The sequence below is a fragment of the Toxotes jaculatrix genome, chromosome 19 (genome assembly GCF_017976425.1).
Source record: "Toxotes jaculatrix isolate fToxJac2 chromosome 19, fToxJac2.pri, whole genome shotgun sequence".
Classification (NCBI taxonomy): domain Eukaryota; kingdom Metazoa; phylum Chordata; class Actinopteri; family Toxotidae; genus Toxotes; species Toxotes jaculatrix.
The window spans coordinates 13,615,080-13,685,191 of record NC_054412.1 but is presented as its reverse complement, the minus strand read 5'-3'; the positions used below and the strand labels follow the sequence as shown (position 1 = coordinate 13,685,191).

At 41.7% G+C, this 70,112-nt stretch overlaps 6 protein-coding genes across 9 annotated transcripts; 4 read left to right on the top strand and 2 right to left on the bottom strand.

Moving 5' to 3' along the window:
* Positions 1-10,966: 10,966 nt before the first annotated feature.
* rps29 (ribosomal protein S29) lies at positions 10,967-12,162 on the bottom strand. Its single transcript, XM_041064587.1, has 3 exons — positions 12,019-12,162; positions 11,432-11,531; positions 10,967-11,078 (listed from the first exon to the last, which is right to left on the bottom strand). The coding sequence occupies exons 1-3, from the start codon at positions 12,078-12,080 to the stop codon at positions 11,070-11,072; spliced, it is 171 nt and encodes a 56-aa protein (XP_040920521.1). The 5' UTR covers positions 12,081-12,162; the 3' UTR covers positions 10,967-11,069.
* Positions 12,163-13,222: 1,060 nt separating this feature from the next.
* mgat2 (alpha-1,6-mannosyl-glycoprotein 2-beta-N-acetylglucosaminyltransferase) lies at positions 13,223-16,750 on the top strand. The gene is made up of 2 exons (XM_041065211.1): positions 13,223-13,376; positions 14,886-16,750. Exon 2 carries the CDS (start codon positions 15,142-15,144, stop codon positions 16,552-16,554), a length of 1,413 nt encoding a protein of 470 aa, XP_040921145.1. The 5' UTR covers positions 13,223-13,376; positions 14,886-15,141; the 3' UTR covers positions 16,555-16,750.
* Positions 16,751-21,379: 4,629 nt separating this feature from the next.
* wdr20b (WD repeat domain 20b) lies at positions 21,380-28,749 on the bottom strand. The gene is made up of 4 exons (XM_041064607.1): positions 28,476-28,749; positions 25,118-25,300; positions 23,538-24,941; positions 21,380-23,251 (listed from the first exon to the last, which is right to left on the bottom strand). The coding sequence occupies exons 1-4, from the start codon at positions 28,722-28,724 to the stop codon at positions 23,195-23,197; spliced, it is 1,893 nt and encodes a 630-aa protein (XP_040920541.1). The 5' UTR covers positions 28,725-28,749; the 3' UTR covers positions 21,380-23,194.
* Positions 28,750-30,564: 1,815 nt separating this feature from the next.
* On the top strand, positions 30,565-35,339 carry hsp90aa1.1 (heat shock protein 90, alpha (cytosolic), class A member 1, tandem duplicate 1). The gene is made up of 11 exons (XM_041064882.1): positions 30,565-30,733; positions 31,765-31,914; positions 32,020-32,386; positions 32,498-32,631; positions 32,761-33,066; positions 33,196-33,361; positions 33,514-33,704; positions 33,815-33,962; positions 34,076-34,344; positions 34,464-34,797; positions 34,918-35,339. Exons 2-11 carry the CDS (start codon positions 31,765-31,767, stop codon positions 35,025-35,027), a joined length of 2,175 nt encoding a protein of 724 aa, XP_040920816.1. The 5' UTR covers positions 30,565-30,733; the 3' UTR covers positions 35,028-35,339.
* Positions 35,340-35,729: 390 nt separating this feature from the next.
* Positions 35,730-41,671, top strand: hsp90aa1.2 (heat shock protein 90, alpha (cytosolic), class A member 1, tandem duplicate 2). Its single transcript, XM_041064881.1, has 11 exons — positions 35,730-35,864; positions 37,596-37,745; positions 37,944-38,310; positions 38,398-38,531; positions 38,690-39,010; positions 39,123-39,288; positions 39,415-39,605; positions 40,064-40,211; positions 40,335-40,603; positions 40,735-41,068; positions 41,230-41,671. Exons 2-11 carry the CDS (start codon positions 37,596-37,598, stop codon positions 41,340-41,342), a joined length of 2,193 nt encoding a protein of 730 aa, XP_040920815.1. The 5' UTR covers positions 35,730-35,864; the 3' UTR covers positions 41,343-41,671.
* A 1,056-nt stretch (positions 41,672-42,727) lies between these two features.
* ppp2r5cb (protein phosphatase 2, regulatory subunit B', gamma b) lies at positions 42,728-68,462 on the top strand. Of its 4 annotated transcripts, none has more exons than XM_041064028.1 (16): positions 42,728-42,814; positions 43,368-43,427; positions 46,005-46,167; positions 58,639-58,838; positions 61,901-62,011; positions 62,166-62,258; positions 62,376-62,506; positions 62,611-62,670; positions 62,818-62,926; positions 63,051-63,104; positions 63,730-63,900; positions 64,047-64,174; positions 64,293-64,394; positions 64,663-64,735; positions 64,872-64,988; positions 65,989-68,462. In XM_041064028.1, the coding sequence occupies exons 1-16, from the start codon at positions 42,788-42,790 to the stop codon at positions 66,121-66,123; spliced, it is 1,734 nt and encodes a 577-aa protein (XP_040919962.1). In that variant the 5' UTR covers positions 42,728-42,787; the 3' UTR covers positions 66,124-68,462. The 4 variants fall into 4 exon arrangements, with proteins under 4 accessions (XP_040919962.1, XP_040919961.1, XP_040919963.1 ...); XM_041064027.1 differs by having other exon boundaries at positions 46,002-46,167; XM_041064029.1 differs by lacking the exon at positions 43,368-43,427 and having other exon boundaries at positions 42,758-42,814.
* The last annotated feature ends 1,650 nt before the right edge of the window (positions 68,463-70,112 follow it).

Genomic DNA, 70,112 nt, shown 5'->3' with positions numbered 1-70,112 from the left:
CAGATTAGTGAGATGCAGAGTGGAAAACGGGGGGGCGGGGGGAGTTCACACACACACATCGACGGCCACGGCCGGCACCAGTGTGACCCACGCAAACAGCGACGAGGTCATTACAGCCGACGCACTCAGAGCTGGAGCCCAGAGACTGGAGGCTGTGCAGCAGTAAAACAGAGGAGAGTACAGCGTGTTCCTCAGAAAGGCCAGAGGTCAGGACGTGCTAGTCCCCATGCTTGTCCTCGGCGGTGGATACAGAGGACGGGGAGCCAGTGACATCACACGGGGCCACTTGCAGTGACTCACAGACACTAATTATGGTTTCAACCTCCTGCTCTCGCTCAGTTTGACTCCTCTCCACCTCACTGCTGACATTTCCACCTGCGACATTTTGACAATCTCTCTCAAATCTCTCGTTCTCTCTTGCTTGAACTTTTTCTCTCACCTTTCTGTGTTTGTGTCTGTGTCTCTCCCACTCTCTCTCTGTCTCTCTCTCTCTCACAGACACATACAGACACACACACACACACACACACAGCAACTTGTATGCAGCGATTAAATACTATTGGAAAATTTACCTTCACTTTAGTCCACGTCATCCTTTTCTTCATTCCTCGCTCTCTCCCTTTCTCTCCACGGACCTTGCCGTCTTTGAAAACCACATTTTTAGCACAAGTGAGAGCAGAGAAGCAATTGTGAACTACATCTACAGGAAATGGACTGAATGGTGATAGCACTCTGCCACTTGACTAGAAAAAAGGCTACATGTTTTCGGTCAGGTCTGTTGATGTCCTGTTAAGGGATGATTCACTCCACATCCACTCCAAGACAGGTGAATAGAGAGTGGTAGAGGGGTTTGACATGAAAAGCAAGATGTGGAAGGATGGGGCGGCGAGAAGCGGAGAATGTAACAAGTAAACTTTGAGAAAGAAGGGTTCATATACAGAAAGTGGAATTACTAAGGAGGGTTTGGTCTGCAGCAGCGGTGGGTGGGTCTCTGTTTGCACCCCGGGTTCGCTCTCAGCTGGCTGATATGAAGGAGCCTTGGCAGAGCAGTCAGCCAGCAGCCAGCACACCTGAGGAGTAAACATGACAGATGCTGATAGACCCTGACACAGACTGATAAGCGCTCTCTCTCCCACAATCCCCCAGCGCTGTCCACAGTGGTGCAGAAACCTTATCGTGCTTTGCACCATGCCAAGCCTGCCTTCCCTTCCCTCAGATTGCCACCATCGCCGCCACCTGCTCGGCCACCCTGATAGGCGGGCGGCAGAGGTGCGATCCCCACCCACAGCATGACATCGGCTGCGCGCGCTCAACCCGGTGGGCCTGGAAATTGTTCTTGACTTCTGTGATTATTCACCTCGTCGTGGTAACCAGCATATTTTATTAACATCCTGAGGCTTGATTGAGTACCACTCCATACCCAAGTGTAATGATGTAGAGCAGGCTATCCTAGAAAGAGAAAATGAATGATGAGATGCCAGCGTTACACCATTTATATGCAAACTGGCTAATAAAGATGTCTCTCTATAAAATTATGTGTAGGCTGGGAAATAATCAAATCAGATATGTAGGCTAGTTAGAGTAAAACATTTCTTTGCAAGGAGAGGCAGAAGAAGTGTAAAAGTCAGCCAGATACTCGTAGCAGTACTAGTCCCAGTAACTGTGCATGTAGTCATGGCAGAAACAATAGTTAGAGCAGTAAAACTAAAGAAAAACTTGGACCTGGGAAAGGACGATGGTTTCATAGAAGCTTGTTTTCACAGTATGCTTGAGCAGGCATGCTTGCCCCAGCCTTGGACCACAAAGACCTGGATGTCCACATGTGCACCAACACTGTGCTCAATAAATAATTTTCCACCAGGTTCATGCGTATTGACATGTCTTTGTCTTGTTATCTGAGAAATAATAGTAGTGGAACTAGAGAAACCAGCACTTTTGTCCGTTCACAAGTGCTAAAATCAGGCCTTGGCATTAATCCATACCGCCTCTTAACTCTTGGTGTTTCTCAGTGGTGCCTGTTAAAATGCTTATAATTTCTATTGACCTGTCTCCATTGATGTCTCTGTTTATACACACACACCTAATCAATTGTAACCTGGCTCTAACTGATCCCTATCACTCTCAATTACGCCAGTCAGAGTTTGGACTGCTGATACCCTCCAGCCTCTAAATATGTGGACTCTGCATCATGTTAACTGGTATCGGATCCTCTGGTGGGCGGACAGGCTGGAATCAATAAAGGCAGAGAGGATCCCAGTGCAGCAGCAGCAGCAGCAGCAGCAGCGGCAGCAGCGGCACACAGCCGAGAGTGGGCAGGTCATGATGCCGCAGGCGAACAGACAGTGAATCTACTGGGAGAGACATATCTCAGCACCAAACAACAACGCACTATACTGTTCTTTTCCGCGTGACTTCTTAATCCTCTACTTGTCATTGCTGTGGGCAAGAAACCATTTTGCTGTAACCAAGTGATTTAACCTCTCGAGATCCCTGAAGTCAAGGAAAATATCAAAACGTTATAGTTAAAGGAACATGAAGCGATTTCAGGGAATAAAAATGCACAGGCCGTACGGTGCATTATGGTGTGGAATAATATGTAGTTAAAGTTTACATAACCTCTTATCTAAAGCTCTGTTCTCCACAAGACCATGTCATTACTTTTGAAATTACAGCCTTGAAAGGCTTAAGAATCCTCTCTGTCAGGCTGACGGCGGGAAAGACATCCTCTTAACACAGGTATCCATAAAGGGAGGCTTTTGCTTCAGAAAGAGAGAGACATAATCAGCCGTGAGTGGTATAAGGTCAAAATGGCATTTCAGGCCGAAGATGGTACCAGCCAGTCGACATTCCACAACAAACACTTGTTGATCTGCACTTCAAACGCAGCTCTCAGCGGCCACTAACTGTGCCAGCCACAGGACGGAGGTGATCAGTCTCATGAAAGAACTCGTCTTCCTCCCGTGTGTCTGCATCCTCAAAGGCAGCGGTTCAGTGTGCTTTCCTGATAAAAAAATAAAAGAAAATAAAAATAAGTGCAGGTGGGAGAATGTGAAAGTTAGATGACTCAAAGTCCGCATTAGTCCTGTTTTGTCAAAAAATATATCCATTCTGGGCCATCCTCCATTTCACTCAAGAGGAAAATGGCCCTCTCTGCAATGATGGCATAAGGACTCTGTGTCATATTTAATGCCAGTCATTTTCTGACATGTTGGTCGGACCACGGAGATGTTGTGCGTAATAGCCAGAGGCGTAATGGTTATGGTAGGAGTGGGGTTAATAAAAAAATAAGCAAGAAGGGCTAGAGCTGGAGTGAGCAGGAAAGTCTGCTCTCTGTGCCTCCATCTGAGCTGCATGGTTTTTTTATACCGCTCTCTCTCTCTCTCTCTCTGATCCTCCCCGGCTGCATCATTCACACATTCATCCTGAAAAATAGAGCTGCATCTGTCACATTGTCACCCAGTGAATCATCCTCCATCTGAATTACCTCCTTCAAAATATTCAAAATGGGGAGAGAGAGAGAGGAGGGGGGGGGTTTGGATGAAAAAGTCCTGTCTGCCCACCATTACTCCACACTCAACCAGTAGAGACGTTGTCACGGAAACCAGCGGCCACTTTTAACAATCAAACATGCGTGACAGTTCATTTTCTCTCCTGGATTAGAAGTGCTAGCGCCGACGTGTGAGCAGAGAGACAGCAAGGCCAAGCAGTAGCAGAGCGTGACAATTGGATGGCAAAGACACAGACATTTCACAACTCCAGGCGCACTGGAAAGAATTAGCAACCACTAATAAGATCAGTGCGTGGCAGCTGTTCACTCACTATCTTCAACATCTGCTTATCATTTCAAACAACGGAGGAATTTCGGGTCCAGAGGAAGCTCAAAAACAAATGTCTACCTGTTGCTGTTGCAGAAAAAAGGAAACCACACATCAGTCCGTCATTCCTGCTTCGTCTCCTCCTGCCATCTTCCTCTGTGCTGCTTCTTAATATGCACTTCAATACAATACAATACAATACACATGCAAATCAGGTTAAATATTCAATTCCACTCAGGCTGCCTCAGATATTCATAAATGTGGGTAATGAAAAACGTTAGCATGGGTCACATTCAGGGCAGGCGTTGTGGATTTAAAGGTTAACATCCAAACCAGTGTACAAAAGAGATTGACAGACATGGTTATGGGTGGATATTTCCATACCACATAAAGGGTTATGGTTATGTCTAGTCTCTTGAAGGCATAAAGCATGAATATACCTATATTCATACCTCTGCTTCGGTGACTGTGTACCATATACGTGCATGACCGTAATGGGGGATTATAACAAGAGACCACCCAGTAAAGTAAAGTATGCAGTGTGATTGCCCAGCCATGACTCGTGCGAGAAATAAATTACAATGCTGACAGGACATCACATCCTCTTAGCCCGAGGAGAGCTGAAAGACGGGGTCCTCCGTGACACCATTTCTCTGCGGATTGTTAAATGGCGCTATTTGATCTTTTTCATTTATGAGTAATATTTTTTTTCCTCCCCCCACTTCCCCTAAGCACTGAGCTGTGCTAAGCTACATATGGCAAGGCCGGTCAAATGCTGAACCAGCCACTGACCTCCACCATCGTATTATTCACCAGAGCAGAGTTTGAGGTTGTTTAACCTGTTTTGACTCAAATTTATGACTAAAACCTTCCTTTTTCATCATTAGGTGTTTTTAAATCAGACTGAAAATGTGAGCTGATAATGATTTTGGTTTTTTTTTTCATTCTTTCTCCTTCACCTTTCACTTAGTCCTCAAACCACCCTTCACGACAGACTCATTGCATCGCTTCCACTTCCTCTCACATGTTCCTCTGCAGCCACCAACAGCACATGCACAAAGACAGTGGGAGACATCGAACACAGGGCAAAGATCAGGGCTATCTGTTTGAACATCTCATGTGTTCGCTCTTTGATTTGTTTTTTTTGTTTGGCGAAGGCTGCTCTCCCGCTGTGCCTGCCCTATGCCGGGTTCTCTTTTCTCCTCCAGCTGTACTCTCCACTTCAAATGGCATAGCGTATTCAATTAGACATGCCCTGAGCTGACAGCCTGATCAAGGCTGCTTCTTACCATTCTGCATCTCTCTCTTTCTATTTTTTTTTTTATTACTGAGACTGGAGAGCTCCTCCCCAGAGAGCAGCACAACAACACCTCCTGTCACCTCACCTTCCAGTTCTCCTGCCTCCTCTCTCTTCTGCCTCTAAGTTTCAGCTGCAATGCAACGCTGCCCCTGCAGGTGTATTTTGGTTTTGCAGCATCTTTTCACTAGATGGCGGCAAGCAGACAGTGATTTATTGACTGCACTCTTGGGCCTGTGAGGGGATGGTGTCATATAAGCTAATGTGAGATGTTAAATCCTACCAGTTTAAGGCTTTTTTTTAAAATTCAGGATGCAGAAAACCTAGGTTTTGCTGTCATGACTTGATGAAATATATGAGGTTGAAGTTTCAGCTTTCAGCCTTCATTGTGGATCAGCTGTGTTTCATGGATTCCACTGCACGCACAGCGTAATTTACTAAATTTACCATTGTGCCAACCATTACGACACATGCTGAACATCAAAAAGAAATGTGCAAGATCCTTTTTTTCCCCCATTTGTTATATTTGGAAAGCAACACATTTTTCATTTTTGGCATTGCACTTATCACCTCAGCTGTGAAATTACACAGTGACTGAGAGGTGTAAGAGCAGATCATCCACTTAACTTTGCACAGAGGTGAGGCATTCCATATTCTCCAGCCATCCAGCAGGTAAGAGTCCTGGCTATTAATATTCAGTGTGCCAATTTTATGTTTATACAGTACAGCTGTTTGAGCTTCACGGGTCGATACTCTGCTCTCTGGTCTGTAAACTCTGAAGGCATGCACACTACTAAATTTTGGCACAGTCACCAACAAAGAAACATCTTGCTTCAGCTCTTCTATAACTTGTACTACAGCTGCATAATTTGAGTACATTTATTTATTTTCCATGACCGTCTTAAAAGTTAAAAGCAAGATTACCATCCTGCTTTGAATATCATCTCCAGGAACTTTGTTGTTAGTCATGTCATCACAGTCGTACCATCCTGTTATGTTTAAACATTCATTAAGAGCCACACCTCCGAGACACAAGACACTACTGGTTACAACTTTGAAATAATGGCAACACCCATCAGTCTTTGACAGGCATAAGAGTTTGAAAGTCTGAGCACTTGACAGATTTTGACATTTTTCCCCCCTAAATTATGTTCCTGTACCCTGCATTTAGAGTTGCTTTTGCTTCATTGGCTTTGCAATTCTTTTTGTTAAAACTCTCATTTATTGCTGCCTGAAGTTATCTTGCTAAATTATCACAGGCAGGTCCTTCTGACTTGTTGAGGCAGGAAAAGCATATGAGGGCTCTGTGCGATTTAAGTGTTTCACAAAGTCACAAACAAAACAAAACAAAAAAATGCTGAAAAATAAAATTTCAAAGGTTCCGTCTTGTGTATCTGCAGAGTCACAATAAACACTCAGCTAACAGACATCAACCTCTTCTGGGACTAGAAAACACACCATAATAGGTCTTTTTCAACAACAGCCATTTTTACATGTCATAGCAAGGGAAAAAAAGCACAGGTGTACAACTAATAACACTAACAATGGCTGGGTTCCATTGAATTTTCCCAGTAAGCCTCTCTGCTGAGCCAAAATGCAGCAGGACCCTGGAACTAGCTCACCCACATGGAAAGCAGCCATCATCAGTGTTATTAATTACACCTGTGCCTTTCCTGCTGTGACCTATCAGCCATGAAAGAGTCAAAGGCTTTTTACTCTGCCTGGGAGTCTTTCATGTGCAGCTGATGGTACTGACATAATACCATTTCATGTGACATTAGCCTGAAGATAAACAACCTGCACATTTCTCCGCGGTGCAATACAGTTGCAATATGGACCGCACGGCCGACTGTAAGCGGATAAAGGCCGTTTTGTGTGCATTGCTAAAGCAATTCTCAGTTTCCATAATCTCCCTCGAAATCTTTAGAGGAATTAATGTTTGCTAAAGTCATCTAAGCCTAAATTGAGGCTTTGTGGCTGGAGAATGCTTATTCCGCGGAGTGGTTTGAGAATTAACCGCTGTTTGACTGGAACAACTGAGTCAGCCAGGTGCTCCATATTGGACTGTAATAAAGCTCAGTGCAGTGCACAGCTCACTTCTCCAGGGAATGCACCAAAACAGAGGGGGAAATGTCCCAGAAAACACAGTTTTCCGGTGATGTTTGTGGCTATGGATAGCACTGTTTTCTACCAAAAGAAATAAATAGATTATTTAGTTGATTTTTTTTTTTTAAACATTGGAGTTACTACTGCCCAAAGAAAATGAGAGTATCACGAACAAAACATCCAGTAATTATCAGTACTTAGAGCTGCTTACACCACAGCCTCTTAGTCACTGCATAATTTCACCAAATCAACTGCTCCTGCATTTACTGGTGCTCTTTTTTTTTCCAATTAATTTTCCTGTTTGTTCTTTCTTTCTCGGGCTGCAGCTCGTATTTTATTTTATTGTAATTTTCTCTCTCTCTCTTTTATTTGCCATCGCTCATTCAGCACCGAACCCACTCAGTTGAAATTGAAGGAGAGCATGAATGAGCCGCGTGTTTGTTCACAGCCCTTTTGAGGAACCTCGTGGCAAGAAGTGCCTCTCGGTCTAACAATTGAAAGCAGGTAAACCCACAGGAATGTTTCCATGCCAACAGCGCGCCGTAATGTTTTCAGCTCACTTATTTTCCCTATAATCTCAGAGATGGATGGGAGACCTCTGCGATGTGCCTGGCAGTCAGTCAGAGCAGCACTGAGACTTTGGGTCCCAAGCCATCACACAAGCACTCCCCTATGATTTGCTCCTACTAGTCTTTTATTCAGGTTTACTTTCAATGTTAAGATGAGGCTATAACCGCAGAGTGTGCACACAGTAATATATTTATAAGGGAGCATGAAAAAGCGACACGCACACATGGGTGGACACGTGGAGTCCCTCAGAACCACATTTGTCACCACAATAACTGATTTACCTCCACATGTACATACCATCAGCATTCAGAGTAACACCAGGCATCGGAAATGCACAAACACCCGCTGCTGACATCAATATATCTTTTGATCTTTTTGGCTCAAATATGTCCATTTTTTGAATATTTTAAAAATGCACAGAGCAACATTTTTTTTGTACGTACAACAAATCAAGAAAGGATGTGAAATTGGTGGCTCGCAGTTACAAGCCCACAGGGAGTCATCCTTTAAGCATGCAGCTTTACTGCAGGATTTTAGCCTCTTTCAGCTCGATTTGGTTTTGTGGCCCCCATACATTTACTGATGGTGTCAACATGGTCAGCCTGAGCTGAAGGAGTGGGGTTTGAAAGATTATGGGGGACTGCAGGATCCAGTTTTGGCACTTAAAACATGCGAGAGCCTAAAGTCAGAATATCTCAGCCTCTGCTGCTTCAATGTTGACAATACTTTTCTTTAATTTGTCTCTTGTGAGCCCTCCAAGCTTATTGAAATGCAGTACTAAATCACTGGAGTACCCTTTTCAAGCCCGTTTCCAACAGCTGGCAGCTGTAAAACTGACAAAGTTAGTGAAGCTGGTGAAAAAAAAGGAAGATGAATGAATGGCTAATACGCAAAGGCACAGATATACTCTCAAGCCAGAGGCAAAGAATAACTAGTGAATATTAAACTTAGATTTGTTAAGTAGTGAGAAACACAACTTTAAATAAATGCTAATGTTGCTACATGTCAGCTAGAGGTGTAAACAGGCAAGTGTTGGCAAACACCTGAGGCGTCACAGCTTAATTAGGTGATAATATGTCAGTGGGGTCTTCTATCTGTCAGCCAGGTGTGGAGTTCTTCTGCCCCCATGTGGCCACAAAAAGTTCTACATTTTTAAAACAAAAAGTGCAGAGATTTTGATTTTGTTTTACAGCTGGCTGCATCAGGAAATGAAATCTTGACTCGGGACACTTCTTTTTCTTGCAACCAAGATGCAGAATATTTTTTCTTCCAGGTGGTTAGAAAAGTCTTGGAAAGTATTCTGAAACAACCTGTTGGGTTTACTGAACATCAAAGACAACACCTTCCACCCGCCTCCATAGCGGACTGATGCAACATGCAGCACTTGTGTGTTCAGCTCCCTCTGTCCAAATAGCTCCAGCCACTGCCAGCTTGTGTTAATGCAGATGCTCCACACAACCTCTTCTTTATGAATATGAGTTAGTGCTTACACAACACATACACACACAGACATCCTGCATCTAGCAATGCATGTGAGCCTTGCAGACTCCTCTGCACATGCTGTGCTTTCATTTGTAGCATTTTATGGGATAATGATATTCAACTCCTCACACTATGAATTTCACGATGTGTTAGATTTAAAGTACATCCTGTACAGGTACATGCTGCCTGTCACATTAAAAGTTTTCTTTTGCTTCATCAGTGCGTGTTTATTTCATTGCTACTGCATATTGCTCATTTTGTGTGTACAGAACATTTTTCTTTGCCTCATTATAACACAGGCTCTGATTTTACACACTTCCATTCATTTTCATACATCTTATCATTTCTAAGCAGCACGCTACAGTGCTGAAATTGTAGGTTTATGTGTATATAACCTCCTTTTTATGCTTTAATCTTGCTTATTTTTTGGCCACATTTCCAATTTCCCAAACGGGATCCTTAAAGATTCATCTTAATACTGCTGAGCACAAATAGATGTTATTTATGATAAACAGGACTTTGCCTAACATAATTTATTTGTTGCCTCAGTTTAAATAGAACCAATCCCAAAACTCCAGCTGATAAATTACCAAAGTGCAAGGCATGATCTAAATATACACCACAGATTCAGCATGAATCATAAGCGTTTCAAATGAACTCCTAAAAAAAATAAAATACAAATCTCTTTAACTGAACACTAGTCGCAAACAAGACCTTAAATTAAGCTTTTATAACTGCTGGATGAGAATGGCTAAAAGGGATGGTAAACTACACATGATGAATTCTGAAGAATATCTGAATACAGAACTACCCTTTGTAAGTCCTATTGTGCAAAGCTTTTCATTGTCACTGGCCTTGAATCATGAATGTGAAGTGTTGCTGCCATCTAGTGCTCCACACTTAACTCTCTGTCTTAAAACCAGAAGACAAACTAGGGAAAAAAAAATACTTCAGTAAATCCTGGCCAAACTTTATATATGGATCTGTACAGAATCCCACCTGCCAATGTGCCTTGATGCTGCTACTGCTGAGCTTACTCAGTTTAAAGTCGGGGAACCAAAGACACTATGTAGTTAAGACACACCACGGGGGACCTATCAGATTTCATTAATTCTGAACAAGAAAAATATCTCAGCATGTTACCGATTCTTGGGTGTAAGGAGGACATGTTGCATCATGTGAACGCATGCTGACTTGGAAATTAATTTTTGCAACTGCTACAGATCACCAGTGGTCTTCACACAGCAATGCTGTTATAATGTACAGCCTCTGATTGCACTATTGATTACACTTGAAAATGTCCCTTTAAGGTTTGTTGATAAGGACATTTGCCCAAAACACCTCAAAATCAAGATTCCAACTGATATATTTGTCATCCATGCTGCATGGGTTGATTTCACCAGATAGGTATGACTGATCTACTGTTACATTGGAACAAATAATCTTTTCTTATTGTTTTCTTGCCCATCTATGTATTTGCACAGGCACATTACGCCACTTGAAGCAACACAAGGTAATCTGAGTTTGAATTTTGAATCCACCTTTGTGATAACTGTGAAGCTATTTTAACCAGAAAGTAGTTAACTGACCACTTTTGTTTAACTTAGGACATTTACAATCTTCCCTCATTTTAATAACTTTAATTTTATCCTGTATAATGACAACAATGCATAAATAAAAACACAGAGGATTCAGCTTGGACAAAACAAAAAGATTTATTTGCAGTGCCGAATTATCCCATCTTGGCCAGCCTTCCAGAGATCACTTGACCCATCTGAGGATGTGACAGCGCAACACATCTAGTCCAGCTGTGTGGAAATAATGAAAATATTAGTTACTGTGCAAACGTTTCCCAACTATTCAGTGACATTAACTGACAATGAACTGAAACATGAATGCATTACTCTATTAACAAGGATGTTAAGTTCCTGCAAATATGTGCTATAAACCTGATCATTAAGAGAGAATTTCATTGACAAAACTTTAAAGTTTCAACTAAATATATTAGTGCATAAGTTGTGTTCATGTGCTTCAGGGTTTACAATGAGTCTTTACGACACAGCTACAACATAACCTTGTCCTTTACCAGCGCTAAGGTGCGATATATTGTCAAATGTAAAATAAACAAATTAACTGCATTAACATGGACAGTAGTACTTGCCTTGACGAAGCCGATGTCTTTAGCGTACTGCCTGAAGCACTGGCGGCACATGTTGAGCCCGTATTTACGGATCAGACCGTGTCTGTTCGAGCATACCCGGCTGAAAAACAAAACAGAGAAGTGTTAATTCGTCAAGACAAGACATTTATGGCTGTAGTTACCATTCATTCATAAAAACTACACACACGGAAGTTCACACAGGGAATCATCGGTATGCCTTTCTCTGTGCATCACGGCTATCCCTAGCCTAGCTCAACACGTACCGACTCTAAATCTATAACTGTTTTGCTTCCAGTGTGAAAGTTTATACTATCCACCTCCACAAATCACACGTAAACGCCTTTTAATAGTTCAAGATGTTCAACACGGACAGTTTCATATCAAGCACAGTGAGCGGCGGACTGAACACAACTGTAGAGCTGTTAAGCTCGAAAGGCGCATCCTCGACCGCCATATTAGCTCAAGCTCAGCTCCCATGCGGTGCGCGACTGGTGATGAATTATCAAGTACTGGAAGTCACAAACACATCAAAACGGGCTCGTTTTATCTCACATGTCGATAACTGACGCACTAAAAGCAGAACTGACCAGGATCGGGATCCCTGTCCGAATTTTCTGGGGTGACTCCAATAGAGCTGCTGATGGCCCATCTTGTCTCTTTCGCTCGAGTGTCGGAAAGGAAGAAAGAAGGCCGCGCGTGCGCAGATGATGCCGTCAGACGCAGTGTTTCCGACTGTGGAGGTTACATGTGGCGCCTCCTACTGGCGGAGCGAACTGTAGCATGTCACCGGACGGCCTGCAGGGGGCGTTACATACAGTAAACACTGTCACAGTGCTGAGTGGAGGGGTCAAAGTTCATTTACGGCGCATACTGTAGCTGATAATATCAAAATCGGATTAACTGAATAAATAAAAATCATTTTAAGAGGATTAACTACACGTTGAACGTGACAAAAATATGACATTTATTTTTTAACAAATTGGACAATATTTCGTTTAAAAGACAATAGATGTGATCTGATGAAAATAAATAACATTTCCATATAAATAACATCACCAAAGAGGAGCATTATTTTAACAAAATATTGCCAGAAGCAGAAGAAGTTTTACATGCACATGTACATCTGTTAATGAATGAATGAATGATTTGTTTGTGTTTGTAACAATCTGAAAACAAGCTGTGAAACTAAATAATAAGATCTAAAAAATATACCCTTTTAGTAATTGTGTGTGACATGACCGATCTTAGATTAATACTTTTATATTTAACTATACAGATTTAAAAAAAAAAATCTAAACATATTCTATTTATAATGTTGTTATGGAGGATTTCATCATTTTCAAATTCGCATCAACAAACTATATGAGCAGTGAAAGCAGCTGTAAAACTACTGCTGGGAATGAATAAGCCAACACCTGGAGCTGCTCCATAGGCAGTGAATAATGGAACAACCCCTGGGTCACTGTGACAGAACCCATAGCGATTTAACTAGGATAGTTAATCTCATACACAGCTGTAAGCCCAATATTCAATATAATGATGTTAAATAAAATATCCCACCATTTAAAGGACTGATGCTTTGCTTTTGTTTTGGGAAACAGTTGTGGATGTGCCCTTTAAATGTATACATGTTTTTATATTAAGCAGTGGTATAAACTTGAGAGCTACTTAAAGGCATAGCAAACCTGTTCCAGCCCACGTTGAGTCCAGGAAGGCTGTCAGCAGCAGGGATACATGATATTTAGGGTGTCACGGGTGCCCCCCGCTGGACCAGTGCATTGTGGGACAGCGGCAGGGGCTGGCAGTGGTTCCGTATTTGGGGATCGTACAGCTAGCTGGATAGTTGCGTTTCCACGCAGCCTGCTGGAAGGTATGGAGGAGAATGGGACGCCACCGTACTGATGTTTCTCGGTGAAAGGACCGCATCGGCTAACTCCAGTTTTAGGTGACTAGTGTGAATGTGGTTGTTCTGCTTCGCCATGGACGCTGTTGTTGACGAGGTTTGGTGTGTTGGACGCGTTGCTTGTAAGTTGCTAGCTGAAGCTAACTTACGGGGCTAGCATTTTTTTCCCCCAGTGATGCTCGTTTTTGTTTTTTTTGTTTTGTTTAAAAAAAACCGATAAGACTGTTAAAACTGAAACGTCAACTGCTGTTTTCGGTCTCTTCGTTAGCATTTCCTATTAGTCGGCGACATAACGGTAACGGCATCTCCCGTTAAAATCGATTAAAGCGGTCGCTGGCTCGGGATTGTCTGCACGACAGCGGCCAATTCGGGACAGAAAAACTAACCGTAGTAGGCTTCAAGTGAAATATTGCACATTTACACTAGCGAGGAAACGCGATAGATGCAGACATTGGAGGAATACAGCTGTTCTGTTGGTGGTAAATGAAACAGTGGATTGAAACAGCAGCACACTCAGCTGCAGAGCAAACGATGGACTTGATTTGGCGAGCTGCAAGTGTATGGAAAACCGTAGAGGGACATGCATATTGCAAATGTATGAAATATATAGTTCAGATAGCTTTGCCATCTTATCAGCTTGCTAGAAATTAAACATTAATATGTTTAACTACATGCTTACTGGTAGCATTTGATATTCCTTGTTGAGTTTTATAACAGATACCAGGAACGTATTCAGTTATATTATCACAGACTCAAATACAGCTGGTGTCAAATGCCTATCCCAGGCAGTGTTAGTGCCACACTGTGACCATTCAACTGAAGAGTCTCCAGGCAGGGAGACGACCAGTGAATGGGGTCAGGTAGGAAGCCTGAGAGGCCGCTAATTTGACAACAAATAAAAGATGGAAGTTTGTTCAGCAGATCTGAGCAGAAGGAACTAGTCAATATTTGTAATGCAGTTAAGGACAGAGATTTATGTAGAAGGAAATAAGGAGGTAGTGAGCTGTAATCAGCACTTATGACCAAAGAGGAAGTATTGGGAGGAAGGAAATAGAAATAAGTGGTGATCTGGGGTGAGGCATGTATTAAATCATGTTTGTGGTTTTTGTGATACTTTTCCATAGAGACAATTGGATTGTTATGTGACATTAGCTATTAGAGCAAATGTACTTCCAGTAGGTCTGGACAGTTATAGTTTATTGAATTTCTGAGACATCACGCCATCATTATATGATCTAATCATTCACTCAGAGCAAGCTGTAGTTAGAATTAAAAACACTTATTATTGCACTATACTCTTTATATGCATAAAATAAAAGTACGAATGTGGGAGTGAAAGTTCATCCTTGACCTCAGTAGCAGTAGTTTGATACAATATTCTTAACTTTAGGGCCAGTAATGAACATGAACATCAGTTGGATTACTTTGTTTTTACATATATTCGCCATACTCTAACATGTTGTGTGTTTGGAAAATATTCCTCTTAAGAGTTTAATCATTACTTTAACCATATTGCTCAGTTTATTATTTCCTGGTTTATTTTTCATTCAGGTGGTTCATGCACACTGCAACACTGCTGCCTCCCAGCACCCGTCATGCCTTATGGAATATTCATCCGCCACCAGTGACATTCCACCGGGATCCATGTTTACAGCAACAGTTCATTTTGCCAACAATTAGCCTGATTACAGATTGTTTTTAATCAGGCTTGCTCCCTGTGCAAAGCACACCCTCACATCTGCAAACCTGTGCTTTTTGTCTCTCTACAATCGACTTCTCTCTTGTCACAAGAGGCTGACCCCCTATCATGAGATTCCGAATCTACAAGAGGAAGGTGGTGATACTGACTCTGGTGGTTGTCGTCTGTGGCCTAGCTTTCTGGAGCAGTGGAAGGCAGAAAAAGAACGACGGTGGATCATTCCCCAAGGAAGTGGAGACGGCGAGGAGGAGCAGCAGCAGTAGCAGCAGCAGTAGCAGCAGCATCAACAACAACCATATCCAGGTGCAAGCCACACCTGCGGTCAGCCGGGCACCTGTTCCACCTCCTATTATACAAGCAAATGACACACATCCAGAAAAAGCGAAGGATAAAGAGAAGATACCCAAGCCAGAGGTAGATAACACCACGCTAGTCTACCGTGGCATCGTCTTCCAGCTAAATTTTGACCAGACAATAAGAAATGAGGAGAAGTTTAAGAACACGCGACAGAAAGACGACCTGGTTGTGGTGGTTCAGGTCCATAACCGACCAGACTACCTTAAGCTATTAGTGGACAGTTTGCGGAAGGTCAGAGGTGTGGAGAGCATACTGCTGATATTCAGCCATGACTACTGGTCCCCTGAGATAAATAAAGTGGTGGCCTCAGTTGACTTCTGTCAAGTCCTTCAGATTTTCTTCCCCTTCAGCATTCAGCTGTACCCACAGGAGTTCCCTGGAAATGACCCCAGGGACTGCCCCAGAGACATTCCCAAAAAAGACGCCTTAAAGCTGGGATGCATCAACGCAGAGTACCCTGACTCGTTTGGCCACTACCGTGAGGCTAAGTTCTCCCAGACCAAGCACCACTGGTGGTGGAAGCTGCACTTTGTATGGGACAGGGTCCGGGTTCTGAAAGACCACAAGGGTCTGGTCCTGCTGATCGAGGAGGACCACTACTTGTCTCCGGACTTTATCCATCTCTTAAAGCTGATGTCAGCTCTCAAACGGGAGCAGTGCACAGACTGCGACATCCTCTCGCTGGGGAGCTACAGCCACATTGGCTACTCCAGCAAAGCTAATAAGGTAGAGGTGAAGGCCTGGAAGTCCACCGAGCACAACATGGGGATGGCTCTGAGCAGAGAGACGTACCAGAAGCTTATCCAGTGCACCGACACGTTCTGCACGTACGACGACTACAACTGGGACTGGTCCTTACAACACCTGACTGTGTCCTGCCTGCCCTCCTACTGGAAGGTCATGGTGAGTGAGGCGCCTCGGATTTTCCACGCCGGAGACTGCGGCATGCACCACAAGAAGGCTTCTTGCATGCCGATCAGCCAGAAAACCAAGATAGAAAACATCCTACAGAGCAGCGGGAACCAGCTGTTCCCTAAAAACCTCCTGATAACAAAGAGACTTCCTGCCAACGGGGTTGGAGGGGTGGCCCCGCACGTGAAAAACGGGGGCTGGGGAGATATCAGGGACCATGAACTCTGCAAGAGTTATGTTCGATTACAGTGACCTTAATTGCTACTATTATTATATATTATTGTCTCTTTTGCATCCTCTATAAAGAAAAGAGCCTTTTAAAAGTAAATCTTTATGGACTATTCTTCATATTGCCTGTTTTATTGGACTGTTCAAAATAAAGACGAATGTTGGATTTTTGGCTTCTTTAACAGAAATATGTCTTTACATTGAATTATTTAAGTGATTCCTGGCAAGTCTGCTTTGTTTTGTAAGTTGTAATTAACAATAACATACTAAACAATACATTGTTGTGTTTTTCTCTAACAAAGCTTCCAGATTAAAATATGTCCAGTTACTTTTAAGTTACCAAAAATAGAGGTAAATCAGAAAGAGCAGGCAAGTGCTCATCGGGGCAGTCATAAATTTGGTGAATCTGTGGACTTTGCAATCCCACTGTGCATGCATAATTAATTTGGAGTTATTTATATCACATAAATTTGCTGAGATCAAAGGAGATCCTTTGAGACACCTTGTTCCGTTTAAATAATCTCCCACTTAGCTTATCTTCAACAGGTTTCTAGAGCACACAAAGAGTCTCATTACTCCTGTGACTGCAGAAAGGTGGACAGCATTAATAAACACAGGGCACATGGAGGAAACCACAGTGTTGTACGGAGGGAGTGTATGACCCGCGCGGGGCATTCGTTTTGTTGCAATGCGTCACTGTCCAGTTTAACACTTCTCGTAGAATATGCCCATTCAGGCCACTGTATCATTCTGCAGAGATTTTGATTTCATAGATAAATGCGCGCGTTGCACCTGGAGTGATCCCAAGACACTGATACAACTTTCTTGTTCATGTTGTCGCTATTGAAGATGCATTTACATTTTAAGTGCTTAGACCACAGCTCAGTATCGATGGTTTCCGCTGGGGCCCAAGCTCGGTGGCTTTTCTGAAGCTGCATTGATTCCCTACCCCCCCCCCCCCCCCCCCCCCCCCCTCACAGCAATGTTTAACAATCGGTTCTGCACACTGTTCAGAATGTGGAATAACTGCGAAGTTATTGCTGACTGGACTCTCCATACAGTTCACATTAAATGCATCCTCTGGCTGACTCTGCTGGAGGCTTTTCTGGGAGTGTGCTCTCAACGTAAAAATTTCTAAACATTGCATGAATTAAATATGACGTGCTTAATGTAAGGCATACATCCTCAGCATAGTTGTTCACTAAGACAAATGCTCAGGACTTTGTTACACAGAGGAAGCCTAACAGAGCCTGCTCTGTCACAAACAGAATATCTGCAGGGTCAGAAGTCCCACTTTACTTCCTACCTGTGAACTTTTAATTCCTAATGCAGTGTGAAGACGTGATGCTGGGGCTTTCTGTGCTGAGGTCACGTGACTGGCAAATTGTGCAGCTGCTCCCATGGTGGAGGCCAAGTAATTGGGCCCGCACCTCAAGGGACAGGGCTTAGAATAGAATTGAGAATAGGAGGAAGTGGCACTGTGCTCTTGATTCTTAGTGACTAATGGTTAACTGATGCTGGACGCTTTGAAACTCTAATGTGCTGTTGCCACTCAAAAGCTCTCAGTCTAATATCTGAGGGGAGGAATGAAAAGGGAAAAACACAATGAAGCAGAGCAGAAAATCGCAATAAAGCATTAAATCACACATTTAATGTCAATAATAAATTTAGTATAAGAGAAAGAAATATGGGCACTATCTTAATCAAACAGCCAGGCCATAAGCTACTGCCTTCTATCATTTAGATGTCTAATCATTTTTATGAAGTATTTTAGGAGTAGAAAGTGTTTTCCTTCCTTTCCGCCTGCATACAAGTCTGGAATAATAAGCCACTGGAGCGTGCGGTCAAAAATAAATATTTCATTGCAGGTAAATTCTGAACCTTGACTTGGCACTGACTTAAGTAGACTTGAATTTTTCAGACCATAAGTGGAGTTAGAAAGATGGTTTGATTTCATAACCCTTGCTCTGTAATATTAACAAGCATTTGCTAACAAGTTAATAATATCAACTTAAAAGGTGATTTAATCAGTGTTGTATTCTCAGCTCTTCTCTGCTGCCCCCTAAGTATCCAAAAAACCGTTATTTGGTATTTAAAGAGCTCAGTGTCACCTCCTAGTATCCTGTCCCTATTTTTGTCTTATCCTAAACACACAGGTGGTTATCTATTTTTTTTTTTTTTTACTGTACAAGGTCCTTTGTAGAACATTACCTGTGCACCTAAATCCAAGCTCATCAATTGGCCAGTTTAGAGGGAGCTTGAATTCCGGCCTTTGATTTATCATCCCATTCATTATCCCGGCTTCCTAACATAAGTCACTGCTTCATTTCCGACCCCACCTCTGGTCTCAACAATGTGCTATATAAATATCCCTGTGGAATTTTTGGATAGGAAAAACTAGGTTAATTTGATCATTTCCATAACCTGACAAGTGTTATTTGCTCAGAGGAAATCCATCGCTGATGCAACCTCAAACTGTGTCATTTTTAACCTTTATTGTGTGCATTCATCTTCTCTCTCCATTATCTTAAACTGTCGAGTTTTTGCAGCACATCGAACGCTGCTCATTTCTTATAGGCTTATGGCTCTGAGAAACTATATTAATCATTCATAGACGTTGCACACATTGCTAGGTAAACAAAACTCCGGGTCAATACATGGAGGCATGCAGACGAGGGAACTGCATCACACTGAGAAGATGATTAAAGCAGGACCTTACAGAAGCAACGGGATTCTCTCTCAGTCTATTGAATTCCTATCAAGTGGGACCTGTTTCCCTGAGGATGCAAGATAAATGTAGCTGTTTTCCAGGCTCTTACTGTACTATGCAACAGTGTTCTGATTGCTATTCAAATGGCCGCTGAGATGAAAGGGCGATTGGTTGGGTTTGTAAAGTGAATAAACGTGGTTTAGAGTGAAAAGAAAACCAACATAGGAGCATATATACCGCATCACAGGCAGTGTGATGTTTTTTTTTTTATCTCCAAGCAGCAAAGCTGACTGATATCTGCTCCGCATTGATGTGAGCAGCCCAGGGGGAGATCATGCGGTCAGTCAAGAGCCCGTCATGCGGTGAGTGACGCCCTGACAGGATGATCGGGCCTCCGCGGCCTGCTGATCCCACCTCCCGCCCCTTCCCTCGCGCTGATGCCACAGGCTGCTGGTTTAATGGCTGTGAGTGCTCGTGTTTCTTCTAAAAGTCACTCATAAATTATGGAGGAGCAGTTTCATCCCTCCGCTTGGAGTATAAAGTATATATGAAGTAGTAGGATGAAGTGGTAGGTAAACATTTTTTGAAGGGAGGATGAGAGAGAGGGAGGAAGAGAGACGTCAGGATGTACGTATATAGACAATGTTTCCCCATTTGATCCAGTGACAGCTGTTATCAAATGCAAGTTCATGTAATGGTTATGATGAATTCCCAAGCTCTCACTTGTCTGAGCAACACTGCCCCTTACTGGCCAACTGGAACACTAACACAACGTTTATAAATTTTGAGTCAATATCTACAAGAGTATGTTGCATTCAGCTGTAGATAGAATATAGTCACCTTCAATAGCTAATGTGTAATTTGGGTACAGGATTGCACAAATTACACGCTAACCTATCTTTATCTTTATTATTTGTGTAGTGGTTTTGTTGACCTCTTCCCAACATAGTTCCACCCAACTTCAACCTGAATAGAGGTCTAATTAAGTGAAAACACCTGTGTCGTTGTGGGGGTGCAGGGTGTTTAAGGCATGAACTTAACTCCCAGCAGTGGAGGTATAACTGGCCGATAATTGAGAACACCTGTGTGGCAGGGCCATTAATAACTTTGCTAACTCCTACTAAAAAAAAAAAACAGAAAAACACAAAATAAAAACCAACTACACATGACTGTGGGTATGACCCAGGACTAATACACTGTGACATAATTCCAGTTCTTACTGATGCTCTTCCTTGTTCATAATACACACTGTCATGGATGGATTGCTTGAACAGGCAGGGCCCAAGGGGGGGGGGGGCACTTGGCAGACAGCGTCTCATTAAAGCTGCAGAGTAGCACCTGCAGAACGCCACTGATAGAGATGCAAGATGACAGAGACCTAAAACGACACTAAATGTCCACAGAGAGAAGCAAATTGACTACAAAATGACAAGAAAAGCAAACGATGAGTACAGAGTTGCAAAAAAAAAAAAAAAAAAAAACCCTGCACACACGCATAAGATGACCACAAAGTGACACAAAACTTTGTGGTTAGTGCTTTTGTTTTGTGTCTCTTTGCTCCTTGAACGAGGTTGGGGGGGCAGTTATGTCTGCACCCAGGGGCCCATTTTCTTGTAATCCATCCATGCGTCATGTAGAACACAGTACATTATGCATGGTGTGTTTGGAAGCTCTGCAGTTGAGTGGGTCAGCAGTAGGCCTGTAGTTTCCATGCCCATTATTCCGAGTGATGGGGAAAGTGTGACCTGACAGGTCAGTAATCTCTTGAAATCATACCAGGCATTTTTTTTTTTCAGTTACATCTCGTGGTCTTTCTACTTCCTCATGAAATCAAATTAGATTCATTCAAGTGTTCTGATGCCGGCGTTCAGCAGCTGAGCTAAATGCTAATGGAAGAAGTGTGTGACTGTCAGTGGAGTCATATGAATCAGTGTTTGGTTGTTCATTCTGTCAGCAACATAACAACAGTAATAAATTCATGTTGTGCGTTGAGCCTGACCTCTGCCCTCCCTGTGGACCAAAGCACTGTAGTATCACAATCACATGTATGTTACAATGCAGACGTTTGGTTTGAGATGGTTTTGTGTTGTGAATACTGTGTAGACGTTTCAAAAAATTAACACAAAAAGGAACGTAAAGTCTGTCAAAGCTGTTTTAATAGGCGTCACATGGAGGAAAAGGCTCCCACTGTTAAAATCCTCACTCTTCCTTTGTGGGTGCTTGGGGAAAAAAAAAAAAAGAAACACCCTCACCTCAAGCACTCATACCACCATCAAGTGCTGACATTAGTCAGTTGGTATTCAACACAGTGTCAGAAGTTTGTTCACAAGTTCAGCATCAGTTCAGTAATTATTACTCACAATAACAGGAGTCACAGATTTCAGCCCTGTCTGCAGAACGTGGTTTTGTCAGAGATATTTGTTAGTTAAGTTGAATTCACACGCATGTTGATGGGATGGGACTAGTGCTAACGGGCGAGGGGAAGGGGGGGGGGGGGGGGGGGACTATGCCGGCGTTAGTCTTCCTGTGGTTTACCTGAGCTCGGAGAGAGATGGCTGAATTAGACCGCCGCGTCTGCGCCTACCTGCCTACGTTGTAAAAGGGATCCGCAGCGACAGGCTAGCTAGCATTCAGCACTACCTGTTAAGATAAGAGGATTTCATAGATCTCCCTATACCAAACGTTTCATTAATAAAAATACACCTGAATTCTCTTTATGTACAACAGAAAAGAAACATTTTTTTCACCTGCATATTCAAGATTCATTTTAATATTAGGTATAGATTTTCTGTATTAGAAATATCACTATTTTCTGAAATGAGGATCTTTCAGCTAATGAAATAATGATCGATTCACCCATAAATCATCGAAGTACAATATTTACATATAATACAGAGCCCATTTAATCTGAAACAATATTAAAATAAATGTTCAATAGATACAAAGGTTTCTTTTAATTCTATTTATATTTCAACCTTGTCAAGGTGTTCTTACACACTCCAAAAATGTAAAGCCATTCTCCTCTAACAAACTATTAAGTGCAAACAATTTTTTTTTCCATATAAAAAACTATGATTGCAGCATCCAGCGTTGAGACAGTAGGCAATAACATGCCATTTCCCCAAGTGCTTCCAAAGCTGTCTTCAGAATATTTCTCGTGTTCCACCGTCAATGAATTCAAAAATGGGAAAAACGAGAGAACAAGAATGAAAGAAAATCTGTGCAAAAATACACTTTTAAGTGTGATACCTCTGACTGAAGCATTTGTAAAAGGAAGTGAAAAGCTCCAGTCTCTCTTGAGCAGGTGTTTAAGGAATGTGACTGCACAAGGGATCGCCCAGGAGGTTAAAAAAAAAAAAAAAAAATGAAGGAGACTTGGCATTGGGGGACACGTTGCTCTTCTAAAACTATCCCTCATCTTATTCCCTTTATCTGTGAATACATTTGCAGAAACAAAATATAGAAAATATGACCAAATTAAACCCACACAAAAGGTTAGGCTGAGGCATTACCACAATGCTTACACCATGTCTAGTCTTTGAAGAACTACAGGCACAAAGGATTGGGTACGAGAGTTTGTTATTTTCAGACTAGACGTGACTTGATATGACCGTGGATGTAACAGTGAGCCAGTCAACCCCTCCCATAAACCTCCTGGATGATTTAAAGCTTGCCCTCTTATTTCCAATAGCACCCTTTTCACTCCCCCCCCACACCCCCCCCACCAGACAAAAGGGGGCCATGTTTCTAACCCTGGCTTGGCCAACATCGGTTATCTTTAACAAGAGCAGTAACACAAAACAGAGCATCTGTGTGGTTTTAGTGATGAGAATGAAGGTGACACTGGAGGTCGTGTGGTGTGTGACAGTGTGTGAAGAAGCGCTGCAGGGCCTTGGCCTTGGTCATCCCCGTCTCTGTTGCATGGAGCTGTCATTAGCAGCACCAGCACTGGGGCTATACTACTGTTCCACTGGGAGAGTTGGCTGGGTTGTTTTGAGATGATAGCAATCCCTGCGGAGAGACAGATAACATACATTGATAACAAACAACGGTGTAATGTGAACGTAATAAATACAGGCAGAATAGTGAGGCCATGAGATTTACTGTTGGAAAATGTGCTAGCAATGGAACCACTGTGACCATCAAAATGCTGAGGGTTTAGTGTAAATCTGCCACGAAATAATCGAAACCTTTGTCTGCGCACGGCTTCTGAATGCAGCGAGCGAATGCCTGAACTAGAAGCAATGTGAGTTAAGAGGTGTCACATGACAGTATCCTCGAGAGGCCTGTCACTCACCACTTTCCCAGGCCTAGCCCATGTGCAAACGAAACCCTCCTGACAGGCTGTTACCAGACAGTCCTCAAGGAAGATTAACACAGTGAGTCTCTCGTGAGCGATCTTCTTGCACACCAGCGGCTCGAGCAGTGGCACTTCATCCATGCGCGGGCACAGCGTGGTGCCCAGAGTCTTAGCTGCGTCAGCTTTTGCCGTCCGTGATGAGCTAAGCTGGTTGAGCTTGTCACTGCTCTTGCTGCTGATGTGACCCATGCTGTGGTTTCGTTTGTGGTCCTTCTCGTGGCGCTCCTTGCGCGAGTCGTGTAACGACAGCGTCGCGAACTTGCTGACTCCGGTGGCAATGAAAGCACTGTCAATTATACTGTTGCCCTTGGTGGTGGTGCTGCTGTTGCTGCTGCTGCCTGTGTGACTGTTGGGGGTGCTGCCCCCTGCTGGGTTGGAGGAGTGTGGCAAGCTGTTGGACCGAGGCAGGGTGCTGGGGAGGGAGTTAGCTGGGTTACCACTGGAGCTACTATTGCTCACATTGTCTTTACCATTGGTGCCACTGGGATTAGTGGTGGTGGTGGATACAGTAGTAGTAGTAGTTTGTCCAGTGGCTGGAGGGCTTGTGGCACTCATAACGTTAGTGTGAGTCCTAGTGCGGGACAACGGGAGGTGAGGAAAGAGAATGTCCTCCGTGAGATCCCACAGACACAGCTGAGTATCCTGGCCCACTGAGCCAAATCTGTAAGTCACACTAACAGGCCTGCTGTCCGTAGAGTTTCTCTTAGAAAGCCGAGAATGAGCACTGTTAGCTCTGTCTCTGCCTGCACCAAAATGAATTTGCTCATGGAAGTCCTCATCACTACCACTGAACTCAGCAGGGGGGTCCCCGTCCTCCACGCTGGTGGTGCAGTGGTCAAATGCCACCACACTCACCCACGACTTGTGACCGTGACCCCGTGCGATCACTCTGCAGTCTGAAAATGACCACACCGTCACCAGGTCGTCCTCTCCACCCGCCACAATGTATCGTCCATCTGGGCTCCAGCACACGCACAGCAAGCCGCCGAAGTAGCTCTTCATTGTTCCGTGGAGCTCTGCGGCGTCAAAGCCAAACACCCGCAGGAAGCCATCCTGACTCGCACAAGCCAGAAACTTGCCGTCCGGGGAGAAGGCAAACTCGTTGAGTGCCCCTTCACCCACCGTCCAGCGCAGTAGCGGGTTGCGAGCTGACTTGCTCTTGCAGGTGTGCACCGCGTAGTTTTCACCCTGCTTGAGGAGCTGGTAGTGAGGTGCCGTAGTGCCACAGGTGTTTTCCACGTTGTACAAGTACATGCTGCCACTGGAGTGAGCCACCAGGAACAGACTCTCCGAACCAGGAACCCATCGTACACATGTTACTCTCGACTTGTCTATAAGTCTCTGGGGGGAGACAGACAAACAAAGAGACAGAAAAAAACAAAGAGACTGGTCAGCTATTATAAAAGTGGTTTCAGTGGACTGATAAGAACATATGCAAGTATAATTAAATATTACATAACAAAAACAAGTTTCCTCCAGCAGAATGTCTTCAAAAAACAACGCTCACTGGAACCCACCTCTTCATTGAAGAGTTTGCTGGTTTCCTTCTTTATTGGGTCTATGAGCTGCACCTGGCCTGCTGAGAATCCCACCAGCAGGGAGACGCTCTCTGCTGTGGCTGTGAGTGGGTTGAAATCATGACATGTGGGCTGCGTTCCTTTGTATATCCTCTTGTCTATGGGCTTACTAAGATCAGCAGCCTAGAACGATAACAAACACACGCAGATGAGTATATTTTAAAACACAAAACTCATTGTTCTGATTTGTAGCGACGGCCATTTTCATACAGCTGAGAAAAGACAGCAATCATGAAAGAGTAAGTGCGACAGATGTTTGCTTGGCTACTATTTACTTTGATCAAAATTTACTCCTAAGGCAATTGCTCCTCCAAGGTGACCTCGACAACTTTACTCCACAGCTCAGCATTTATGTTTACCTCCCAGGTTTTCTCCACAGATTTATTATACAGGAAGACTAACAATCACTCCATTTATATTTCAGTCACAGTAAAGAACACCAAGCCTATAAACTACATGATTCTCTCAAACACCCCTGGGGGACACCTTATCTCAGATCAGAATGCCAGAAATGTGGTCACTTAATGGATTGTAACACATGGGAAGTCATTGTCTCAAAGGGAGAAGAAGAACACTTCCGACACATAACGTAGCTTAACTGTAAAATTGATGTCTTCCAACAACAGGTGGCTGCGGGAACATCAACGTTATTTAAACCAAACATGACACTGTGAAGCTTTAAGAAATAAAAATGTGGTGTTTTAAGTTTATTATAGTCATACAACAGGAGGTTATCTATTTTCCTGTTCCATTTAAAAAGGTTTTAACCCTGAATCCTCACTGAAAAACTCCAAACTGATAGCCTGGTAGGGACACATCTGGCATTAAATGCAAATTAGATTTTTGGGACAGCTTTATGCTTCACCGCTGCAACTCTGTTGTGGTCTATTTTGGTGCATTAAAGGAGGCAGAGAGGAGGCTTAAAACTAAAAAAGGTGTCAGTGTTGTGAGAGTGAGACGGCTTTAAATAAAACACGGATCTTTGGCAGACTTTCACACTTCACACACATGTTCTACAACAATACTGAGCTTGATTTATTGGCTATCAAAGTATTTTACACAATCTTATTAAGAAAAACGCTTCCATAACATTGTCCTGAATACAAACAAGACATCTCACAGATTGATCTAAAGAGCGAAACGTATAAACAACCCAAGACTTGCTCAGTCTAGATTGTGGTTGTCTCTTTAGAACTGGGTGGTATACTGGCAGTGGAGTTCAGCTGCTCAATGAAAATCCACACAACAGTAATGAAATCACTGTGATTAAAATACAAGCTGGGTCTAGACTAGCTGGCTGTATGTACAACTACACTGTAGGTCAGCTCAGTGCAGGGGATTATTGTCTAATATCAGAGTTAGAGGCAAGACAGAACACCAAAGTAAATGCAAGAAGAGACGGACTGAAAATACATACGCTGTGTTGTTTCCTGTTGAGGTTAGTGGGTAGGCCACACACTAGTTTCAACAACTTGTCCAATATTCCCCAATAACAATCAGGCAGCATGACGTCTTATACTTCTGTTTCTGACTTTAATTTTATAGATAACAACTTCCCTTTTGGTGCTCTCATTTACAGTGCTACCAGAGCTGCAGAGAAGCCTTAGATGTTAAAGACCATGCTAACTCATTATTTAACTTCAAGAAATTGTTTTTTTTTCCGTTATTTTTTTGTCATTGGACCACTTTGAAATATTGCAAGAAAACTGCACAGCACAGATAAGTGTATGGAAAACCAGCATATGAGGGTGACAGTTAATTGAAAATTATTTTGTTCCCCAAAGCATCACACTTTCACTCTCATTCTCGTCCCAATTAGTCAGTTAATTGACTGATTATTTCAGCACTTCCTCAGCTCAATCACTGGCAGGAGTGTGTTTTGGATATATCTATCACTAAACTATAAGTCTGCTATTTCATTCTACAGGGTGGGTCAAGAACTAAAACATAAGTGCCATTAATCACGGCACTGGTGCTTCAATCCCTATCTCCTTGTGCCCATATGTTTAAGTGTCACTGAGCAACAAACTAAACCCTTAATTAATACAGATGGTAAGGCCAGCACCTTGCACTGTGTGTGTGTGAAAGGATAAATAATAAGCTAATTGTAAAGTGTTTTGTCCATGCAGTTCATAATGCCTGCTCCTAAAACTAGTTGTGCTTGAGAGATGCCAGTCTTAGGGCAGCTGAAACTCTACACTATATTATATATACATATACCATATTCTAATTATGTTGCTTAACTTACTATATAATTGAATTATATTATCACACAAGATGATGACACAAAGAGACCTGTATAAAATAATCACAATCTAATGATTATCAGGTTTCAAAACAATACCAGACTAACCCCAATTCTGTTTTTTAAAGCAAATATTTGCTTGTACCAACTGATATACTGGTGCAAATTTACTTTGGATGCTTCAAAATCAAATACTCTGTTAACCCTGTTTTGCCTGGTGTGATTCCAGAGCTCCAGAAGAAGAGATGTAAAATCATTTCCAATTACTCTCATGGTTTCTATTATTCTGTATGATTGTATCTCACAGAATAGTAAACACACACTGGCAAAAAGCAATAACAGTCGTGTTCTCACTGGGAGGTGGGGCTGCTATATTCTCTGTCTGCTTCAGGAACAACCACATCATCAGCATGATGACCACTGCCACTGTCACCATTCCTGCTAAACAAGACCAAACGTGGCTTGCTGCAATGACATCACCACTGTGTACAAACCATCACATTACATCACATCCAAACCCTGACACTGGAGTGAACACATTATTACATGACAAACAGCAAAAGACTCCTCACTTCCAAGCCATCAGCTTACAAAGGGAACACCTAGCTCTGTAACAGGAACACCACAGTTGACGATGCCGGTGGGCACTGTTGACAACTTGTCACTCATACAGAGGTTCACCATGTAAAGAACGAGGATAAACAAACACATCTGAAGACATGACACGACAAGTCTTTTCACACGTTGCTCAGTTCACTGGAAAATCTCATGTCGCAGCTTGTCACAGACTGAGAACTCAAACAAATGGAAGACTCTGGAGTGCACACAAGTCTCATCCAGGCAAAAACAACAACTGTGGCGATGTTAGCTAAGAATGCTAATTAGCTCCTAACTTAGCTAGGTCTGCTACATGGCCTTGTCTTGACAATCTGCGCACTTCAATGACAAAAGCTAAGAGAGTTGACAGCCAGGGCGCGACACGTTTCAAGATGCCAAATCAATGGGCTGCTCCCGGACAGCGCGGGCTTCTTCGCTCCAGTCGATATTGTTTACCTTTCTCACGCCTTTGTAGATATAAAAGTACAGTTCCCGGCCCACATTGAAACAGATCCTGTCGCCGTTGCCGGACTGATCGTTTACATTGACGAAGGAGACCTTGACGGGATTGGAGCCCTGCGAGTTGAAAGGCACCCTGTTCGGGCGGCTGTATTCGGAGTGAGTGAGGAGTTTGTAGACGCCTTCTCGGGTGGTGAATTGAGTTTTAATTTCGTTCATCTCCTTCCCTCCTCCCTCCGCCGCCATCTTGGAAATTGGCGTTCATCCTTGTCCGATCCCCGGATGTTACCAGCAGCGCATGCGTCGGACGGTTGAAGTCCGGCAGTCATGCGTAAAGAGAAATATAGTCATGTGAGAAAAAACGAGTGATATAAACTCCTACTAAAGTGTAATAATTTGACGGATAATGTATAATGAGTTTACCTTAAAGACAAATCGCACTTATTTGATGCTGTTTCTTGTTAAAAAAAAAAAAAACAAAAAAAAAAAAAACAAAAACGCTGTACTAATCATGGGAAAACATGCAAAATGTCAACTGTATAATACCAGCGCTGGAAATAAACCATAGAATTAAATTAAAGGTCAAAATGAAATCACAGTTATGTAGTAAATACAAACAAGTCGCCACTTTAATTATAAGATCAAGTATAAGATGTTAGATATGCTTAGAATTACTTAAATTGTGTCTTTACCCAGAGAAAAAACTGCAAAAGTAACCATGAATAAGATACAGAAAACCTCCAGTCCTCCCAGTAGACCAAAGCTAAATAAAATAATCAATAGGGACACAAGATACAAGGCTCTCACAGACAGAACCCGGGCTGTGATTGAAACCTATGAACTTTGCTGTAATCAAAGTACTCAAGTAAATTCCAGAAATATCTATTTGTGTATCACACTCAGTCCACACAAGCATGGACTCACCATCTTGATCTAGCAAACTATTTAAACTATGGGGAATGTGGCTCTGTTTCAGAAAATATCATCTTTCAGTGATTGCGACAGTTCTCCATGTTTCTCAGTTACATGGACTGTCAGCTTCTAGTAGTGTCTGGGACATTTGGATTACATAACAGATGTAGCAAGTGTAATACACTGCCATCCTCTGGTCAGCTGAAATCACAAACACCCACAGTGGTCCAGTGAGTTCTAGAGTTGTATCTCAGACAAGGTTGTGCTTACTGTGTAGGTTTCTTATACAGCCATGTCACACCTGTGTGCAAGACTTTAGGATTCTGATGTTACTTTTTCTGCAGTCAAAAGCACAAAACTCCCTGTCATATTACCTGAGAAATATTGGCATAAGATCCATCTTTTCACAACACTTGCCCATGTCTTCCTGCTAACATTATTGTAATTCAAGTTAAGACTGTACAATGTGTTTCAGTCTTCAATAGATGGAGAACATGTTTTTGACAATTGTGGCCCACACACTGTGGAAACTCCATCCACTGATGAAGGCCATGAGATACGGCTGAAAGATCTGGAAAATTTCCAGTAAATGGACCTTGTGCAAAGATTTTTTTTGTGAATCAGCTATAATTAAGTTTATTATTATTTAATTTAATTTAATTTAAACAATTATTATTGTTTAAATATAAAATCTGAGAGGCCATTACCTGTCATGTGTATTTCAGCCTCTCTGAGATATGCTGCACATGAGCTGTGGTCTGTCCTAACAAATGTGAAACCTTTGAGATTCACCCTAATCTTGCATGCCCAAAAAAGACATGGGCCTGCTGTCCATAGGAAGCCCTGTGGTATGTGTGTGTGTGTGTCCAGAGAGGCACTTCGACAGCAGCTGATAGCATAGGCAATGCACAGCTGTGACGCTGTGACAGGGGGGCATGGGGCCTACCAGCCAGACAAGCTATCAGGAAAGCTCTCGATGTGAGTGACAGGCACTCCTTGTGACTCTGCAGCCCTAAAAGGACACATCAACTTTAGGGCTCTGGTGTCTCACTCACCACCCCCCAACACACCCCCAACACCCCCCTTACTGTTGTGAACGTATCTTCTAGAAGCTTCTGAATGGGAGCTTCGAGAAACCACCCCTTAAGTATAAAAAGACACCGGCATGTCGTGGGGTCTGCATAGAGTCAAAAGATACTCACTTGAACACAACACGAGAGACTTACTGCCCACAGGAGCAGCGAAGCACACTCATTTGGAGCTCTTCAAGAAGAGAAGACAAGCTCAGTGAAACATTTGACGACTATCTGCAAGAACTGACAGAAGACAAGATTCTACTCAAGGTAAGAGTGGAATACCTAAAATCAAATAAAGCTGTGTTTTTTAATTTCAATCCAAATGAAAACTTGAAAAATAAAATGAACATACTGTTCATTTTATTGAAGCAGTTGTTGCAATTTGTAGTTGGGTGCGTAAATGGTCGGGACACAGGCAGAGAGGGACAGATACTTCTTACTCAACAGGTTTCATAAAAATAAAAAAAGAATTAAATGATAAAAGTGCACAAACACAAATTTAATTACACACTTAATCTGGATGTTTGATTTTGGTTATTAGTGTGGAGGAACAGCCTCTTTACCATCAGTATCTTTGTGAGATTGTAACATGCAAGGAGCACATGGCAAAAAGGGTGACCCTGAGTGTGAGTGAAAGCAATGGCGAATGGGCAGGAAAACCAGTTGCCACAAAGAGAAGATGTAGCACAGTTGCATCTTATAGTGCGGTAATATAAATATAAAAGAACAAAATACATTTGAATACAATGGAATCACAAGGTCAAACTTTTGTGCAAACTTAAATTATGATTAATCATGAAAGTATGTAACTAACTGAAGAACTGTTACTACAAAGCACAACAGTTTTATGCTTAATACATTATACCTTTCATGAAAAAAGATGAGAGATTCTCACTGCTCTATGGTTAAACGCCAAACTTAATTTTTCTTCTATCTTTGAATTGCAAGCCAATACTCCTTCTTTTAATGTTAAGGTGTTAAATGACACATGCTGATGCCTTTGGGGGTTGGGGAAAGCATCAGAGCTCCACCCATTGTCCAAATGGCAAGTCTGTGATTGACAGAAAGAACATGTGTTCATCTAGCATCAGCAATAGCAAACCCCCTCACCTCCCACCCCCCCAAACCATGAGGCTGTCTGTGACAAAAAGGTGAAAGGGATTTCAAGTATAAGAGCAAGATATCCAAGATATCTAACTCATAAATTCAAGAATATAGTATGTTTAACTATAAGAAGTATAATTATTAATCAAGAATACGATTTTATTAAACATAACATAATGTGTGCTTTCTTTTAGATGCCTGAGAACGCTGGACACGTTATGGAGGAGGAAGTGGAGACCTTTGCCTTCCAGGCTGAGATTGCTCAGCTTATGTCCCTTATTATCAACACTTTCTATTCAAACAAAGAGATCTTCCTTAGAGAGCTCATCTCCAACTCCTCAGATGTAAGTAAAATCACGAATTGCTCCTTTCTAGAAAAGAAAATATATATGTGCAATACATAGAGATGCAAACAACAGTATTTTAACATGTTTTTCTTCTCTGGCCAGGCTTTGGACAAAATCAGATATGAAAGCTTGACAGACCCCAGCAGACTTGACTCCTGCAAGGAGCTGAAGATTGAAATCAGACCTGACCTGCACGCTCGCACCCTAACCCTGATTGACACAGGTATTGGCATGACCAAGGCTGACCTGATCAATAACCTGGGCACAATCGCTAAATCTGGCACCAAGGCTTTCATGGAGGCTCTGCAGGCTGGAGCCGACATCTCCATGATCGGTCAGTTTGGTGTGGGTTTCTACTCTGCCTACCTGGTGGCCGAGAAGGTGACAGTCGTCACCAAGCACAACGATGACGAGCAGTACATCTGGGAGTCTGCAGCTGGAGGCTCATTCACAGTCAAACCTGATACCGGTGAGGTTTATTGTCCTCATTGATATATTACTCCACTTAATAATTTGTATGACGAATATAATCTGACTCATTACCTGGCACTGCACTCACTGATTTTGTTGATAATTTTAGGAGAGTCCATTGGCAGAGGCACGAAAGTGATCCTTCATCTTAAGGAAGATCAGACAGAATACTGTGAGGAGAAGCGCATCAAAGAAGTTGTGAAGAAGCACTCACAGTTCATTGGCTACCCTATTACACTTTATGTAAGTTCTTATAACGGCCTATTAACAATAAGATTCAAATTAAGACCAAATTTTAACCATTTTTAAAAACAGCAGTGACTCTCTTGAACACAAAAATTCCTAAACCACCACTTTTTTCATATATTTAAGGTGGAGAAGACAAGGGAGAAGGAAGTGGACCTTGAGGAGGGAGAAAAGGAAGAGGAAGTTGACAAAGATGCTGCTGAGAATAAGGACAAGCCAAAGATTGAGGATGTTGGCTCTGATGAGGATGAGGACACAAAGGACGGCAAGAACAAGAGGAAGAAGAAGGTCAAGGAAAAGTACATCGATGCTCAGGAGCTGAACAAGACCAAGCCCATCTGGACACGTAACCCAGACGACATCACCAATGAAGAATACGGAGAGTTCTATAAGAGTCTCACAAATGACTGGGAGGACCACCTGGCTGTCAAGGTAAGCCAAACCGACAATATGAGCGATGATGATAAACATACCAAAAAGTGCAACCCAAGTACCTTGTTATCATCACCTAATGTCATACTTTTAAGATAATAAATTCCTACCTATGTCTGGTCTCTGCAGCATTTCTCAGTGGAGGGTCAGCTGGAGTTCCGCGCCTTGCTCTTTGTACCCAGAAGAGCTGCATTTGACCTCTTTGAAAACAAGAAAAAGAGAAACAACATTAAGCTTTATGTGCGCAGGGTCTTCATCATGGACAACTGTGAGGAGCTGATTCCAGAGTACCTCAGTAAGTACTATATTATTAAAATTTAAATTTAAAGTTACTACCGACTAAGTGGTCTTTAAACTAATCAATTCTCATAATTCATATTCATTAGTTAGACTGTTGTCTATTGTCTGGCTTTGGATGGCTAAGCAGTTTTTATCTTCTCCATTCAGATTTCATCAAGGGTGTGGTGGACTCTGAGGATCTGCCGCTGAACATCTCCAGAGAGATGCTGCAGCAGAGCAAGATCCTGAAGGTCATCCGCAAGAACCTGGTCAAGAAGTGCCTGGAGCTTTTCACTGAACTGGCTGAGGACAAGGACAACTACAAAAAATACTACGAGCAGTTCTCCAAGAACATTAAGGTACATTGATCCATCTGAATTAATTTCTTTAACCTCAACCTTTCAGATGAAATGTTAAAATATAGTTAAGTTTAGTTTCAGTATTAGTGACACAATATTTCATGTTTTAGCTTGGCATCCATGAGGATTCACAAAACAGGAAGAAGTTGTCTGAGCTGCTGCGCTACTACACCTCAGCCTCTGGGGATGAGATGGTTTCCCTGAAGGACTATGTTTCTCGCATGAAGGACAACCAGAAACACATCTACTACATCACAGGTTAGCTATTCAACTTGGTTTTCATTCTTTTATTTGTTCTTTTGCTTAAAAGTTCTCTCACGTGATTTAGAAATTATGGATTGGATTTAATGAATTTAAATTACCTTTCACAGGTGAAACCAAAGACCAGGTGGCTAACTCTGCTTTTGTGGAGCGCCTTCGCAAAGCTGGCCTGGAGGTCATTTACATGATTGAGCCCATCGATGAATACTGTGTCCAGCAGCTGAAGGAATATGATGGCAAGAACCTGGTTTCAGTGACTAAAGAAGGCCTGGAGTTGCCTGAGGATGAGGATGAGAAGAAAAAGCAGGAAGAGCTCAAAAATAAGTTTGAGAACCTTTGCAAGATTATGAAGGACATCCTCGACAAAAAGATTGAAAAGGTAATGGAAACAGAAAAATAATTATATCATCTATTTTAATGTTCTGGTCATATAATGTTAATATAGTATGGGCAGTTTTGTTTGACCATGATAATAATGCCACATTCCCTTTCTGACAGGTTGTAGTCTCCAACCGCCTGGTCTCTTCCCCCTGCTGCATCGTTACCAGCACCTACGGCTGGACAGCCAACATGGAGAGGATCATGAAGTCTCAGGCCCTGAGAGATAACTCCACCATGGGCTACATGACAGCTAAGAAGCACCTTGAGATCAACCCCCTGCATCCAATCATTGAGACCTTGAGGGATAAGGCAGAGGCTGACAAGAATGATAAGGCTGTTAAGGACCTGGTCATCCTCCTGTTCGAGACTGCCCTGCTGTCTTCAGGATTCACACTGGAGGACCCACAGACACATGCCAACCGCATCTACAGAATGATCAAGCTTGGTCTTGGTAAGATTATTCTCCCCAGCTACTACACTGTTACACATATTAAAACATTATAGGTATTAATCTGCTTACTACATATTAATAGAGGTCTTTGGTTACTAATGAATGCATTTTCATTCACAGGTATCGATGATGATGATTCTGCAGTTGAAGACCTCATTCAGCCTGCTGATGAGGACATGCCAGTCTTGGAAGGTGATGACGACACATCAAGAATGGAGGAAGTTGACTAAAAATGCCCAGTTGACCCTTTCCTGCTTTCTTAATTTTTATTTTTGTAAGATATATTGCTTCTTCAAACAGACATTTCATTCTAACACAGCTCCCATTTCTTAAGCAGTATTAACTAGTCAGTACAAGTTAATTAATGGAATTAATGTAGACCACAATGTGGTTTAGTCAACATTATATTAGCTGCTTAAATAAAACTACTAGCAATCATTAAGATTAACATAAAGTCACTGGGAATTTGACTTCTTTTTGTAACTATTACATTTTTTATGAAATGCATTAAAATTTGTAATAAAATGTATTCATAAATAAGATTTACAAGCTCTCTGAGTCATTAGCATGATGAATTTGATCGCTTTTTTAAAAAATTTTGGCTCCCACTAACAATGTTAGAAAGGGGATCATTCACAACTGGAGAATATGATACAGGTGAAGTAACTTTCATTTATCAACTCATCCTGTTTTATTCGCTGTTCTGGAATCTTCAGTGAACGCACATTCATTCATTCATTGTAATTTCTAAACCCGTACGCCTTCCGCACCCGGCTCAGCCTCCCCTCGTTTAATCTCGCCTTTTCCAGCCAATGATGGACAGAGGCGTGCGCACATATCGTGATTGACAGTCCACCGGGCCTGTCACAAGCCACCACCGAGCTGTAGCGAGGAGGATTCCAGATAGTTCTGGAAGCTCAGGTCAGGATTTCTCGAACACTCGGAAAGGGTACAAAAGCTGCACGGTTCCACTGTTTCTATTGGAAACCGCTCTATCCGGGTTGTCTGCAATTCAGAGTGAAGGTCCACGTATTTTCACTGACGGTTTCAATATCCTGAGGACCAAGGTAAAAGGAATTAAACCTTTTTATGACGGTAGCATTACCACAGAGATGCCAACTAATTAAATATAGCATTACGTGCTTTGACATTCTCGTTAGCTAATGTTAGCTTAGTTGTTATAGAGCTATCGCTTAGCCGGTTGTCATCGATGCTGAAATTTTGTAACATGACAATAATAATGAAGTATTCTGACATGTTTGGGTGGATGCAAGTGGTGATGTGCTTATTGATGGCAGCTTCAAGTCCAGTGAATGTACATCGTGTAATAATCAGATTACGATGGTAATTTTTTTGACAGTTGTACATCAAGGCTTATAACGTTGGTGAAAGACGGGTTTCCCTGGCTTTTCAATGTTATTTGCACATTTCAAAACTTTTTCCAGCATTTTCTTGGAAACTATCCCGGCCACATTACCTTTGCCTTGCTCGGCAGCAGCCACACACCACATGGTGCATTCGTGGTGCACTTGTCAGGCAGGACTCAAGATAAGCGACCGCTCAACTTAGTGAACCGTAATCAGATTTCCTGAGCAGAGGCATTTTTGTCGGATTTTCTGTCCACGCGTCTTCAGCTATCACAGTGATTCAGTGCGAGATCAGTGAAGTATAGGACGACCATTCACAGCTCCTTCTCAGATGGTTAAGAGGAGGAGCTTTCGATTCCTATGGAAACTGCTAGAGTTCTGTTCTCCTCTTGGTACCTTCTAGAAACGTGCATTTCGCCTGGGAAACCGGCAGGTGGAGTCATTCTTTGCTCATGCTAATAATGTAATTCTAGCCACGTGCTCCTTTCTGATCAACCAATAAACAATTGTGTTATTAAATTTAGGATGATAACAACGCATGCAGTTGTGCTGTCATGATTTATTCAAATTTGTGGGCTAAAATACAGTAATCCATCACTGAGGTTCAGTTGTAAAATTAAAATGAAATGTTTCAATCTTTTTGAAATATGCTGGATACAATAAATACACTACACTATCCACATATACTTTTTTATTACATTTGCTGCTGTCCAGAAATAAAAGTCTTTATAGAACTTGCTTAAAGACAAAGACGGGTGGATTTAGTCCCCTTTGCCAAGGATGGATTATAGAGAGGTGGAGCAGTGTGCAGAGCTGGACAGTCTGTCACACCACCTGCCTGCATTAGGGATACATGCTCTCAGATAATCTGTCCTTACTGATGCATCATACCTCACTGCTACTTCATGCAACTGATCTTAACTGTGAGCTGATTATTTGAAAGTATCAACAGATACACTTTGTGTAATGTCAGAGCCATGGAATGAATACTGACATTGTGCCAGAGGCACTGATTCAATTCTAAGGCAGTTATTGAGACTGGTTTATGTAATGGTGTTGATTCCATTATATATTATTGTAAGGTGTAACTCTTACTATTTCCACATTACCTGAGGGTGATTGGCAGTGCTTGTTGTTGGTGTGCCAGCGTAGTGAGTCACTGCGCTGCAGCCAGCCCGCAGACCAGTGAACATGATCATCCACAACATGTCTGGTTGGCTGCAAAAATGAGATGAGAACAAACAGTTAGGTCAGATGTAGTCTTATGAAAGAATGTAGAGCGATTGAGTATGGCAATGCAGTTATTGCTCTAATCTGAGTCCGATAATTGTACAAGCCTGTGTGAACATACCATTTATTTTGTGTGCATGTGCAATCCATAATATATGCATATTATTAATTAAGCAATATTTATTTGTCCTCTCTGCTCAGATGCCTGAATCACATGACCAACCAATGGAGGAGGAGGCTGAGACCTTTGCCTTCCAGGCTGAGATTGCTCAGCTGATGTCCCTGATCATCAACACTTTCTATTCCAACAAAGAGATCTTCCTTAGGGAGCTCATCTCCAACTCCTCAGATGTAAGTTTGTCATAGTATTAGTCTAAAGCTGCCTCCTTAATCTCATATTGTTAAACATGTTTATGGAGCTTGTTTTAAGGGAAACATTATTATATACTGTGGCTATAGCACATAGTAATATCCTGATAATGACAATTTAAAAGACAATCATTAAAAAGTTCTGTCTGAACTTTTTCATAATTTTCATGTTTCCTCCAGGCTCTGGACAAAATCCGCTATGAGAGTCTCACTGACCCCTCCAAGCTGGACACTGGCAAGGACCTCAAAATCGAAATCATTCCTAACAAAGAGGAACGCACTCTCACCCTGATTGACACAGGGATTGGCATGACCAAGGCTGACCTGATCAATAATCTGGGCACAATCGCTAAATCTGGCACCAAGGCTTTCATGGAGGCTCTGCAGGCTGGAGCCGACATCTCCATGATCGGTCAGTTTGGTGTGGGTTTCTACTCTGCCTACCTGGTGGCCGAGAAGGTGACAGTCGTCACCAAGCACAACGATGACGAGCAGTACGCCTGGGAATCCTCAGCTGGAGGCTCATTCACAGTTAAAGTGGACAGTTGTAAGTAATGTAACTGCTATTGTTTTGTGTTTTTATAACATTAAAGCATAACTGTGAAAGGAATTGACCTACCTTTTCCTTCTGCAGCTGAGCCAATGGGTCGTGGCACCAAGGTGATACTGCACCTGAAAGAAGACCAGACAGAATACCTTGAGGAGCGAAGAATCAAAGAAATTGTGAAGAAGCACTCACAGTTCATTGGCTACCCCATCACACTCTTTGTAAGTATTCATTGAGAAATAAATTACAGTCGTACTCACTGACCTTTAGTGTTCCCATTGAAAATTTGCCTTTAAATGTGTTTCTTAAATGGACAACAGATGAAAAAAATAAAGTTAGTTGTCCTAACCAGTGGCCAATGATTTATTTTTTCCTTCAGGTGGAGAAAGAGCGTGACAAGGAGGTGAGTGACGACGAGGCAGAGGAGGAAGAGAAGGAGAAAGACAAGGATGAAGAAGAGGAGAAGGACGAGGACAAGCCAGAGATCGAGGATGTTGGGTCGGATGAGGAACACGACCACGACAAGTCTTCAGACAAAAAGAAGAAGAAGAAGAAGATCAAGGAGAAGTACATTGACCAGGAGGAGTTGAACAAGACCAAACCCTTGTGGACCCGTAACCCAGATGATATTACTAATGAGGAGTATGGAGAGTTCTATAAGAGTCTTACCAATGACTGGGAGGACCACCTGGCTGTCAAAGTAGGTTTTTTATTTGCTTGAAAATGCATAACTTGCTCATATTGAGTATATTTTAATTCAAGTAGTAATAGAATTTGGAAACTGAACAGAAACTCAACTCATTTCCCCACAGCACTTTTCAGTAGAGGGTCAGCTGGAATTCCGTGCCCTGCTCTTCGTGCCTCGCCGCGCCCCGTTTGACCTCTTTGAGAACAAGAAGAAAAAGAACAACATTAAGCTGTACGTGCGCAGGGTCTTCATCATGGACAACTGCGATGAGCTCATCCCTGAGTACCTCAGTGAGTATTAACTGAAATACGAAATTACCAACATGTGCATTTTGTTCATAACTTTGTTCAAAATCAGCTAATATTATTCAAACTGAGACATATTGCTGACTAGGTTGTCTTCATCCATCCTATCAGATTTCATCAAGGGTGTGGTGGACTCTGAGGATCTGCCCCTGAACATCTCCAGAGAGATGCTGCAGCAGAGCAAGATCCTGAAGGTCATTCGCAAGAACCTGGTCAAGAAGTGCCTGGAGCTTTTCACTGAACTTGCCGAGGACAAGGACAACTACAAAAAATACTACGAGCAGTTCTCAAAGAACATCAAGGTCAGTGCCCTCTCTTTGCTCTGTGCGAGCTGCAAGTTTTTCTAATCTCGTCTCTTTCAAACCTTTGGCAGCCACCTAGTGTAAAAGCCTTATACCTTGGTTTGATACAGTGCTAATGTCATCACAGAGCAAGCCAAAAATAATCTGAATTCTAGCAAGATGGAGATTACTTTTGAAAAGCTTGACAAGAATCTTTGGAATTGTAATTACCAATCACCTTTGTTCCTCTGACCTTTTACTCTGCCATCTGTCTGATCCTTTGGCCACATTTCACCAATGAAAAGCTGCTTTAAGCCTTGTATAGAGCTTCTTACTGCCATCTTCTGTTAAAAGTAGGCAGTCTGGTTGTCAGTGGTTACACCTCATGATAACAATGTAATTGTTACCAGACTCAAATTTCAACTGAATTGATGTGCTTGGAATTACATGTTGAGTTTTTTTTCTTCTTTGTTTTTTAGCTTGGTATCCATGAAGATTCACAGAACAGGAAGAAGTTGTCTGAGCTGCTGCGATACTACACCTCAGCCTCTGGGGATGAGATGGTTTCCCTGAAGGACTATGTCACACGTATGAAAGACAACCAGAAACATATCTACTACATCACAGGTGAGGATTTTTTTCATTTATAAGCAGAGGAAATTTAAATCGAGAGGCATTTTAAAATCAAGTGACCTGAGTTGCTAAGATATGACATGAATGTCTCACAACATTTCCATACCTGTATTTCAGGTGAGACCAAAGACCAGGTGGCTAACTCTGCCTTTGTAGAGCGCCTTCGCAAAGCCGGCCTGGAGGTCATTTACATGATTGAGCCCATTGATGAGTACTGTGTCCAGCAGCTGAAGGAGTTTGAGGGCAAGAACCTGGTTTCAGTGACCAAGGAAGGCCTGGAGCTGCCTGAGGATGAGGAAGAGAAGAAGAAGCAGGAGGAGAAGAAGGCTCAGTTTGAGAACCTTTGCAAGATCATGAAGGACATCTTGGAGAAGAAGGTGGAGAAGGTGGGTAAATGAATAAATTAAACAGCAGTCAAACAACCCATGAGATGTTGTATAACTTCCTATTGTGTATAACCCACAGTTGTGCAGTGGAGACAGAAGATGATGGTATTCATTCTTATTTATCTCCACAGGTCACCGTCTCCAACCGCTTGGTTTCTTCCCCCTGCTGCATCGTCACTAGCACTTACGGCTGGACGGCCAACATGGAGAGGATCATGAAGGCCCAGGCCCTGAGAGATAACTCCACCATGGGCTACATGGCTGCGAAAAAGCACCTTGAGATCAACCCTGACCACCCAATTGTGGAGACCCTAAGGCAGAAGGCAGAGGCTGACAAGAACGATAAGTCTGTGAAGGATCTGGTCATCCTGCTCTTTGAGACTGCCCTGCTCTCCTCAGGATTTACTTTGGATGACCCCCAGACCCACTCCAATCGTATCTACAGAATGATCAAGCTTGGTCTTGGTGAGTTATTTTTTGTTTGCTTTTTAAACACAATTCAAAGCTTCTTGTAAATTATATTAAATTATGGGTGTTAAGAAATCATGCAATGTGTATGTCTGACAACTGTGATTTACTGTGATACCTCTTGGCTTCACTGACTCATAATCTTTTTCTTCTTCTAGGTATTGATGAAGATGATCTGACATCAGATGATGCCACCTCTGCTCCCACTGAGGACATGCCCCCTCTCGAAGGGGACGATGATGACACATCCAGGATGGAGGAGGTGGACTAAGCCTGCTAGCATTCAGAAGTAGTGCTCTACAAAATTTGAAGTTTAAATGTTGTAAATGAGCCTGAAATGCCCCTTCCCCCTTCCTCAACCCCTTTTTGACCAAGTTCACTTTATTTTCCATACACAAAGACCATATATAGTTACAATTCATTCCCTTTAGAACTTTATTTAAGTTGTCAGTTTTTGTATGTTGAGTTTTATCAATGCATTTGTTTTTGTATTTTTTGACATTCCAATGCTCTACGTGTGTTCTTACTTTAACTGTAAATAAATGAAAATTGATACTGTTATTTGAAATGGTGGGGCCCGTAAATAAACATTTACCCTGTTAACAAGCTGTGTTTTGGTCATCCGTAGTGAACACGTAATGTGTGCAATTATCAAGTAACAAACACTTTGGTGGAAGAAATTAGAATAACGTTAAATCAAAATACAAATAATGGTTTACTCTCCATCCTGACTTCAGTAAAATTAATTAAATGACAACTATTTGTGAGCTGTCAGGTGAAACCAACAGGATAGGCTCTGTAGCCAGAAAAGTGGTACACCTTTAATTCATCAGGGACCTCAGGGTTTACTCTGAAAATAGCTAGGACGGGTTACAAAGGCGTATTCAAGGACATGACTGGTGGTTGATTTAAAAAAACATTGCAACAGATACATTTTTTAGACTGTAGTCATAGTCATGTGGATCTTCCATTATAGGCTTCATGATGGAACTGAATCTTATATTGCCTCACAGCCACTCACTACCTTTATGTAGTAGGATTTACAGAGGCCTGTGAGGTAGGAAAGGAAAGCGCTAGTGTTGAGACAGCATGAAATTTCATTACAGGACGGAATTGCCATCATGATGAGAAGAGAGGGAACTGGGATGAAGAAGTTATGTCAAAATTACAGAAGGTGATAGTCACTTAATAACACCGTAGGCCTACATGCAGCAGCAGACACTCAGGCTTGGCGTAATAGAAGAAACACAGACATTGTAAGAGATAGTAAAATTCCAGTAGAGTGCAGTAATGCAACACCAAGGATGGGAGGTGCTGTATTCAAAGGTTAAAATATTCTATAAAATTGTGTGGCAGAAGGATGTGTCACAGCCAGTGTTTGTTGTGTGTTGATTTTTGTTATCCAGCCAGTAAATGTTAACAAATTATGAATACTGACCATTACAATTCAACCGTGCCCAAGCTAATAAATTTAAACTGCTGGTTAAACATGTTTGGCTTCTAATGTGTTGTAGTGGTGGCTGTCGCCAGCAGAGAGCTCCCACTGCATTGCAAAGCTCAGCGTGTCAATCTGAGACGTTGGAGTCAGCTGACAGACAGCAGCCAATCACAGAGTGAGGACAGGCTGAACCGCCTTGCAGTGTGGTGCCCTGAGAGTTGTCAAGGTTTTGGTTGTGGAGTATCCGAGAGAGGAGCAAGGGCGGCTACGGTTGTACAATGCCGAATAAAACGAAAAAAGACAAGGTGAGTTTGAATATTACCAAGAGCTTATGACGGCATTAAATAAACTATGCATGAGGTGCATTTTGGTGTATTTTATTGATAAACCGGCCTCACAACAAGACATTTAGCTATCAGCGCAGTGTCCCATCCCATTAACGTTAGCCAGCCAGCAGTTATCACCAGCTAGCCGCTATCCTGCCAACATGTTAGCACTTGGTACGTTGTGTTGTCTTATTTAAATAACGCGCCGTTATCCAGAGGTGAGGTTGTACACTTTGAATGCATATGCCTTCCCAGACAGCTTGTGTGTGTTTTTATGTGTAAATGTAATTGCTTTGTGTGTTTTTAAAGCTGAAATCCGGGGTCGTGTGAATGGTATTGACTGTGGAGTAACGTTAGCTAGTGAGACTTAGCAGTGTGTTCAAACAGCAGTGTGAGACTGGGTGGGCAGGCATACTATATTTAGCTAGGATTTGTGCACGACGGCATTCACTGATAGACTGCTTATTGATGTTGTCAACCTGCTTATCCGCTAATGCCAAGTTGACCTGAGTACTTACACTTTTTCTTTCAGGAGTCCCCTAAGTCTGGCAAAGTGAGCAAGAGTGGAGGACAGGAGAATTCAGAACATGAGGTAAGCTAAACCAGGACATCTTATTAGACACTTCCTGGAGGACAGTGGGTTAGTCTTTTGTCTCACACTTGTTCAAATGCCACTGATTTTGCATCGTCACTGTTTGGAAATGGAGGGCATGATCAGTGAGATAATGAATCAACACGCCCAATCCCTGCATTATCAGTATCCCCTGCAGTCCTATGCTGTGATTATGGTGAAGGTCTAGGCCTGATGATGGTCAGATGGGATAAAACCATGCCCCCAGAGCAATAATGTATCAACCCATGATGGAAAAACTTGGTGGTGGATGGATTCAGTGTTATTTATCCCATGTAAATTACAACTTGTGGCTGCAAAAACAGGAATACCTGTGCAAAATTGTGCAGTATAGCAGAATAAGCCCCACTTATTATAAAGCTTAAATTGTGTAATTTTCATTCAAACAGTCAAAGTGGTGTTGATACAAATCTATATCTTGATATAGCTGAAAAAAACTGTTGTATCATGATACAACTTCAAGTGCTGGGCCCTGCTTGCTCCTGTGAAACAGGTGGGGAGGTGATACACCTTTCAGGTAGTAAAGAAGAAACTCACATAAAGGAAGTAAACCTCCTGTGCAGTGCAAGGGCAAAGCTTGGTCTCATGATTCTTTCTGAATGTAGCTGAGTGGCATTGGAATTCTTCTTGCAACCATGTCTCTTCCTGTTGCAAACCATGTAGCGGTTTGATCCTTCAATCACAGTTTTTCCTAAAAGTCATCAAATGCTGCACCCACACTAATATTCAGATTGGGATGTGTCAGATTTAGATTCAGGAATCACAGGTTTAGACAATTAGTTGGTTAAGGGGCAAGTGGTACAAAGCTACCATCAGTAGAGTCATGAACATACTCCTCTAAATCAGAATTTCTCATAGATGCAAAATGTTGCTGATCTGTGGTTGGCTTGTTATTCGGTCTCTGTTGGTGAGTACAGTGTTCCCTGATAGGATTGGGTTGTGCCTGCATCATGGTTGTCCCTCTCCTGACTCATGCTGCTGTTTGTTGATAACCTGGTGCTAAATTGTTTGCAGATGACATCAGTTCAGGGCGCCAGCCAATCAGTTCACTGAGGCTTAGCCACTGTTTGAATTACATTAAAAAAACCCCAACAGGATTTAATTCAAAATAAGTTATTTGTACCACTTTCCTTTCGGATCATTTCTTATACTGTTGCCATGTAAATTTTCTAATTTTTTTTGTTGATATTAAATATAATTGAAAGCAGTATTGTAGAAACGTGTCTGTGCACAGTACCTTTCATACTTCTTTGCTTTTACCCACCCATAATCCATGAAACAATCAATAGACTTCCATAAAGACAAAAGGAAAACATTTTTCAACATCATGGCAACTTACAGTGCATCCCCCCCCTTAAATTAATTTTACACTCAGCGCCCCATAATTACAAAACTTAGACATTTTTGAAAATGTCTAAAAGAGGCATCTGTCTGGCCACTCTACCATAAAGCTCAGATCAGTGCAGTTCTGCAATGATGTTTGTCCTTGTGGAAGTTTCTCCCATCTTTACACAGGATCTCTGGAGTGCAGCCAGAGTGACCATCAGGTTCTTGGTCACCTCTCTTTCCAAGGCTCTTCTCCCTTGATTGCTCAGTTTGGCCAGTTGGTCAGCTCTAGTGCTGGTTGTTCCCTGCTCCATCTCTCCATCAGTTCCGGGGTCCTTTGCCTGAAAAACGTTGAAGACCCCTGCTGTAATATATAGGAAGTCTTCATTTGCTATCTTGGTAACAAACAGCTATGAGGAAGTGCATTTAAAGCATTAAATTAGAAAATCATAGATGACAGATGTTTCTACTTTGGCTTAATGAACTTACTATCTTTGTGTTATATTAGTATGTAATCTAGTTCATAACAGAGGCCAGTTAAGCGTTATTTCCCACTTTACTCGACAGCTTGCTAGAGGCCCAGCCTAAGCTCCTGTTTTGCAGCGCTGCAGACTGTGGCCAACTTTAGCTGGGTCTTAAATGAATTTGGTAAATCCCCTGTGACTCAGACTGACACTGCTCCACAGCTGCATCTGGCGAAGTAAACTCTGTGCCATTAGGTGTGTGTTGATAAATGGATCCCAGCAGGCAGGTGGGACCAGCTGTGAGAAGCTTGCCACATTCAGCTGATCCCAAATCAGGATTATATCCAGCCTTACAAACCCTACTGTTTTTTTTTAAGAACTTAGAAACACAGCTGGATAGCTTGATGAGTGGAACCATAAGAGTTTGTTTTTTTCCATGTGGACTTGAAGAGCTCCCAGATATATACACTGATATATATAGTATCTGTACATTGGGTGAAATTAAATTTGTGACCTTAGTTACATAATGCAAGCTGTTGTCTTATTGAGCAAATGGTGACACACTCTATATAATTAAAAATACCTGTATAGCATATGGCAGTCAAACTGCTTGACTGGTGGTTATGTGCACACAGTGTTATGAGATTCCTACAGAGGAACTCTCTTTCTTTAACACTGCACAACAGTTTAGCATGTGCTCACTCTTACTTCACTGTCACTAATGTGGGATTTTCTCTTGTTTCAGCAGAGCTCGAACAGGAAGGCTAGCAATAGCGTTCCTCCCACCACTCAGCTGCTAAAGGGGAAACAGCCAGGTTCCCAGACACCTGTCAAAAAGGACAAGAGGCAGAGCTCCTCTCGCTTCAGCTTGAGCAACAACAGAGAGCTGCAGAAACTTCCTGCTTTCAAAGGTATTTACTTGTTCAACAACTCAATCCTGTCACCTAATAACAACATAAACAAACTACTTGGTACTCTAGGGTTTGGAGCTGTTTGGGCATATACATACATACACATACAAAAGCATTGATAACGCTGCTGTTTCGAGGCTGAAATGTTTTGCATGTGGTTTTAGACAAATTGTCTTTTTGTCAAAAGTGATAAATTTAAAAATATTTTGAGGCCTGTATTCAAGAAATTCTACGTAGAGCAGAATTTTCCTTTAGGCAAGTGGGGAAAAATTTGTGAGCTGCCTGCTTGAGTTCCGTATGGAAGAAATCCCTGTAATCTTGACAAATATAAGTGCAAGCTTCTCATTCAGATACTTACTTACAAGCGCACACTCTGTTATTTACCCACTTTTTCCATGCTGAAATATCTATGAACATCCCCTGCTGCATCAGCCTCATTTTAATACCAAGCTGGGCATGACATTACGCAATACATGGAAACAAACAGAGGACGTACATGGCATGGACTTTGCGCTGGATTTAACCCAAGTGTCTATATTTAGTGGTAATCCAGAGATAAAGCTTTAATTCCATGGTCCTTGCGTTTCAGGATGTTGCCAGTGACAAGATAAGCAATGTCTGGCAGATATACTACTATTTCTCCACTCTTCCCCCGGTTGTAGCATAAAAATTGGTGGATCTTTGCAGATGTATATTGATGTTTACTTTAATGGCTATGCGCTGTGCCAGCATAGCACCAGATGGAAAAGCAAGGAGTGGACACTGCCGTTAGGCCACAGGGCATATTGTCTGTGCATGTTTCTGGGTATGCATGCATGAATACACACACCAGCACTGCCCGCTGCCTTTTCCCAGCTAATTATCTAACTTGGCGGAGTATTGAAAACAAACAGCTATGATTGCATTGTGGGATATTAAGTACATGTGCAGATAAACATTTTTTTACAAAGCAGATTTTGCAGATGATAGTGGCAATTAGACTGACAGCAAGCGAGTCAGCTGCTCCGTGGAATACAATAAAAGGTTGCTTATCAATGCAAAATGCTTAGTTACAGTAGTTTTATGTCTTGAAATGATCAAAACTCAGAAGATCTGGTGAAAAAACAGCACAGGGCAATTTTCTCAGTGAAAAAAGGTTAAGAACCTTTTAGTAGCAAATGAAATATCCCCTAATAAATATACATTTTAATAAGCAAAACAAAGTTCTTAAAAAGTTTGTTTACTAGAGGTGTTGCTTGGCAGCTTTAGTGGGAGTTGGCAGAATTAACTATTTCTCCTCAAGGACAGGATATTTGGAAGAAATTAATAAACACCCAACTTCCCCATCTCAAAACAGACCTAGGCATTAATGTTTGTGTTTACTTTTTCTTTGAAAAGAGTGCCTTGGTTTTGGTTTTCTTTGCAGCTCTTTAAGTCTGAGTACCCTACTTTCAGTGAGCATTTTATGAGCAAAGGCTGCATTCCTCTTGAAGGAGAATTTGCAAATGTTATTTCTCTTTTTGGAAGACTTAGGACAAAGTGGAATAACTCAGTGACTTAAGGCAACAGCAGCTGTCGCGTTATTGTGCACCATTTGTTCACCATTCAGCCGCTTCTGTTAGATTAGCATTAATGGAGCTCACTGTGCCATAAACTATACCTGTATCTTTATCCTGGTTAGCCATTACCCTTGTGCTGTGTCAAGCATAACTTGATTTCTGATAAAGGCTGCTCACTTCCCACACCCCAATGATTTGATAACATTCTGCAAAACATTATCCCATCGTGGCCCGGTAGATGTTATCACTCAGTCCTGTCCAAACAGGCTCCTCGCTTGGCCTGTTTTCATTCCAGGCATGTTCACCACCTCCTGATGGAAACACATGTCCATGAGCCTGTCCTGCAGAGCCACAAGGTTGAGGCGAGGCTGAAAACCCTGAGCAGAAAAAGGCCTTTCCCATGAATTCAGCCTAAAACCAAGTGTACTTGTTGTGGTTCAGGAGTACATTTTAAATGCCCCTGCTTTTGCATTTGGTAGCACAACAGTTTAATTGCTTTCTGTTGAAGACTTCGTATGATGAGTTGCTGCATCTGTCTATAGGTTTATAAGGCTTTACCAAACCACACAAATCAAGAATTCTGTCTTTTGGATAAATATTTTCTTGAGTTATTCTGGCTGCAGAAGGCAAAGACAAGATAAATGCTCTACAGGTGCCTGAGTATTTCCTTGTGGTCTCATTTCAAGTACTTGCCATACTTACCAAAATACTTAAAAAAAATACATACTTGCCAAAAAGCACAGAATAACAGTTGTTGCCTCTGTATGTGTTCTCTTTTAAAGCAGGAGCTGTCCTGCATGGAGTCTCTGTCTCACAGGATTTGTCGCCATCTGCTGGTCAGAGCATGGTTAGACAAATGCTGCCTTGCTGGAGCAAACATTTGTACTGTCAGTACAGAAGTATTTATAATCTGCCCCTTTATATTGTAGCTGAAAAAAAAAAGAAAGAAAAAACTAAACAAAGCCAAGTGGGAGGTGAAATCAAGTTTGAATCTAGTTTTAAATTCATTGCTTTGTTAGTGGGTATTAGTGTAATGCTTTTTTAAAAATCTGAAACTCATGAGGGCACAGAAAGGTTTTATTAACTGTCATAATATTGCAGGTTTCTCAGTATACTTTGAAAGGTGCGGAGTTGTTAAGTATGCAGTAAGATGAGACTTTTGGCTTTTAATGGGATGACAGGAATAAAACGCATTCCCCCAAACATTTCCCCAAAATATGCAACTGTCTTCGGCTGTCAGCTTATTCCAGACATGTTCTCCACCAGAGGAAGAGAAAGATGAAAACGTAGCTGTGGTTGTCACTTGAAGGAATATTAAAGCTTTCAGGATGCAATCTCCGTGTTGCATCACTTACTACAGAGACAGTGTCTGTAATATTGTATGCTTAAGACAGTGAGTTTACTATAGTGTTTGCGTAACATATATAAGACTAATGCAAGTAGGCGACACATAAGCACAGTCACAACAGTGCTTAGTGTTATCCCATTTGTATTGTTAACGGCCAGGTTAAAACTTAAAAAGGTTTTTAGTACCAAGCACGATAGAGAGGTTTGACTTAAAACTGAAAACCTGTGCAGGTATTTTTAATGTGGTTGGCAGATACTCAAAGCAGGATGCAAAGGCCAAGGCAAGTTTCAGGGAAGGATTTCCTCTACCACCTGCGGAAGTGGTAGAGGAAAAGACTCCCAAATGTCGTGAGAATGTCGCTGGTCAAACATCTCACATAAAAATACAAAAAAAAAAAAAAAAAGTACCTCATTAACTGTGATCAGACTGTTGAGCAGTAAATGTTTGGCATGACTCTGCTCTCATACCAGTTTTTAAAAGAACAGTATTGACTAATAAAGAGTCAAAATACAAATGTTGAAATAATATTTAATTGAATAGTGTCTTAAATGCAAACACATTATCTGGTTGACCTGCAGAGAAAGGTTTTTGTGCACACCCTGGATCATTTTTTCAAAGCGTTCTTTATACCCTCTGGTTTGACAGCTTCACATCAGATAGTTGAGACTTGATAGAACAACTGTCAAGTTTGAAATAGCTGAGATCAGTACCATCACACTCAGTCTGACATGATATCAACCCAGTATCAGGATGACACTGTTACAATTCTACAGTGTTTGGCTCAATGTTGTGCTTTTTACAGTAGTTGGGGAGATGGTTGGATCAGGGTCAGTGTTTAGTCTATTATCCACAACAGGCTTCAGTGTATTAATGTTTAAATGTGTATTCAACACACACACACACACACACACACACACACACACAGAGACCAACCCACTCACTATCAGCTACAGCCAACAAAAGTAAATTGTCAACTTTTATATAAAATTATGATAAACTACTCCTTAATTATTTAACACCATTTCAGTAGCGTTATTTTTTTGTGATTTCTATTTAGCATGTACAACATTGGTGATTGGCCAAGTCCCAAAGTAATACTTGCAATATAACTGCAGCCAAGAATCTGTTGTCCTATTTTCACATATATTTTCATGTATCTCACATATGTGAAAGTAATAGAGATACATCATAGTAATAAACATGACATCTCTTATTGTAACAGATCACTTTCCACAAGTGTTAGAGTAAGAGGATGAATGAGAATTGATCTAGGATCGGGATAGAGCTGTGTTTCTTTCATTGGAAGCTGCTTAAGGGGAAAATTAGGTTCGGCTTCTGTTAAAAGAGCTTGTGTCCTCAGCTGCGTTGATCGGTCTATTTCTCCAAATAGATTCGAGCCGTAAGCGCAAATTACCGAGGGCCATGACACCGAAAATCAGCAGACCTGTAAATGAACCACTCAGCTGTATATTTTAGGCTCGGCCGGCTGCTATCAATAATGAATATAAAGAAAGCTCGGCAATAACATGAGCAAGCACGCTCTCCATCCCTTCCAGTACAGACTCATGATGCCTCACAAGTTCACTCTCTTTCTCCTGCCAGAAATAGCACAGACACAGCAAAAAGCACCATCCTGATGAATGCAAGTGCCAAAGGAGTGTTTGGAGAGTATTTGTAACAAGTAGGCACATTTACAGTTGTCTTGGTCAGAACAACAGATCTTTAAACGGGGATGTACTCATTCCCGTTTGCACAATGTAGCCTATTTTAAAACATCTAAGATTTTCAACAAACAGAAATGGGTGGTTCACATGGTCTTGCCACAGTAGCAAAAACAAACCAGATGCGTGAGAGTGTTTTATGCAAATTGTTAATACAAATCGTTTAATACCAGTGTGACATCCCAATTTGAACCACCCAAACACCTCCTGCACTTGTAAAGCAGAAGTACAAACCCACAGGGAGGAGCTGTGACACACTATTATGTGCTGCTGTGCAGCTGTGCTTTTTGAAATACCAGCAAATACTGTGTTTCCAAAAATGTTTTTCCAAACATATTACATAAAGTAGCTGTAGACATGGTGAATGTTTAATTTAAAAACACAATGTTTTTGGTTGGGAAACTGTAAAAGAAACAATATATAACTTGACTTCATTAGTTCTTGCATCTTACATAGAAATAGTAAATAGCGAAAAAAGTAAATGAGCATGTTAAGTTTTTTACATTTTACCTTCATATAATCTTGACTCGCAGTGACAATCACTGAAATGTTGATCATCATGAGGAGTCAAAAATAATTCCCAGCTAATTTTAAATGTATGTTAAGACGTGTGCATTTTTTCTTTAACTATGAGATAATGTACTTCAAAAAAGGGGAGGCATACACTAAGGTCGGTAAGGTATGAGCTACAAGCTCTCTATTCACATAGAAAATGTGTGTGGATTATCTTTGTTATAAAATGCTAATCCTCAAGGGGTAAACAGAGCCAGATTGCACAGGAACTGACTTTGTCCTAAGCAGTTTCTATCTCACTTACTATTTTTCATATTGTTCCCCTTCAAAAAATTGTGATACAGTAGTGCAACAAACATTAGCAAATTACTAGTTTTAGTCTGTATGTTTTCCTAGTCTAAAATGCAAAGGATATCCACTGCATTGCCTACACCTTGTCGGCGAGTCTGTATGTATTCCCATGATCCTTGCAGCATGATGACACATAAAGTACCCATGGGGATTGGTAATAGTACATGTCATGATGCAAGTGCAGTGGTTTGATGCACACTGTAACTCAACACTACTGTCTAGTAGGATGCAGTGGTTACAGATTTTAGTATAATGTCTGACTGGGTGAAGAATTATCTTGTTACTTGATCAGGATTTATTTATTGATGTACCTCTGCTGTATTTGAAGGGCTTGTTTAATTGCACATAGTTTGAGAGTGTAATTGTGCAGCATTTAATTGTCTGCGTCACTGTAGGTCTGCCCTTTTCTTGCACAGTTTTACAGTGCAGGATTTTGCCCCTGGTGCTGCTAAGACAGACAGTGCTGCTCACTGCATATGCACATCCTGTGTGGCTCACATTGAGACTTCCTGCCTTCCTGTTTCTCTGTCACATACACCTGGGCTCAGGCTGTGCTCCTGAAGAGCCATCTGTCATGCAAAAACAGACACACACACGCACACACAGAAAGACAGCACACACACACACATACACATACAGACGGTAACAGAAGTAAAAGGGGGTTTCACCTGACAAGCAGTGTTTGGCAGTCTCTTGTCTTATCTTGTAGTTTTCGTGTCACATGTTGGAGCTGTTTTATATTAAGCAAAAACATGTCTTAACTTACTGTTTGGCTTGCATGCTTAACACTTGCGGTTACACATGGGCTATTTTTAGTGTACTGAACTTTTTTTTTGCCTCGGACTTCAGCGTTGTAATTTGTTAAATCAGTTGTGGTATTGAGGTTTGTTGTTGGGTGTTAGCCTGTGAATGAGAAGTGTCACTTTACCCCTCCTCTCATTCTTATGCGCAGCCTACACGTTGGCTTTGAATGAGCATTTCTTGGTTTTTATTCCTGTATTTTTATAAATCTGAAAACGTGCAAAATTGAATTCGGATCTGCAGTTTGTGCTTTAAAACTCTTGACAGATGTGGCTGCTCTTGCTCCAATCACAGTAACAGTCCCACCCCTTCCCCCTCAGCCCACCAGCCAATCCCTTCCCTCATGTTTATTTATTCTGACAGCCAGCCCATGTGATTGCGGCCAGCCAACCGGGCTGCTGCAGTGGGGGATGACATCACTAACTAGCTGGTTCCCTCCAGCAGCAGGGGAGCTTCATTTTCTGCTCCGAGTGTTCGTGCTAAAATGGAGGCTGGCTCCTCGCCTTAGCTTGGGCTGCCCTCTTCTCCCCTGTCTCCTGTCTCAGCTCACTGATGTTGGCATGTACTAGAGCTGCCAGTGGGATGGTTCTGGATGCACCGAGCTCCAATGGGCCTTTCCAGCCTGTAGCCCTCATGCATTTTAGAGGTGAGAATAGGAAATTTACCTCCTCTGCTGCTCTCTGTTTGGGGATTTCAAGGGGCGATGGGCAAGAATGTTGTTGTCATTTAGCAACTGCAGCTGCTAATTTGAATTTTTGTAGTAGAAAATATCCCTGCCAGATGACTTTTCTAAAAGTTACTGCAAGAGACTGAGTGCACTTATCCTCTTAGTGTCGGTGGCATGAGTATTTTTGGAAGAGGAAGCAGGAGATTGTGTTTGTATGTCAACGAGGGAGGGTTTTGCCAAGACATTGCATAGCTTAGCTTCAGTCAGGGAGGGAGGGCGAGAGAGTGAGAAGGAATGATAGTTTTGAGTCTCCCATCCCCCATCAAGACTGCTGATGTCATAGGAAGTGAGGTCAAAGCTTGTTGTCAGTTTGTGTGTGTCCTCATTGTGTTGTATTGTGTTGTATATGTGCATGTGATGTCAGTTGACACATGTGAAATGCTCTACTTGTTGCTGCTGAATCTCCAGTTGGCTTCTGAGTTACTGTCTGATCAGACAAGCTTGAACCTGGAACCTATAAGAACTGTACTGGGTTAATCATATAAAACAGAGATGTTAGTCTCATGTTGTGACTTGCGAGGCTGTTAAAATGGTCTCATGATGTTTAAAAGCAAAGGGAGCCAAATCAGGGCAGATAGCCACCTATCCCAGTTCGTATTGGTTGGCCTATGTCTGCATCAACACAGTTTGTACAAAGTTTTTGCCCATGGTGCCAGTTTGTTAATTAGTTCATTATATATTCAGCAGCAAACATTGTGGGAATGGAGGTTTGTACTTTGGAGCAATTTGTTTCCATGACTGGTTTCCTGTGTGCAAGCTGGAGCCTTTAGATGAGTAAAGGTTATTTGCTCATCCATGCAGAGAGGTCTGTGTGTGAAGTCTGCAGTTGCACAGCATGTCTCTTAATATTTTAGGCCTGTTCAGAAACCCTAGTGCTGTTGTGTAACAGGAGCTGCTAGACCTCTTGGTACTCGGGGGCTGATGAGATGAGGTCCTCACAGTTGTACCCGTGTTTCAGCTTGTGAGTAACAGGTACAAACCTTTCAGATACAGGTGTACTTAACCTTTCTGTTTCCTTACTGAGTATTTAGGGGCATCACAGTAAAACAGATTAATAGTTCTGCATTCACCTTGTGTTTTATTAATTTATGTAAATCTGGAGAGCTTTGTTTTGACTGGGACATTTTCTCAGTGTCAAAAAAGGGTTAAATACTTTTTATAGGCACCGTATGTGTTTAAAAAAGAAGTAGTCTGAGCGATAGTACAGTGCTCAACACAGAAAGTGTTTGTGACGTTTTCCCCAGAAGCGTTACATGGCTCAGTGAAACTGCTTCACAGTTTAAAACTACACCTTGTGAGAAAGGAAGACGGAATATACTCTATTGTGCTTTACATAAACGGAGTGCAGAAACATAAAACAGATCCCCCTTAGGGTTCTCCATGGATGCAGTAGTCAAAGCTCAAAGGTGAACTAAATGGCCAGCTGTTTGACCTTCTAATGCGGCCAATAAGATCCTGTTTGTGGCCAGAAGTTTGGATGGAGGGAACGAAGTATGATGTTACTGCAGAGCTACTTGCAGACTTGTCACTATTCTACAGAGTGTCTGAATATAGACTCAAAAGTGTTCAAAGTGACTCCTCGTTCCAAGGTACTGTACTGCAGAAACAAGCCCTAAAGGCTGGTATACACTCACCGAACAAATTGTATGACGCCTCTTCCACCACCTCTGTAAACCCAAGTTTTAAATACATTTTTAGAGCACTCTATTTCAGGGGAGTTACTGAGCAGAAGGATAATAAATACGCAAAACGTATGACAGTTACAGGTAGCAGAAAGGTAGATGCATTTTGTGTTGTATGTTGAATACCAGCTGTGCTACTGTGACTCACCAGCGTGGAGGTGTAGGGAAAATCCGTCTGTTGATGCTGGTAGCTCAGGTTCAGGTTCTAGTCTGTGTGGGAGTTTGCACAGCCTACAGTTCTGGATCTCTTAAAATTGACTTATTTCACCAGTGCCAAGTAATTACATCTTTGACTGGTATCAGATCTTATGTTGCTAACTGTGCCCTTGTCCTTACATGCTGTAGAGATAGTATTCAAAAGAGGGCTGCTCACGAAATACTGCAAATTAATAATTACAGATCCCTGTAATTACTGCGGTGATCACTTTCAGCATGTCCCCTGAAAGTTTTGAATATATCTGATCTGATTAAACTATGTCTCATAAATGTTTTTCAAAAGATAGTTTAATACTTTGAGTGCTCATGGAAGATTATACAAATGATGGCTACAGAATGTCACTTGAACTAAAGATATCAGGAAAAACAAGGCTATTCTATGTATAGAGGAGTGTGCATACTAATGTGAGTCATATGAGTGTGTGTTTATGTAGGGATTTATGTATGCATCTATTATGTATCGGTTTCCTGTTATGAGAAAGTACCTATAGAGAATTGGAAAATTGCTATGTAGAGGGTTTTGTTAACTGCTGCGTTGTTTGTGTTTGTGGTAAACATGAATGAACATCCTGGTATGTTAGCTGCAGTTACATGAGGTTATGCGGTAACATAACCTCCTTTTCATGTTTGCATAACGTGTAGCAGTGTTTGCTACAGAAAATCCGAATCACCCAAACACACCTCTTCTCTGGAACCTGGGTTTGGCCTTAGTGTGCTGCCTTGATGGGCCTAAACTAAAACAGGCCTAAAATGTTTTCTCCAGTCTGACATTAGTTGTCACTATCTGATTTTGGCTCTGTTCATTTTGAATGTGATGTCAGGTTACAGTAATGTGACTTATGGCTTCCACGGGCTGATGGGTGTTAGTACAGGTTTCTGTAAGAATGAAATAGTGCTTGTCTTATTCTGTCTTGTGTTGGAACGGTCAGCCTTATTTTGTTTGTCTGAATACTAAACCTGTGTTTTATACTCAACCTGTTGCATACCTAAGGACATTTCCATTGTGTTTGTTTCTGCTTTATTTTTGTAAACATAATAACACAATATGGGTTCTTATCACTCGAGCTGCAGTGATTAGTCAGTTGACTGATTAGTCAGCGACTGTTGTTAATTGTTTTCATTTCTTTCTGAGCACAAACAGTCCCTGGTCACAGCTTCTCAAATGTGAGGATTTGATGCTTTGTATATTGTAATATATTTGGGTTCTGGACAAACCAAGACATCTGAAGACGTCACCTTGGGCTGTGAGAAATTGCGGTTGCCTCTTTTCTGACATTTTATAGGCAAAACGATAACTTAATCGAGATAATAGTCTGCAGATTGATAGATAATGACAGTAATGGCTAGGTGTAGACCCAACACACATTATCTCTGACCTAGCTATAGCAAAAGTCTGTCATCATCTAAAATGGATAAAATGAGAGAGTATTCATACAGTGTTCTTTTTCATTTAGACTCTCTCTGCTAATCCTGCCTTAATGTGCTGCTCGACTGGGAAGCAGTAGCGTCGTGCGTAAAGTGTCAAATACATGTTATTCCTGGAATGTTGCCGGTGTAAAAATACCATTATACAGACTTTAGAAGAAGAATTTACTTATGGTGGGTGGCATGTAACTGATGTGCATGTATAGATGCAGTTTAAAGGGGGAGAGTGTCCCCTAAAGGCCTCACATACGGATTATTGGTAGATTCTGCAATTTACAGATGTTCCCTTAGGGTAAATTGTAGGCCGCCCAAGTAGAACGTATGCATGGGAAATGCTGCTACACTTTGGCCCGTTTCCTCCTCCTCACCATAACTCCTTCTTTTTGCAAGTTTCCATCATTGTAGACACATGAGTTTAATGTCATTGTTTTGCAATAAGAAACTCTGCAGTAAGCTGCTCCAGAACTGGTTCTCGATTCCCATCCCTGTGTTTTGCAAGGTCGGTTTGGCTGTCACATCTCTTGGTCACTGCTCAGAAAATCAGAAGCATATGATTCCAGTGTAACAGCAGCAGCAGCAGCCTGCATGCATCTCTGAAAAGCAGCGGTCACCCCCTGGTCCAAAGTCCTATCTCTGTCCGCGGTCACCATGGTGATATACAGTACACATGCAGATTGTTAATAAGGAGACTGACTCATAAATCACAGACTGTGACAAACAAATTAATGCTGCCCATTAGGCAGGTTTTGTAAGGTATCATGGCCTTTCTTTTTGTTTTCTGTGTACTTTTTGAATCTTGGGATTCTGACTAACTGATTGGTAAATTGATTTGCAAGAGAAGCTGTTTCTTAGTTGCTTGTGTCATTTTTTACAGGCTGTTACTAACAACATTATTCTCCCATTGGTGAAAGTAGTGTCCCATTACAGTGCCTACATCATGGCAGAGTATATATTATTACTGCAAAACATAGACTAATTATAGTAATGGTGTCCTAGCTGGGTGTCCCAAAAAAGCCATAAGTCAATTACACTTGATCCAGAATTCTGCTGCCTGAGTGCTGGCAAGAACTAGAGCGAGAGCGCACATTATAGTTATTGTCAAATCCCTGCAATGGCTAACTGTTAGATTTCAGCATGGCTGGGAAGTTCTTTTACATGCATGGTGGCCTTACAACTTACATGTCTGAAACATTTTTGATGTGTGAGCTGGGAAAGCCCTTCAGGTCCCCTGGAAGTAGACTTGTAACAGTTTCAGTTCATTTAGGTTCTGTATTTAGCCTCTGTGCTTCTGGCTCTTGGCTCTGTCTCAGCATGTGATGGTTGATTAAAATGTTGATATATTTTAACATAAGCTCATCACTTAGCTTTTTAACATGCCAATTGAGTAGTTATTATATTATTTTTTCTCATTCAATAATAAATAGTTTATTCAGTTGTTTGCATGTTGTGTTAAGTGAGAGTGCATAACACATGCACGCTAGAACAGGGTGGAAGTCAGCTCATTGACAGTGAGTGTGCGGTAGCTACAAATAACGTGTAATGATTTTTAAATTGCAAGTTAATGATGTACACAGACAGGTGTGGCCCCGTGTTCCTCGAGGCTTACTTAGGGCTTATGCATCATTGATGCCGCAGTGACACTGTCTTTGAAAGGCTAAATTATTGATTTATGAAGCCTTTAAATGAAGTCTCCGCGTGTCACCACATGAACTCCACAGTGGCAAAATGAAAAACATGAACAACTCTTGAAGCTTTGGCACAAAATTGTCAGTGACTGCTAGAGAGTGGATGGGAGGAGAAAGGAAAACCTTTGAACAATGATTTTTGGCAACGATTACCATGGCAACAAACAAAGCTTCAAAGCATCCAAGTCACTTCCACAGAGTACAGCAGAGATTGCATAGACTACCTTTGCATTGTTTATAAAAGACAGTGTTAGGTTCAACAACATCGTGTGATTTCTTAAACTTCTGGCCTATTAAACTATGACCCATTCTGTTATGTTTGTATGTCCCTACTGTTCTCTTTCTGTTAAACAGGATTAACATTGTGCTTTGTAAAGAGTATTTGTTCTTTTATGATAAAAGCAAAATATTCACACACACTGACACCTATTAATTCCCATCATCCTTCTGTTTCTGTTTTGTAGATGTTCCCCCTGCAGAGCAGGAGAAGCTGTTCATCCAGAAGTTGCGGCAGTGCTGCGTCCTCTTCGATTTTGTCTCAGACCCACTGAGTGACCTGAAATGGAAGGAGGTGAAGCGGGCGGCGCTGAGCGAGATGGTGGAGTACATCACCCACAACAGGAATGTAATCACCGAACCCATCTACCCAGAGGTGGTTCACATGGTCAGTGTTAAAACGGAAAGAATTAGGGACTTGGATTTGTCATTGACATTCACATCCAGTAGTTTGAGCAGTGAATATAGTCAGGTTAGCTATCTGAATGCCGTACATTATTCAACTCCAACAAAGCCTTAAGGTCCTTGTATATAAGGCTGTGCAGTTGCTCATTGCCTGGCAAAGAATGTAGCATTTTCATTTCCTTCACAATGTGGGTTCAGGCTGGCATTTCTCTCCTCTGTGATAACACAGCATGGACTGTGTGTTTAGATTGCTGCTGCAGGTTGGTGGGTTTCAGATGAGTGAGTAGAAGCTACATTAAATTTGCATTTGGTTCTGTTTTACACCTATGATGTAAAATATATATAACAAGCTTACGCTTCCTAGTGATATTGTTGCGCAGCTTGTTGTAAGCTTATTTTATATTATAAGCCCATCGTGTTAAGCTCCATAAAACATACCATGTCTTTCTGTTGTTTGTCTGGCTCAGATAAGTACAGTAAGTCGGTTAGATTTAAACATGTTCACTTACATTAATCACTCTGTTACATTTACATGAGAGTTGCCGTGCCTATCTGAGGTGAGAAAGGATTTTCTCCTCTCATTGGTAACGTTATAAAAGGCATGCTTGTGAATAAAGCCTCTACTGTGTTTCAGTGAATACGTGTAACCTTGAAGAGCAGTCTGACTCAGTCGATTGCAGCTATCGCTTTAATATTCCATTAACCTCTTTGTAATGGTCTGCCATTTATTAAGAAGCTAGAAAAACTTTCTTTTTTCATGTGGGCTTTATGCCCGGACCATGGGAAGAGAATGTGCTGTGGTTTCCTCTGCCAGCAGTATTCACTGGCTTCAGACCCTTTTAGTTTTTATTTTTTGGCTCCTCCCTAAGTCATAGGAAACTCACATGAGCATCACTGACCTCAGTTTGAACCCAAACAGCAGTGTCACATAAACTTGACTCAACTGTTATCCACTGGTAAACTATTATGTGGCCCATTTATTTTGTTTCCTTGAAGTGGTCACTTAGTGGTATTTGTGTAAAGGTCCTTCACCTGTTTTTGGTCTGTAAATCTAAATTGACTGTAGTTCCTACCTCTAAAGCTGGACCTGCTCATTCAGTGGGGCTGCAGTCAGTGTGGCTCTCACTGAGCTCCTACTGTATATTTATTAGAATCGAGCCCCTCTGAGGTTGTGGCCTGGATGTGTCCGTGGTGCCAGGTTTGCTTTCCCATGCCATATTTAAAAGGCCTTTGATGTTAATCAAAGCCCTGCCTCAATGCCACATGGTAAACTGCAGATGATCAAGGTGCAAATTTCCCCCCATCCCCTCATCATGGCTTTATTTGATCAGTGCAGCAGAAAATGCAACAGAGCTGCCAAATCAGCATGAAAATATACTCTTATTCCTGGCAGCCCCTTTCCCCTGCCCCTTAAAGACAAGGACTCTTTGAAGTCCACTGATGGCTTTCATCATCAAAGTATGGAGATTGACACGACAAACTCCTTTATAACCGTAAAGAGTGTATTCTTATGTTAAGGCTGCATGCATCATTTTCTCCCACAAGCCCTTGTTCTTTCAGAGCATGTTTGATGCCTCAGCGTCGAAGCTTTAGAACAATATTTTGGCAGACCTTTGGATGACACGACACTGGTTGCTCCATTAGTCCCATTCTCTGGGAGGAAGCAAGAAAATGGTTTCTGCTAAGAATATAAACATAATGGCGAGTGAGTGTGTTCTGACCTCTGCTCGACTGCACTCTGGAGGGACTGGCTAAGTGTGCTGTCTGAAAAAGTGATAATAGATTCTGAGGGAAAATAGATGGATGTTTCCTAGTTTGGGGAACGATATTGTCAGGGAAACAGGCTCTTATCACAGAGTAGCACAAGAGGGAATATTCAGCCATTAATCTAAATTCTCACTCTTTTTTTTTCTCAAATCTTTTTCCACAAAGAAAAATAACATTTTCTCATTAAACATTTTGAAAGCACATTTGTATTGTATTTCTATTGACTTGTCTGTTTAGACAGTTTTAGACAATATGTGGAGTACTTAATAAGCAATCTCAATTTTTAGGGTGCAGTTAAGTAGTTCCCAGAAGACAAAATAAAACATGGTGATAAAACTGTGGTCTGTGCAGCAAAAATAACCAGCAATATCTCACACTTTTAGTCCATTTTGGCATGGAATGGTTGCTTGACAGAGCTGCAGAGAGTGTTTTTGCAGTCTATTGATTATCTGTCTTATTTGCTTGTCAAATACTGTGTCTGATGGATTTCAGAATTCCCCATTCAGTTTCATTATTTGAGCTGTCAGATGTGTTTTAGGAGCAAACATTCAGTCATTGGTTGTCAAGCATAAGGCAGGTAGAATAGACAAGGTTAACAGCATGAGCTAATGTTTACTCGAGCTTGGTAATAGTTATTTTTGTCTGTTATTTTTTAACCTGGCTAATCGTAGGGCTAAATTCAGAATACGGAGTCATTGTAGGTCAGTTCACAATGGTCGTAATGATACATGGGTAAAAAGAGGTGTGGTTATTAAAACACACTAATGATGCTCAGTCACCTGTTAAGCATCTTGTGTAAATGGAGGAAAAGTGGCCGATGTCCACTGCTTTCTGTGTGTGCGTTCAGTTTCGGTAGAGACTGTGTCCTCTATGGATCAGATATAATCCATACACCAGCGTGCTATTTGTTATTCATTTATAATCTTACCAAGCATCAACAGGAATGTAGTTGTATTTCACATTATTTCATTAGTCTCTCTTAATTTACTTAAAATTTTTTTTTTTTTGGCTTTAATGAGTAAACTGAACTACACGTTATTTGATATGAGACTAATGCTGGACTGAAAGATATGTCCTGATCTGCATGTTAAATCACTGTAAGCATAATCAGATGGCTTTTTCTGCCTTTTATCAGGCGCACACAGCCTCTGGATAGAATTTGACATTTCTTGTCGTACAGTGATATACTGTGTTGTAAAATGAACAGATTGAATTTGTAATTGACATCAGCCTGTCTATCTGTCTGTCTGTCTGTCTGTCTGTCTGTCTGTTCCCCAGTTTGCTGTGAATATGTTTAGAACGTTGCCGCCATCATCCAACCCCACGGGTGCTGAGTTTGACCCAGAGGAAGATGAGCCCACGCTAGAGGCTGCATGGCCTCATCTACAGGTACACTGCACACACACACACACTCACACACACACACACACACACACACACACTCACACACACACTCGAACAACACATTCACTACAAACTAATGAGAATAAATCCATTAAGCTGCCGCTTTTAAATCTTTGAACCTCTTTCTTTTCTTCCACAGCTCGTCTATGAATTCTTTCTACGGTTCTTAGAGTCACCCGACTTTCAACCAAACATAGCCAAAAAGTATATTGACCAGCGGTTTGTAATGCAGGTGAGCACATAATGATACAAGTTTGTGTGTGTTATTGTATCTCTTTTAATCTTTGTATTTGAGCCTTGCTCAGTTGTATTAGTTAGTAGTGTCTGAGTTACCTTTTCTTGTGCACAGCTCTTGGAATTGTTTGACAGCGAAGACCCCAGGGAAAGAGATTTTTTAAAGACCACTCTGCATCGCATCTACGGCAAGTTCCTGGGCCTGCGAGCATACATTAGGAAACAGATTAATAACATATTTTATAGGTGAGTATTTTGACTTGGATATATTAGTGGCACCTTTGTTTGTTTTTGTTTTTTTTATTAAACCACCACAATGGACCCTCATGTTTCTGGTTGCTATTTTTCAGGTTCATTTATGAGACTGAACATCATAATGGAATAGCAGAATTACTGGAAATATTAGGCAGGTAAGAAGCAGTTTTAGTTCTGGTTCATTTCCAGTAACGGTCAGAATGATACGTAGAGGTATCTAATGTTTACAGAGTGAAGAGGAGTGGAGCTCCTAACTACAACTACAGCACTTATTTCCCTAACGACCACTGTTCTCCTTACAGCATAATCAATGGCTTTGCATTACCATTGAAAGAAGAGCACAAGATATTCCTGCTGAAAGTTCTGCTGCCTTTACACAAAGTCAAGTCACTTAGTGTATATCACCCACAGGTAACTACTTTATCAATGGTGCATTATGCTTTACTCTGCAATAAACAAGACATTATAACCTCAAATGTTTATAATACTGTAGTTTTATTACATGGGGAACAATGATGTTGTCTTTCTCTCTTAGCTGGCCTACTGTGTGGTACAGTTCTTAGAGAAGGATAGCACGCTCACAGAACCGGTAAGATTTGATTGATTAATGTTGATATGTTGTTTTAGCCTTCTGCACCCTTTCTGTTCAAGATAAAACTCTGGTATGAACACGAGGACTCCTTTGCCAAAGCCGTGCTGTCATTCATTAATTTTATTTGTATGCTAAGCTGTAATATGATTTGTCAGGTACTCATGAACAGTATATTCAGCTGGCCATGAAAAATAGTCCCTTTATTATGTTTTCAAGAGCACAGGAAATCCATTTGGAATATTTTTATAAAATTAAAAGGGGATGAACGGAGAGAAAATAAGATGCGGGCTGTTTCCTTGCTGGGTCTGTGTGGTTTCAGAGCAACAGATAGGAAAACAAACTATGATTCCACTAAAATCAGATAAAGGCCCCTATCCTGGGAGACAAGTACAGTGATATACAAACGAAGTTTATACACAGCTGTCTGTGTTTTATCTCTGTTGCCTACTGTGTCTGCGGTGTGTTATTGAATTTCTAATAAACACAATCCCCGTAGTCCTTCATAACAAGATTATTAGATTACGTTAATAATCCAACTAATAGTCTCATTACAAATCAGCTGTTCAAATATTCTTCATTAATAACTGTTGTCCTGTGTGTGTCTGTGTGTGTGCGTGTGCAGACAGTGATGGCTTTGTTAAAGTACTGGCCAAAGACTCACAGTCCAAAAGAGGTGATGTTCCTTAATGAGCTGGAGGAGATCCTGGACGTCATTGAGCCTTCAGAGTTTGTCAAAGTCATGGAGCCCCTCTTCAGACAGCTGGCCAAGTGTGTGTCCAGCCCGCACTTTCAGGTCCGGCATTTATTCCACTACATAGATGTGTGTTTTAGTGTGTTTGTTGTACACATGTGCTGAGGTAATCTGGATACATTCTCTTATTGTCTATCAAAAGTTGACCGTGTACATATGTGACCTGTTATGAACTCATACATCGTTAGGTGGCGGAGCGAGCTCTGTACTACTGGAACAATGAATACATCATGAGCCTGATCAGTGACAACGCCGCCAAGATCCTGCCAATCATGTTCCCAGCCCTTTACCGCAACTCCAAGACCCACTGGAACAAGTGAGTCACTGCACTGGTTTTGCTCTTTGTCTGCCTTTGTGTTTGTCTTGTCTGATGAATTGTGATGATTGCACGTACGTAAATCAAGTGACGCGTGGCAATCTTTGTGTGTCTGCAGGACCATCCACGGGTTGATCTACAATGCCCTGAAACTCTTCATGGAGATGAACCAGAAGCTGTTTGATGACTGCACCCAACAGTTCAGAGCAGAGAAAAGCAAGTAAGTCAGAAGCGAGACATCATGTCTGACTTTTCAGTGCAGCTACAGCTCTGTTGGTCTTATAACCCTTTTTCGCACAGCACTGAAAGCATCACACTGCCATCATTAGAAACGGAAAAAATGACAAGTAGATAAATAAACTGAACTGCAAACTCCTGAAAGGCTTTGAACTTAACAGATTTGTGATGTCGTACGATGTGTACGATGAATGAGTTTTTCCTTTTGAAGTCGTCTTTTAATGATGTGTCTGTTATGTTTGTTATCTCAGAGAGAAAGCCAAGTGGAAAGAGAGAGAAGAGGCGTGGTTGAAGATTGAGAATCTAGCAAAGTCAAACCCACAGGTGAGCGAAGAGATTTTAATCCAACAGATCTATTAATGCTGCAGAAATCTTACTGATTTGAGTTTTGAGATTGTCTCAAAAAAAAAGTTAAAATCAGCGGTGTGGTGCCCTTTAACACTTCCCTCTCCCTGTACAGTTTCTGATATACGTCGACTCAGTAGGCTCAGGCAGTCCGATGGACATGGACACAGACGGGCCCCTGCTAGATGATGTCAACATGCTAAAGAAAACCGTAGAGGAGGAGGCGACACAGGTGAGGAGCGGTGTGTCAGCGTGTGGTGTTGCAGTGAATATGCAGACGAGTCCATGTACGGTGTGGCTGCCTTGTGTAAACCTGCTATGATTTAATGCAGTGGTTTAAGAGAGTATTGTGTATCATGTTTCCAGTTAAATTACATTTAGAAAACTGTTGCTGACTGTTGTATTTTGTTAGTTTGAAGAAACACAGGTATGCGTTTATCTTTATATAGAAACACTTGTCCTCTGTTTGCAGTGAATTCTCAGCAAATTCATTCTCATTTGATACTTTAATATAGCTGTACTTTCGTTGCCTTTTCAAACACAGTAAAGATTCATAGTGAAGACTGGAAGCTGCCTCGTGCTTTTGAGTCAGCGTAGTGTCTGGAAAGCATACACATATCCGGCTTTTTAGATGTGGTTGGACATCAAACTAAATTCATTTTGTTGCCAACCGCAGCTCACACAATTGAGGCTGTTTCAGGTAATGTTACACGCTGGGAAGAAAAACAGTCTCCCTCACTACATCCCATAAATAATTTCTTTTGTCAAGATGATTATCCAGACCTAACAGACGTGGGTCATGTGATTTACAAAGTATTGTCCCAGCTGTCTTTCAGCTACCAAGTGGAACAGGAGACAAACCAGGAGAGTTTGAGAACCAGAATTTCACCTCAAAATAATTTGTTTTCTTGTGCATCTAATCATGTTCTTTTGTTCTCTTCTTTTTCAGCCTTTACATTGTAGAATGAGGTTTGCTCTTGCAGCTTTAGCGCAACATGTGGTTCTTTTTTTTTTTTTTTTTTATTGGAAGTGTGAGAGCAGGATGCGTGAGAAGGCAGATGTGTTTGTGTTTGTCTTGGATTTCAGAGGTAGAAAAATGAGAGAGATAAATGCCACATGTTTCTGTTTCCCATGGTGGGGTGGTAGTTAAATGTCTGTGAAGTAGGGCTGGAGCATGTACCACTGTTAAATGTTTCTAATCCCTCTCTGTGCCACTGTCTCCATGTGTCCAGATCCAAAAAGAGCAGCGAAGAGAGCGCCCACTGATGCGAAGGAAATCCGAGCTCCCCAAGGACATCTCCACTGTCACAGCCTTGGAGTTGCACCGGAGAGCCGAGGAAATGCTGACGACGCACGATGGGCACTAAGAGACCACCCCAGATCCACCATAAACCAGCAACGGAAGCATCCACAGAGGAACCACAGGCCTGCAGAGGGGCCCGCACAACAACAGAACTCTGGTATCTCAGTCCAGTCCCAGCACAACACAGAACTGAACAGTCCCAGCTCCACCTGACACAGAAAATGTCTAAAGCCGCACACCTAAGGCCGGTTCAGCTTTTCGGACAAGCGGTGCTCAGTCTTTACTGATCCCCCCTTCTCCCGTCTTTCAACCCACCTGGTTGTTGTCCAGCAGAGACATCTGTGGCGCTGGACGGTCCTGCATGACCACAATACGCACCGTGAACTTCACCCAAGATACTGTAGTGTTGTTATCTCTTCTCCTCCCTGGTTTTTCTCTTTTCCTGTCCTCTCAATCTGTTGTGTTTTCGGGATGCTGTGCTGCCCCCTTCTGGTCATTTCTCTCAGGTGTTCTGTTCTGTGTGTCTGAGTGTGTGTATGTGTGTGTTTATGTGTGTGAGAGCTGTCTTCTCTTCTTGCCTCTTCTTTATAGATGTCAGGTGCTCGTACAAATAATATGAGCCCCTCCGCAGAGGACGTCTTTGGTTTAATTTAAAAAACAAAAAACAAACAAAAAAAAAAAACATCAGTTGATGAGAAAATGTCAGTTGTTTCTATATATTTAATATTAGCTATTTTTCTCATAACATTTAAACTAGACAGCTGTTTATATTTTTTCCTACATAGTATATTAGGAGCTCTTCTCAGAGTAAAACACACTTCCTGTCTGTATAACTGTTCTGTTTGGAGCTTGCTATTTCTCAGTTCATTTTCCATTTGCTGTGAAGTTTCATTGATCATTCTGTTAATCAGGACAGGGTCACCAGGGACTCGCCAGTACAGTGCGTCTGGATCAAAAACGTTACAACACAGCTGTGTTCATCAAACAGTGCTGGCCTGACGAATTTCCAGGTTCCAGGTTTTTTGTCTACCAGATCTTTGTTCCTGTGTGGAAGCCTTGTCTGGTGCCAACATCTCTCACTGATTTAGTTCCTTTCTTCAAAATAATCCTTTTAATTGTGTAGGCAATAAGTTAGCACGGGTTGCGGCGTGTGTCTGTGGCTCAGACAGTGGTCAGTTTGTTATGACATGTTTAGATCCGTTTGATTGGTCCTTGGGATGGGTCCAGCTCAAGCCCAGTTTGCTGCACCAGTTATATGAGAGGGGATTGTGGGATTTATTTTTGGTTCCCCGTTCATATCCAGCCATTGTAGGAGTGTGTTTAACATGGTCATTAGCTTTCAGTACAAGTCAGTGTCATTCATGCGAGGCTTAGGAGAGGTCAGAGAGATGTAGTGGCTCGTCTGGGATTTACACAAATGTTGCTGTGTGTTGAGAGAAGTCAAACGGGGGCAGATACTGTGCTGATAGTGCTGATAGTTTTCTACTCCTTTCAAGCAAGACCCTTTTATTTATGAAACACTTGTTAGAGATTCGACTGCGTCATAGATGAGGTATGTTTGGTTTGAAGAGGTCAAACGTAAGCCTTTCTTTTCACAGTGCCTTTTATAGTCTAAGGGGATATTTGCTCAACTGAGAATGGAGTAGTAGCGTCAACAAAAACACCAGGTCATTAAAAAAAATTCGACATCGGTTTCCAAAAAAAGATGCGTTCAAGTCTGTACTCAGCACACCTCGGGCCCCTTGGACTCCAGCACATGCCTTGTCGAAGCTACAAAGTCCATTTTGTAGCTAAAAGCTCGAGAGGAGAAGCAGAGTGGTCACCCCAAACCACTTCAGCAATGAAGCACTTCCTGATAAAACTTGAAAGAAAATAGAAACACAACTGAAAAATAAAAAAAAAACAAACTAGTAAAGAATTGAAATCTGTGATGCTGTCTGTCTTGGTGTGTGGGGTCACCTCCCCTGGGTGCCTGTTGATAAGAGCTAGCCTCCACAGGAGAGGAAATCACCTCCCATTGCTACTGTTCCATTCTGTTCCCCCGCTGTCCCATTCCATTTTTGATTTGTACCATTGTTTGAACCCCCCACCCCCCTTCCCTCCCTCCCAGTTGAAAGCCTACTACTACCCCGTTATTTGGACATCTGTTTGATCTGCTTCTGGATGCTTGCAAGATCTTTTTTGTTGTGGTTTTATTCTTCCTTTGCCTGCAGAACCTCTTGTCAGTGTTTCAACTGAATGTGCAAATTGTAAATAATACTGCAGTCACGTTGTTTCATTCTCTCCATGTTTGTCTTGAAGAACAACATTCACCAAAGACCTTTACAAAAAAAACAAAAAAAAAAAAACAACCCTCACCCCCACCTCTGCCCTGGGTATTACAGTGGATCTGATGAAAGGAAAGTGATTCCACCTTTTCAGTAATCTGCATCCTCAGATTGGCGTTTGTCCGGGTTGTCATGTGGAGCAGCGGCGGCACAGTGTTAGTGTCTCATTGGTGACTGTTATTCTTCTTGAAATGGCTTTAATATTGGCTTCTTTGGAGCTCTCTTCATTTTACATAAGCTTTGTTTTTCTTTCTCTTTGAAAAGAATGATTATTGCAAGTGTCCTTTAGTATACGTCTCATACTAAATGGCTTCATCTAATATTGTACATATAATGTACTTTTATTTTATGTTATAACTATTATTAAATGGTAGATTTCATATTTTGTACAAAATACCCTGTGTACAGAGGTTATTAGCAACTGCAGACAGTTGGTATGTGGCACAGACTTCAACACATGTGACTATTTACATTTAGAAACCGTAGAGAATTTGGATAGTTTTTTATCTACTTGTAATCCAACATCTTTTCCATTTTGTTTCCCACCTCCAGACATGTGTTGAGATCCTACATACATGAGCTTTTTGTGTGTGCTTTTATCCAAATCTCCAGTGGTGTACATCTATCTATATACAGCAAATAAAGAGAACATGTGAGTTTTATATTTTCATCCTAAAAAAAAAAAAGCAAAACTGTTGAGATGTTATTTGTTACATTTAAGCTGTCTGTTTTTTTTTTTTTTTTTCTTGCAGAGCTCTTGATGGACACCAACCCAGCTCTGGCCCAGAAGGTCTGTTAGAGGGTCATAAATCAAAAAACCACGCATTTCTATCTGGAGAGGTGATTTGCAGCTTTTGTCAGGTTAGCATGAGCATGAGTTTCTCCGTCAGAAAAGAGGAAGAAGTGTAGGAAAGGAAAAATATATCATTGGTACTTGGAGTCTAAAAACCCTGAGATGTATTTAAATGTATTGGTATTCTTTCTCTGCAACCACTTCATTATACTTAAGACATATGAAGCTTCTGAAGTGTAAGAAAAAAATTAAATTTTAATATTACAGTGCAACATGCATCTGTCAACAGGGAATAGAGCAGAGTGAGTTACTTAAATCCACATTGAAACCACCTGCTAAAGTGCAGGTCCCACTCATGCCACCAAACCAGCTCTGATCTGTTGAGGCATGGATTATAAAGGTGTCCCGTGGACCAGACTTGTTTTCCCAGCACATCCCACAGATGCTCAGTCACATAGAGATCTGGGGAATTTTCTAGACCAAGTCAACACCTTGGTCACTGGTCTTCTTCCCATAGTGCATCCTGCTGCCATCTCTTCCCCAAGTTAACAACACTCACACATGCCAAACTGTCCACATGATGTAAAATAAAACAAGGCCACCTTCTCTCATCGCTCCATGGTCCAATTCTGACTTTCGGCAGTGGACAGGGGTCAGCATGGACACTCCAGCGTCATACTGACAAAGATGCAATGCGCTGTGTGTCCTGACAGCTTTCTGTCATAGCCATCATTAAGGTTTTCAGCAATTTGGGCTGCAGTAGCTCTCCTGTAGAACTGGACCACACAAGGCCAGCCATGAACATCAGTGAGCCTTGGGCGACCATGACCCTGTCACGGACTCACTGGTTGTTCTTCCTTGGACCACATTTGATGCGTACTGAACGCTGCGAACTGGGAGCAGCCAACACAACCTGCCCTTTTTGAGATGTTC

What these genes read in the sequence shown, in the direction of transcription:
- mgat2 (XM_041065211.1), top strand. Translation starts at nt 15,142, where the DNA reads ATGAGATTCCGAATCTACAAGAGGAAGGTGGTGATACTGACTCTGGTG.
- rps29 (XM_041064587.1), bottom strand. Translation starts at nt 12,080, where the DNA reads ATGGGCCATCAGCAGCTCTATTGGAGTCACCCCAGAAAATTCGGACAG. An exon ending in GGACAGGGATCCCGATCCTG is followed by an intron (nt 11,532 to 12,018) that starts GTCAGTTCTGCT and finishes TTTGTTTTTCAG; the next exon opens with CCGGGTATGCTCGAACAGAC.
- ppp2r5cb (XM_041064027.1), top strand. Translation starts at nt 42,788, where the DNA reads ATGCCGAATAAAACGAAAAAAGACAAG. An exon ending in ATTAATAACATATTTTATAG is followed by an intron (nt 62,507 to 62,610) that starts GTGAGTATTTTG and finishes GCTATTTTTCAG; the next exon opens with GTTCATTTATGAGACTGAAC. An exon ending in TTACTGGAAATATTAGGCAG is followed by an intron (nt 62,671 to 62,817) that starts GTAAGAAGCAGT and finishes TTCTCCTTACAG; the next exon opens with CATAATCAATGGCTTTGCAT.
- wdr20b (XM_041064607.1), bottom strand. Translation starts at nt 28,724, where the DNA reads ATGGCGGCGGAGGGAGGAGGGAAGGAGATGAACGAAATTAAAACTCAA. An exon ending in TCTACAAAGGCGTGAGAAAG is followed by an intron (nt 25,301 to 28,475) that starts GTAAACAATATC and finishes TTATCGTTCTAG; the next exon opens with GCTGCTGATCTTAGTAAGCC. An exon ending in GCAAACTCTTCAATGAAGAG is followed by an intron (nt 24,942 to 25,117) that starts GTGGGTTCCAGT and finishes GTCTCCCCCCAG; the next exon opens with AGACTTATAGACAAGTCGAG.
- hsp90aa1.2 (XM_041064881.1), top strand. Translation starts at nt 37,596, where the DNA reads ATGCCTGAATCACATGACCAACCAATGGAGGAGGAGGCTGAGACCTTT. An exon ending in TCATCTCCAACTCCTCAGAT is followed by an intron (nt 37,746 to 37,943) that starts GTAAGTTTGTCA and finishes TGTTTCCTCCAG; the next exon opens with GCTCTGGACAAAATCCGCTA. An exon ending in ACATATCTACTACATCACAG is followed by an intron (nt 40,212 to 40,334) that starts GTGAGGATTTTT and finishes CCTGTATTTCAG; the next exon opens with GTGAGACCAAAGACCAGGTG.
- hsp90aa1.1 (XM_041064882.1), top strand. Translation starts at nt 31,765, where the DNA reads ATGCCTGAGAACGCTGGACACGTTATGGAGGAGGAAGTGGAGACCTTT. An exon ending in ACACATCTACTACATCACAG is followed by an intron (nt 33,963 to 34,075) that starts GTTAGCTATTCA and finishes TACCTTTCACAG; the next exon opens with GTGAAACCAAAGACCAGGTG. An exon ending in AATGATCAAGCTTGGTCTTG is followed by an intron (nt 34,798 to 34,917) that starts GTAAGATTATTC and finishes TTTCATTCACAG; the next exon opens with GTATCGATGATGATGATTCT.